Source organism: Schistocerca cancellata, chromosome 6 (assembly GCF_023864275.1).
Source record: "Schistocerca cancellata isolate TAMUIC-IGC-003103 chromosome 6, iqSchCanc2.1, whole genome shotgun sequence".
NCBI lineage: Eukaryota > Metazoa > Arthropoda > Insecta > Orthoptera > Acrididae > Schistocerca > Schistocerca cancellata.
This window is the reverse complement of record NC_064631.1, coordinates 275494139-275566227: the sequence shown is the minus strand read 5'-3', so window position 1 is coordinate 275566227 and position 72089 is coordinate 275494139.

Below are 72089 nucleotides of genomic sequence, written 5' to 3'. Positions count from 1 at the left end.
ATTAAGAGTGCAACGGGAATGCCACTGTTAAATGCAGAGGAGAGATCAGATAGGTGGAACGAATACATTGAAAGCCTCTATGAGGGTGAAGATTTGTCTGATGTGATAGAAGAAGAAACAAGAGTCGATTTAGAAGAGATAGGGGATCCTGTATTAGAATCGGAATTTAAAAGAGCTTTGGAGGACTTACGGTCAAATAAGACAGAAGGGATAGATAACATTCCATCAGAATTTCTAAAATCATTGGGGGAACTGGCAACAAAATGAATATTCACGTTGGTGTGTAGAATATATGAGTCTGGCGATATACCATCTGACTTTCGGAAAAGCGTCATCCACACAATTCCGAAGACGGCAAGAGCTGACAAGTGCGAGAATTATCGCACAATCAGCTTAAAAGCTCACGCATCGAAGCTACTTACAAGAATAATACACAGAAGAATGGAAAAGAAAATTGAGAATGCGCTAGGTGACGATCAGTTTGGCTTTAGGAAAAGTAAAGGGACGAGAGAGGCAATTATGACGTTACGGCTAATAATGGAAGCAAGGCTAAAGAAAAATCAAGACACTTTCATAGGATTGGTCGACCTGGAAAAAGGGTTCGACAATATATTATGGTGCAAGCTGTTCAAGATTCTGAAAAAAGTACGGGTAAGCTATAGGGAGAGACGGGTCATATACAATATGTACAACAACCAAGAGGGAATAATAAGAGTGGACGATCAAGAACGAAGTGCTCGTATTAAGAAGGGTGTGAGAAAAGGCTGTAGCCTTTCGCCCCTACTCTTCAATCTGTACATCGAGGAAGCAATGATGGAAATAAAAAGAAGGGTTCAGGAGTGGAAATAATATACAAAGTGAAAGGATATCAAAGATACGATTCGCTGATGACATTGCTATCCTGAGTGAAAGTGAAGAAGAATTAAATGATCTGCTGAACGGAATGAACAGTCTAATGAGTACACAGTATGGTTTGAGAGTAAATCGGAGAAAGACGAAGGTAATGAGAAGTAGTAGAAATGAGAACAGCGAGAAACTTAACATCAAGATTGATGGTCACGAAGTCAATGAAGTTAAGGAATTCTGCTACCTAGGCAGTAAAATAACCAATGACGGACGGAGCAAGGAAGACATCAAAAGCAGACTCGCTATGGCAAAAAAAGCATTTCTGGCCAAGAGAAGTCTACTAATATCAAATACCGGCCTTAATTTGAGGAAGAAATTTCTGAGGATGTACGTCTGGAGTACAGCACATGGAACATGGACTGTGGGAAAACCGGAGCAGAAGAGAATCGAAGCATTTGAGATATGGTGCTACAGACGAATGTTGAAAATTATGTGGACTGATAAGGTAAGGAATGAAGAGGTTCTACGCAGAATCGGAGAGGAAAGGAATATGTGGAAAACACTGGTAAGGAGAAGGGACAGGATGATAGGACATCTGCTAAGACATGAGGGAATGTCTTCCATGGTACTAGAGGGAGCTGTAGAGGGCAGAAACTGTAGAGGAAGACAGAGATTGGAATACGTCAAGCAAATAATTGAGGACGTAGGTTGCAAGTGCTACTCTGAGATGAAGAGGTTAGCACAGGAAAGGAATTTGTGGCGGGCCGCATCAAACCAGTCAGTAGACTGATGACAAAAAAAATACCACAACATCTTGTATATACAATGTTTGTTTTATCTTGAGACACCTAAATATGTCTAAAACGACACAAGATACGAAAAACAAGTTCTATATAAAAAGTTAATATATATATGCTACAGCTGACGTCCTACTAACAACCTGTCCTGGATGGGCGGGTCAAATTCGCATTTTCAAATGGGAACACCCCCCCCCCCCCCCACATTTTGGTCGCGTATTGGGATACTGTGCCAAAAATTACAAACAGCTTACTCACACCTGTATTTTCCATTACTGGCAAATGGCATTGTAATCGACAAAAATCAAGTGTGGCTGCTTTTGCAGTTAAGATCCGATGCATCTGATTCTACATTTCATTTAAGATGTAAATGGAAACCTCTATGTTGTAAATGTGATTGAACAGTCAAATCATTTGGTTAGACATTGACATTTCTGGCCAATAAGCTAATTGTATGGTTCCAAGCGAGGTTGATTGTGATGAGTACCCAAACATCGGAATGCCACTCTCAAGCCCTGCTATCAGGTTGCCTGATTTCAGTGTATGTTTCTAACCAACCGCAGTAGTTCCTTACAAAATGCATTGCACTGCACTGTTGTGATTTATTCAGCTACCGGTTTCGATCTTAAACAATCTTCAAAGGCAGTTGTACAACATACAAAAGTGGACAATGTGACAAAGCAGGACGTAATAAGATCAAAACAGAAAAAAAAGTTGAATCAATGGAAATGTTGTTGTTGTTGTGGTCTTCAGTCCTGAGACTGGTTTGATGCAGCTCTCCATGCTACTCTATCCTGTGCAAGCTTCTTCATCTCCCAGTACCTACTGCAACCTACATCTTTCTGAATCTGCTTAGTGTATTCATCTCTTGATCTCCCCATACAATTTTCACCCTCCACGCTGCCCTCCAATACTAAATTGGTGATCCCTTGATGCCTCAAAACATGTCCTACCAACCGATCCCTTCTTCTGGTCAAGTTGTGCCACAAACTTCTCTTCTCCCCAATCCTATTCAATACTTCCTCATTAGTTATGTGATCTATCCATTTAATCTTCAGCATTCTTCTGTAGCACCACATTTCGAAAGCTTCTATTCTCTTCTTGTCCAAACTATTTACCGTCCATGTTTCGCTTCCATACATGGCTACACTCCATACAAATACTTTCAGGAATGACTTCCTGACACTTAAATCTATACTCGATGTTAACAAATTTCTCTTCTTCAGAAACGCTTTCCTTGCCATTGCCAGTCTACATTTTATATCCTCTCTACTTCGACCATCATCAGTTATTTTGCTCCCCAAATAGCAAAACTCCTTTACTACTTTAAGTGTCTCATTTCCTAATCTAATACCCTCAACATCACCCGACTTAATTCGACTACATTCCATTATCCTTGTTTTGCTTTTGTTGATGTTCATCTTATAACCTCCCGTCAAGACACTATCCATTCCGTTCAACTGCTCTTCCAAGTCCTTTGCTGTCTCTGACAGAATTACAATGTCATCGGCGAACCTCAACGTTTTTATTTCTTCTCCATGGATTTTAATACCTACTCCGAATTTTTCTTTTGTTTCCTTTACTGCTTGCTCAATATACAGATTGAATAGCATCGGGGAGAGGCTACAACCCTGTCTTACTCCCTTCCCAACCACTGCTTCTCTTTCATGCCCCTCGACTCTTGTAACTGCCATCTGGTTTCTATACAAATTGTAAATAGCCTTTCGCTCCCTGTATTTTACCCCTGCCACCTTTAGAATTTGAAAGAGAGTATTCCAGTCAACATTGTCAAAAGCTTTCTCTAAGTCTACAAATGCTAGGAACGTAGGTTTGCCTTTCCTTAATCTTTCTTCTAAGATAAGTCGTAAGGTCAGTATTGCCTCACGTGTTCCAGTATTTCTACGGAATCCAAACTGATCTTCCCCGAGGTCGGCTTCTACTAGTTTTTCCATTCGTCTGTAAAGAATTCGTGTTAGTATTTTGCAGCTGTGGCTTATTAAACTGATTGTTCGGTAATTTTCACATCTGTCCACGCCTGCTTTCTTTGGGATTGGAATTATTATATTCTTCTTGAAGTCTGAGGGTATTTCGCCTGTTTCATACATCTTGCTCACCAGATGGTAGAGTTTTGTCAGGACTGGCTCTCCCAAGGCCGTCAGTAGTTCCAATGGAATGTTGTCTACTCCGGGGGCCTTGTTTCGACTCAGGTCTTTCAGTGCTCTGTCAAACTCTTCACGCAGTATCGTATCTCCCATTTCATCTTCATCTACATCCTCTTCCATTTCCAGAATATTGTCGCCCTTGTATAGACCCTCTATATACTCTTTCCACCTTTCTGCTTTCCTTTCTTTGCTTAGAACTGGGTTTCCATCTGAGCTCTTGATTTTCATACAAGTGGTTCTCTTATCTCCAAAGGTCTCTTTAATTTTCCTGTAGGCAGTATCTATCTTACCCCTAGTGAGATAAGCCTCCACATCCTTACATTTGTCCTCTAGCCATGCCTGCTTAGCCATTTTGCACTTCCTGTCGATCTCACTTTTGAGACGTTTGTATTCCTTTTTGCCTGCTTCACTTACTGCATTTTTATATTTTCTCCTTTCATCAATTAAATTCAATATTTCTTCTGTTACCCAAGGATTTCTACTAGCCCTCTTCTTTTTACCTACTTGATCTTCTGCTGCCTTCACTACTTCATCCCTCAGAGCTACCCATTCTTCTTCTACTGTATTACTTTCCCCCATTCCTGTCAATTGTTCCCTTATTCTCTCCCTGAAACTCTGTACAACCTCCGGTTCTTTCAGTTTATCCAGGTCCCATCTCCTTAAATTCCCACCTTTTTGCAGTTTCTTCAGTTTTAATCTACAGGTCATAACCAATAAATTGTGGTCAGAGTCCACATCTGCCCCTGGAAATGTCTTACAATTTAAAACCTGGTTCCTAAATCTCTGTCTTACCATTATATAATCTATCTGATACCTTTTAGTATCTCCAGGGTTCTTCCATGTATACAACCTTCTATCATGATTCTTAAACCAAGTGTTAGCTATGATTAAGTTGTGCTCTGTGCAAAATTCTACCAGGCGGCTTCCTCTTTCATTTCTTAGCCCCAATCCATATTCACCTACTATGTTTCCTTCTCTCCCTTTTCCTACACTCGAATTCCAGTCACCCATGACTATTAAATTTTCGTCTCCCTTCACTATCTGAATAATTTATTTTATTTCATCATACATTTCTTCAATTTCTTCGTCATCTGCAGAGCTAGTTGGCATATAAACTTGTACTACTGTAGTAGGCGGAAACTTCGTATCTATCTTGGCCACAATAATGCGTTCACTATGCTGTTTGTAGTAGCTTACCCGCATTCCTATTTTCCTATTCATTATTAAACCTACTCCTGCATTACCCCTATTTGACTTTGTGTTTATAACCCTGTAGTCACCTGACCAGAAGTCTTGTTCCTCCTGCCACCGAACTTCACTAATTCCCACTATATCTAACTTTAACCTATCCATTTCCCTTTTTAAATTTTCTAACCTACCTGCCCGATTAAGGGATCTGACATTCCACGCTCCGATCCGTAGAACGCCAGTTTTCTTTCTCCTGATAACGACATCCTCTTGAGTAGTCCCCGCCCGGAGATCCGAATGGGGGACTATTTTACCTCCGGAATATTTTACCCAAGAGGACGCCATCATCATTTAATCATACAGTAAAGCTGCATGCCCTCGGGAAAAATTACGGCCGTAGTTTCCCCTTGCTTTCAGCCGTTCGCAGTACCAGCACAGCAAGGCCGTTTTGGTTATTGTTACAAGGCCAGATCAGTCAATCATCCAGACTGTTGCCCTTGCAACTACTGAAAAGGCTGCTGCCCCTCTTCAGGAACCACACGTTTGTCTGGCCTCTCAACAGATACCCCTCCGTTGTGGTTGTACCTACGGTACGGCTATCTGTATCGCTGAGGCACACAAGCCTCCCCACCAACGGCAAGGTCCGTGGTTCATGGGGGGGGATCAATGGAAATACTCACAAAAATTATCGCAGATTTATCACATGTCATACGTGCTTTGACATGCGTTACTACTGAAAACCATAACTGCCAATAAAAATGAAAAATCGCTGCAAGATTACAATACTATGGTCCACTGTCAAATGGACAACGTGTGAAGTATGGCAATACAAGTTAAAGATCTTCCAAGTCAAAGTTAACAGTCTTGACCAAATCCAAAGAAGTCAAAGATCTTCAAAGTCAAAGATAACAGTCTTGACCAAATCCAAAGAAATTGCCATTGAACACTTCTGTGGTAATCACATTACAAAATTGAAGTATTAACAATTGTACACTGATTGATATTACTTAAATAATAAATAAAACACACATAAAGTAAAAGAGTAACAGGATTGATGAATGTAATAATGTACAATAGTTTTCAATCCAGTCAAAGCTCTCGCGCTGGCCGCTATTGTGTGGCTACCGGCGGAGTACAAACCACAACCACTGTAATAAGGCAAAATGTCTATGATGTGACAGCGGCAGGCGCAGCTGCCATAGATACTCATCGATATCAAGCACCTCAGTGGTGAGAGGCAAGGGAACTCACTGATAACAAGCATTCCCATGGAAACAGAAAACTATATTACATTCATGACGTTGTTCCTGGATCACGCTAAACGTAATTCCGACAGACGATTAAAACGGCTGTACAATCAAATTTGCAATTCCAAAGTAAATTTTTAATGCACGAGGGTCATTCAATAACTAAAGAAACAAATTGTCTGGTGAAAAAAGTTTTTATTTTTACAAAACAAAACTTTTTCTACTTTTCAACACAATTCCCTTGAACATTTATGCACTTGTTCCAACAGGCTACAAGCTTTTTTATTCCTGCTGCAAAGAACTCTATATCTTGATGTTTGAACCAATTTCCCACAAACGTTTTCGGCTCCTCGTTGTCCTGGAACCTCTTCCCACGTAATGCCTCCTTCAGTGCACCAAACAAATGGAAACCACTATGTGCTAAATCAGGACTGTAAGGGGATGAGGCAGTACTTACCAGCCCATTTTGTCGATGGTTTCACGGATTAGTTGAGCAGTATGAAGACGTGAGTTTTGAATTTTTTATTAACAGGTGAGTTGATGTGCTTCCCCTCCATGCTTTGTCTTTTTGATTCTGGCTCGCAATAGTGAATCCAAGTATCATCAGATATTAAAATTTTGTTGAGAAAGTGCTCACTTTCTCTTTCGTAACGTTCCTTTAGCTCTGTGCACACACTCAACCTTGTTTCCTTGTGTAGCCACGTCAGCTCCTTTGGCACCCATCTTGCACATGTTCTGCGGTACTCCAGCTTGTTACAGATAATGTTATGAACTGTACCAGTACTAACTTGAACCTTATCTACCATCATTTCCACAGTCACACAGCGGTCGGCACGAATAATGTCATCAATTCGACTTTCAAGTGAGAGAGTTGAAACTGCAACTGATCGGCCAGAACGGTGTTCGTCAGTCACTGAGTCGCGACCATTTTTGAACTGCTCTACCCACTTGTAAGAAATTTGCACGATTCATACAACCTTCACCATAAACTTTAGGTATTCTACAGTCTATATAGTCACTGGTTTCTTGCCTTCAGCAGTTGTTCAACTAATGTTGACATTTCAAGCGGTCTCGTCATCTTGAAATGTATTTTTGAGGTTATAAACAAAACGATGTTGTTACATCAGCTGATCAGGGCTCCTCCCAGTGATGCCAACTTAGAGCTATAAAAGTACTAACCTTTCCCTACTAACAGTGTTTTCCCCAGACCAATTTGTCTCTTTAATAATTGAACGACCCTCGTAAATATCACCCATTAGAACACAAAGGTTTACCAGTACATCGTTAATTTACTGTAAAGTCAGATTCGTAAGTTATTTATTGCAGAAACAGGCACACTTGATATTTATCGATCAACAGCGAAACAATGGTTTAAGTAAACCGTACGTATTTTCTTCCTTAGAATCCGAATATGCGCTACAAATGGGGAGTTCCCGTTTGAAAATGCAACGTTGATCCCGCACAAGGACGAGGACCGGTAAGATGGTGCCCATTTGTAGGTCAGACAGATGTTCCCTTTAGTAATATTAGCTTTACACCTAGAGCATTTCGCTCACCTGCACACGATCGGCAGCTATGTAAACGATAGATCTGTCTCTGTGACACGTAGAATGGCCACCAAAGTGCATTAGTGTTGCTATCGAGCATGGCAGGATATACAAGGGGCCTAACAGTGTGAATTATTGAGCGATCACTGTGAAGGACACGAATAGACTGGATATTCCTGTGAGACAGCGTTATTAGCACCTGACATAATTTGAAAGAGGCTTCATTGCCAATCTCTGTTTCGCTGGCTTGACGAATCGTGCAATATGCTAATTTGAGGGGCACTTTGATGTGGTTATGGTCTGATGTCCGACTCCATCGGAACGTAAGTGCGGGCAGACTCGTCATCAACTCCGTTGGCCACGTCTGACGGACACAACGGAGTATTGTGGTAGTGTTCACTAAGCACATCGCAATCTCTTCATATCGGAGCCTGCCATCACAGAGCGAGTATGGGACTCACTGCAATATTTCTATGAAGCCCCACACCATTCATCGGATACTAGCAGCAGGAGGTCCTGGGAACATCCGTCCCATGCATGGGCTGCCGCTAACATAGCAACACAAACGACTGTACGTGGAGTGGTGCTGTGAATGGGAAGCATGGACTGCTGATAAATGGCGATTCATTGTGTTCAGAGATGAATCGCTGTTCTGCACTTCCTTGGACGATCCATTTTCTAGTTTATGTGCGCATCGTACTTATCTAAGTGCAGGGCAAGTGTGTAATAATAGATGCACTGCTAAAACGGAAAGAGACTTTCACACTAGATTTAGAGAACATAAAGATGTTGCCAATTCCAGGTCAGCTTTGACTGTGCATTTGATTGATAATCATCGTAAGTTAGATTAAAGTACTTGAACAGAGTGCAATTCTAAAAGGTCTCTGCTGTCACTCTCGTGAAACTATTAACAAATATACAGATTTGTACCACAGAAATATTTTAGCTAGTTGCAAGGAGATACTTGAATACTTGAGATTACCGCTGAAGTTAGGTTTTCTTACAATGTTTTGCCTGTTTTGGAGCATCTCCTCTTTTATATCTAATTTTGTTGACTTGTCCGATATTTTTCTGTAAAACTGGTTAATATGTTACGTATATTGTATATCTAGATGCACAGGTTCTCTTCCTCCACCCGGTTACCACCTGTCGTAGCTGCAAGCAAAAACTTCGTTAGCATCTCTTTGGTCTCCTCCCCCCACCCACCCTCCAGCCCCTTCCAGATAGATCCTATGAAAGTCTCTTTCGCATGTTATTTGGTCCATTTCTTCTTTTTAACTTTCCTTAGGTTTTTCTTAACTCTGCAGACAGTAGTTTTCCATTGTTTCTTTTTTTTCGTTTGGGTAAATTCTTAGCTTCTCTGTTTCATAAAGTGAGACCCGGAGCTTTTGTTTCACAGGCACCATAATGTGGAAGGCAACATGAGTTGTTTTATGCTTTGTGTGAGTAATGCTGGGCCATCAGTTTGGGCTGTTACACTGCCATTTTTAATGACTCCTTACCCATAATTGTAACATAATTTTCCGTCGTTATAGTGCCTTGTTTAAAATGGAATCACACAGGATGAAGAAAAAATGCCGTACTTGGGAGGTCGGTATGCTCTTCCTCATCCAGATTCAACACAAAAGTTTATTTAGCAAAATCAGATCGGAAGCATTTTGAAAACACATGTATGAAAGCGAGGAAATGGCAACACTGCACACTGTGCAACACATCAGACTGTACAGATTAACATATAAAACACCACACTAAATTAACAGCTTTCGTAGCTCACTGAGTAGACTGCAGGAAAATCAAGCCTGTATCGATCATTGAGTTATGGTTCGAATCTTCGTTAGAATGCTACTTTAGTTTTTAGACGTCGGTTCCCTAATTCTAATCGTTTACCAGCAGGGCATCATTTTGTCACATGATAATAGCCTATCGCATGAAAGTGGAATCCACTGAACTGCATGCATGTGTCCAATAACTGTGCAGTGCACAACCGTAACTGGTTCTGTCAAGTTCATGCAGGGCAGCTTCCCGATGTAGCATACAAACGGTGTGTATGTCGATATGCTTTTGGTGCTGGGACCATCCGATAACCAAGCTGCTTCTGCTGTTCTTCGTGTATATGCTGCACGGTACTCTCAAAGACGCCATCCCGATAAGAATGTCTTTCGTCACCTGTAGCAACGCCTTCGGAAAATAGGTAATCTTCGTCCACAAGCAACGGACAGACGACGTCCAAAAACTGGACCTACGACACGATTCTCGAAAACGATCACCAATCACCTTGGCGAAGTACCCTTTACATGCAAGACAATTCCAGATATCTCGAACAATGAACTTGAAGTGTTGAATGATGAAGAGCTGCGTCATTATCATTACACGCTAACTCAACACCAGCGGCCAGACGACCGCATTCGATGATCTCACGTTAGTGAATGGCTTTTGCACCAACTGGAAGATAAAAAACATTTTATAAATAAAATATGGACTGATGAATCTAACTTCACTGGTGTAACTTTACGGATGTAGTTACTCCTTGAGCAACGATATCTGTACCTTGCACGCAGTAGCCTAGCGCCGTAGCACTGCCGCCAGTGGAACGCCCAGTCATCGAGAAGCTCGGTTTGTCGCCAATCGTTAAGGGTGGCGCGGGAGGAAGGATATTGGGAAGTCGTGGCTGGCTGTGAGACGTGGTTGGACGACACATGACCTCGTGCACTGAGAAGTTTGACAAATCCGTTATATGTCGAAGTGTTTGTGGATGGGATTGAGAACTCATCAATATCAGAAGCGAGACATTAGCAAAAATCGGTGGAAGCAATGGTTACCTCTTAAAAGTAATAACAAGATGAAATAAGGGTGAACGTCAGGACTTGTGCATAGAAACGTTGGGAACGTGAACCGCGCCTTGTACTAAGGACAGTAAACATTTCGATTCTGTGAATTCAGTGTCTCCTTTCGAGCCACTTTCATATCTATTAGAACTGGGTGTGAAGATCTTTAATGGGAAGCGTGGTGTTCTTGATGCAGCGTAGACACACGGTCATATTTGTAGTCTTCAGATGCATGTTTCTTAAAAGTAAGAAAGCCACTCTAAGCTGTGCAGTATAAACATTAGTCTGGCTGCCGTGATTATTTCATCACAGCGGATTTTAGAGAGAAACTTGGCAGTGATAGATGCAAATAAGGGATTAGGCATCTTACACTCGTGAAGGTATTTTCATCCTCGACAACAGCCATCATTGATCGGAACACAACCCACATGTCACCCGTGAATGTGGTTTTCAGGCATGCTTTGGCATGAATTTGTGGGCTGGAATCTTGGTAGGAGTGCTTTTGGGCCCTTGTCTGTCACCGAACAAGTTGAATGCGCCCCTGTATAGTAATTTTCTTTGCAGTGAATTGCCTGACCGATTATAAAACGTTCCACTTATTGTTCAGAGACAACTATGATTTCAGTATGATGGTGCACCGCCACACTTTAAAATGAATGTGATTAATTATTTAAATGAATCGTTTCCAGGGAAACACATTGATCATGGAGTCCCAGTTTTCTGGCCTCCACGTTCCCCGTCCCTTAATTCACTAGACTTTTATTTTTGGGGACACTTAAAGGAACAAAGTTTATAGTACGTCGTCATCAATGGATGTGTACAACTTAACAGCTTGCTGCATGCCGCTTCGACAATCGTAGATGCAGGTGTTTTGAGTAGCGTCCAGCAAGATATGATCCAGCAATGCAAGTGCTTGCTTTGAAAATCTTCTCGGAAGTGGACGTTGCTCGTGCGTTACGTACCGACTCTGTGAAGATAAGCATGGATATCAAACGTACAGAATGGAATTATTGTGTGCACCATAATGTGGAATCTGATGTTGGCCACCTACTGAGATTTTTGTGCCTTACTGGATACAGACGATCTTAGCATATCCAATGTTATTTTCTATTCGATTCATTTGGGTCATGGACGAAACAAAGTGGTCATTCACGTCTGTAGGAAGGTCATGTAATGTCTTAATGTTTACATAACACTAACAATAACAGAAGTAAATACACAAGATACCGCATTTTGGAGGTGTAAACTGGATGCCATCTGTTGTTTTAACTGAAAAATAGTGTTTGGTATGCTCGCGACTCGAACAACAATGTGGCTGCATATCCGCTCCTCACAGCGTTGTCTCATGCAGCTAATGGGGCCATATTTGTTTAGGGATATTGCTTCCTCGTGGAACTTGTTACGCTGGGCATAAAGACAATTCGCTTGTCACTTCATATAAACTAACAGGGTACTTGAGGTCTGCCTCCACCATACACCCTACATTAGAATCATTTGCCAGATCAAATATTTTTTCACCTAATCCCTCTGATTCGTTTTTGGGGAACCATTGAAACCCATCAACCGGCAATGACTGCATCATGCTGTGCCCATAAAGTTGTTCACATCCAAGCATAGAATGTAACTTGAGTCTGTGGATGCGTTGAGCCTCGCACCCATACGTGTCTATGGATACACTGGTAAAGTTATCCACAGATCCCGCACTCAAAGAAAAGAAGAATATCAGCATCCGTCGAAAGTTCGATGCTGAGCCTCGTTTATTTGAGCATTTCGTCCCACGAAACCCAGGTCCCGAGTAATAAAAGGCTGGGTCCAGAGAGTACGTGGCCATGCATACACCCCAGAACTTTTCAAAAGCATTCACAAGCAAGCGCACGTCAGTGTCCATATATAGTCTTGCGTATTCATCCAAATTTGGGATATTTAATTCGCGCCAGACATTCACGACATTCTCATAATCGGCACTAGTTATGGTATCACCTGTGAGAGTACTGTTAAACGGAGATATGTCGGGTTTCGCTTTACCATTCAGATACTGATAAGGGAAAATTCCTTTCCGAATCACAAGCTGAAACTTTTCCTCATCAGAGTATGAAGATGGGGTGATATGGATATCCTCCAGAGGTAGAGTTTCAACAAGTTTTTAGAGCGGTGCATACATGCAACGTAGCGTGTCAAGGAAGCGGAGCGTAATTTTTGACGTCTTTCGTTTGGAGAAAGAAACATTCTTCTCTGCAGTCTCAGGTAGGACACTGGCCTGATTTTTATCTCAAGCGAAACTAAGCATTTGCTCAACTGGACAGCGAGCGCCATACCCATTTAAATTATGGAAGGAAAAGGGTATGTGTCGTGGTAACTGATACTTCAAACTGGTGGTGATTGAGCTGCACCGCGGAAATTCCGTGTAAGATGACAGTGGTCCCTACGGTGAATTTCAGCTTTTCTTCATGGCAGCCTACAAATATGAGCAGTTAACGGCACTGTTGTGTAATTTTTATCCTCGTCTAATTCTGTCATGGGAATTTTGCTGCTGTAGGGCGTTATCAAGGTCCCATGAAAGTTTTTCAAGCTCAGTGAGCAACCCAACCACAGGACTATCCGCAGTATAAGATTGATAGCGGTTAATCATATGAATCATATGAACATGCAATTCGCTATGCCGCTGCATACGGTAAGTGTTCTTGCGTGAAGGTGGTATGTGAGACTAAGGGGTTCCCTTCACAGCGGGTGATAGGGGCAAGGAGACACTCGACTTCTGCATATATGACAAATGGACATCGTTCCTGGTGCTGAGCATTCTTGAATTTAATGAACTTGTTTTTCGTCTGTAGACATAGCAACATGTACCTGTTCCTTGGATTCACAGTTCTCCAGATGCCTTTTTAAATACTTTTCTTCTGAAAAAGTATTTAGACACCTGAAGCAAATGCGTTTTTCTTTCCTTGTTTCGACAATTGGCTGTAAAGTAGGTGGGACATGTCTTTGATCCGTATGTAATACTGATTATCAGCTTCACAGACAAGCAGTATGTTTACATGAAGATCACACTCACTGCATATTTCGAAAAATGGAGTGGTGCAGCTACAGTATGCTTGTCCTGTTCATCTCACTTGCTTTTTTACTTCTTCTTCAGGCCATAAATATGAACCGACATTCCAGGATTTTGTGACTCAAATTTTGCAATGTCCTGAATTTTTACAGGGAACTCGATACCGCCAGTTATAACATCCACGAATGTTAAGATCACTTCCGTATCGAGATGTGCGCTGCGGACCTTCTGTGAACTTCCTTTCGCAAGTCAGGCTTGACCATGCAAAACATGTGTTATCCTTTTAATTTTGAACATTAATACAAGCCCACTTCTTCTTAATACCCTCAGGCAGTCTGATACAACTGGATCCTCCCTTTAATGGGTCATAGACATGAATTTGGATATCGAGGTAATTGGCTGAGTGCTTTAGCTGACCCTCTTACTTCTATCTCAGAAAAACGGGCCAGTATAGCACACAAGACGGATTCACGATACCACTCGGCAATTGATGTCCTCTGAGAGATAACGCCATTATCACCCCAGGCTTTTTTTCCTCAGCAGCACCCTACTGTTTGGGAGGGGTGAGTTAATTCGCACCAGAGTACAGCGTTACATTTAATGGCGTTATACCGCAGATCATCTAGGACTTTGCAGAGCGCTGCCTCCAGCACTGAGAGGCATGCTTCTAGAAACTTGACTAGGTCACGATTCCCTCCAGCAGGATTGTCAATTCTAGAAAACGAGATACGCCCCTCAAAGGCCCTAGCAACCGCAAAGTAATTTAGAGGGGTCATGACACAGCAATTCTGGTGTCCTTCTCTATCAGAACGGGATAGAACACTACCACTAGCCACTGATTCATTAATACTACGACTAGGAGACGACTGCATCCACCCGATGGATGAGGGTGCTGGGGAGTTGGCACATTCAGTGGGGAGGTGTGTGAGCCGAAGCACAGAGAGTTGTCACATTCAGTGGGCAGGGGTGTGAGCCGAAGCACACAGCCTTCCATTGCCGGCGAGGGAGAACACCTGGAGCTGGAGTAGGAAGAAGTGGCGGTGGTGAACTCCTGTGGGAGCACTCAGGCTGTGCAGAGGACACTCGTTGATGCTGCAGCATACTGGAGCCTTCACCATCACCAGCCAGGGGAGTGCGAGATCGTTGCTCTGACTGAAGCACCCACAGACACCAGAGGCTATGTAATGGTGCAGGGACCGGCTCGTGCAGCAACGACTGGCGCTTTGCATGGCGCTGCATCGCCCTCAGGTGGGTGTTTGATATCCGCCCCAAAAATCACCACTCTAGGAGCAAGTGCCACAGCAAACTGTTGTCATGGTGGTGTTGGTGACACCTCTGCAACACTCGAATAATGGAAGAAGGTTAAGTACGATATTCAACATTTTTTTTTAAATATATGCTATAAACAAATAACAATTAAGTACATCAGCATTCCAGAATAATAATTATATGCTGTGACGACGGTGATCACATTATAATCACTTTTTCACACTGTGTGTCCCGGAATTGAGCAGTTCAGTCGATCTTTCTGCTTGTTCTTCCACCTAGAGAAATATCTCTACTTCCTCTTCCAGAAGGGAGAGATCACACTGTCTTTTGGCAGCCACCATCCCACGCTCCCAGTCCGGTATTTGACCCTCGCCGGAATTGTTATTGTTGTTGTTGTTGTTGTTGTTATAGAGAAACCAATCCATCACATAGAAGTCGTCTACAACAAGATATTGATTATAGGAAACAGGAACGAAGAGAAAATTTTTTACAGTATTTTCCTTCAGCAGGATATTGATTGTACATAACTACATAAAAATTAAAATAAAAAGTTCATTCCAGATGGAAGTGATTATTCCTGGTCGTCATACTTGACGCATTCTAGATTCTCATCCTCCTCTTCATCTGTAGCGACATCTACCTCTATACGCGTCACACAATTGAGGGGCTTATTTCAATAGTGGTACAAGTCCATTTTTGTTCATTCTGAAATACAGAGTCCTAAAGGTAAATGAGCGCTGAAAAATCTGCTGTTGAGATATCAGAAATATTCACGTATATATACCTGAATTTTCACGTATATATACTTGAATATTTCTGGTATATCAACTGCAGATTTTTCACCTATATATACTTGAATATTTCTGATATCTAAACTGCAGATTTTTCAGCGCTCATTTAACTTTAGGACTCTGTATCTCAGAATGAACAAAAATGGAGTTGTACCACTATTGAAATAAGCCCTTTAATTGTATATGATGAGAAAAAAGTGTAACGGCATATATATTACAAATGTACTTTCGTTCCCGCTGCATTTCAGCCTCCAGCAGCAGCTCAATATCCATCAGCAGCTGCTCTAACGCTGCAACAGCGAGATAAAATATTTTGTAAACACTGCTTACAATCTGAATACATCAAGATCTGTTTTCTGAACATGTAAATTATCACACACAGAATTTTCATATGTGCTTACATGACGGTTGCAGAACCTCTTTGGCTTTCTGGCGACTTTCAGCTTATAGCTGGCGTTCTAGTTCTGCTAACATTTAGGGAATTAACGCTGCAATAGCAAGAAACAGAACTTTTATAGCCACTTGTTATGAAAATTGATCACAATCTCCAAAAATTTGAATACTTCCTTTTCGATATTCTGTAACTGTCGCAATTTTTTATGAACACTTACAGGCAGGTTGCCTCAAGTTTGGCTGTTTCCTACCACCACTACCACTGGCATCACGGCTGGCTGTCCAGTACATATTATTGAAATCAGACTATGCACTTATTCCAAATGTTCATTTATGACTGCTTTCCTTTCAGTGCGCTAGGTTGTACACTGTGTGATCAAAAGTATCGGGACACCTGGCTGAAAATGGCTTACAAGTTCGTGGCGGCCTTCATCGGTAATGCTGGAATTCAGTATGGTGTTGACCCACCCTTAGCCGTCATGACAGCTTGCACTCTCGCAGGCTTACGTTCAATCAGGTGCTGGAAGGTTTCTTTGGGAACAGCAGCCCATTCTTCACGGAGTGCTGCACTGAGGAGAGGTATCGATGTCAGTCGCTGAGGCCTGGCACGAAGTCAAAAAAATGGTTCAAATGGCTCTGAGCACTATGGGACTTAACATCTATGGTCATCAGTCCCCCAAAACTTAGAACTACTTAAACCTAACTAACCTAAGGACAGCACACAACACCCAGTCATCACGAGGCAGAGAAAATACCTGACCCCGCCGACGACACGAAGTCAGCGTTGCAAAACATTACAGAGGTGTTCTATAGGATTCAGGTCAGGACTCGGTGCAGGCCAGTCCATTACAGGGATCTTATTGTCGTGTAACCACTCCGTCACAGGACGTGCAATACGAACAGGTGCACGATGATGTTGAAAGATGCAATCAGCATCCGCGAATTACTCTTCAACAGTCGGGAGCAAGAAGTTGCTTGAAACATCAGTATAGGCCTGTGCTGTGATAATGGCACGCAAAACAAGGGAGGTAAGTCCCCTCCATGGAAAACACAACCACACCATAACGCCACCGCCTCCGATTTTAATTTTGGTACTACAGAAACTGCCAGATGACCTTCACCGGGCATTCACCATACCCACACCCTGCCATCGGATCGCCACATTGTGTACCGTGATTCGTCTGTCCATTCAACATTCTTCCATTGTTCAATCGTCCAAAGTTTACGCTCCTTACACTAACCAAGGAGTCGTCTCGCATTTACCGGCATGATGTGTGGCTTATGAGCAGCCGCTCGACCATGACATCCATGTTTTCTCACCTCCCGCCTAACTGTCATAGTACTAGCAGTGGATCCTGATGCAGTTCGGAATTCCAGTGTGACGGTCTGGATAGATGTCTGCCTATTACACATTACGACCTTCAACTGTCGGCGGTCTCTCTCAGTCAACAGACGAGGTCGGCCTGTACGCTTTTTTGCTGTACATGTCCCTTCAAGTTTCCACTTCACTATCACGTTTCAAACATTGGACCTAGGAAAGTTTAGGAGTTTGGAAATCTCGGGAACAGACCTATGACACAAATGGCACCCAATCACCTGACCACGTCCGACGTCCGTGAGTTCCGCTGAGCGCCCCATTCTGCTCTCTCACGATGCGTAATGACTGCTGAGGTCGCTGATATGGAGTACCTGGCGGTAGGTGGCCGCACAACTCACCTAATATGAAAACTGTATGTTTCAGGGGTTGTCCGGATACTTTTGATCACATAGTGTGCCTACCCTCCACTGAGCCATGGTGCTCAATGCGAGGGGTGATTCGACAAGAAAATCTTTGCGATAATTTCGAGAAGTCGTGTAGAGAAACTATCCGCGTGAGATCGGCGCTGCGGCGCTAACTGAGAGACAAGTGCAGACTACGGTTGCGAGAAGGAACTGAAAGGAGTACCGTGGGCGTGGACGGAGAGTGGAGACTGGCCCGGAGTCAGTAGGCTGCTGCTGCCTTGGTCGACTACGATTGTCCTTCGCTGAAATGGTCCGTGGAGCTGTGAAATGGTGACTTTTGTCTGTTAGTACCAGTGTTTACGCTGCCCGATGGGACCAATTATGGCTATTAAATACGGTGAGCCGGAGAAACCTGACAGTAACGACTGTCTGTAATGTGGTGAGTTGGATATGATGAATCGAGCTTAATGCTTGGCACTGTGTATGCTGGTCAAAGGTCTCACAAGTGTAGTGGGCACAAACATGCGTTTACATGTGACTTTGTGGTATAGCTGGGTCAGCCGCATTACATGAGCTGCATTACATGATCTAGTCTATTAGCATTCACAACTGCAAATCCTCCCTTGCCTTGTCGTGTATGCTGTAATTACATAAATTGAACCTTATTGTTGCACACTGCCACTAACTTGGTACATTCATGTTTCATTATTGTCAGGTAGCTGAGCGTAACCTTATCTCAATGCTCATATGCCATGCGCCACTTTAAGCAACATAAACGTTTGATATGGCCAACTATTGCTCCTTTGTAGCATTACGAGTTTGATCTGTTTTAGTGCACTACCACTCGGTTCCTGTAATCGGTCGTCTTCACCACCATGTTGTTGGGCAAGCAATGCAAGTCGTTTATGGTGGTCCAAGTGGTCTGGACCGATCAGTTGATCTACATCTACATCCATACTCCGCAAGCCACCTGACGGTGTGTGGCGGAGGGTACCTTGAGTACCTCTATCGGTTCTCCCTTCTATTCCAGTCTCGTATTGTTCGTGGAAAGAAGGATTGTCGGTATGGCTCTGTGTGGGCTCTAATCTCTCTGATTTTATCCTCATGGTCTCTTCGCGAGATATACGTAGGAGGGAGCAATATACTGCTTGACTCTTCGGTCAAGGTATGTTTTCGAAACTTTGACAAAAGCCCGTACCGAGCTACTGAGCGTCTCTCCTGCAGAGTCTTCCACTGGAGTTTATCTATCATCTCCGTAACGCTTTCGCGATTACTAAATGATCCTGTAACGAAGCGCGCTGCTCTCCGTTGGATCTTCTCTATATCTTCTATCAACCCTATCTGGTACGGATCCCACACTGCTGAGCAGTATTCAAGCAGTGGGCGAACAAGCGTACTGTAACATTCTTCCCTTGCTTTCGGATTGCATTTCCTTAGGATTCTTCCAATGAATCTCAGTCTGGCATCTGCTTTACCGACGATCAACATTATATGATCATTCCATTTTAAATCACTCCTAATGCGTACTCCCAGATAATTTATGGTATTAACTGCTTCCAGTTGCTGACCTGCTATTTTGTAGCTAAATGATAAAGGATCTATCTTTCTGTGTATTCGCAGCACATTACACTTGTCTACATTGAGATTCAATTGCCATTCCCTGCACCATGCGTCAATTCGCTGCAGATCCTCCTGCATTTCAGTACAATTTTCCATTGTTACAACCTCTCGATACACCACAGCATCATCTGCAAAAAGCCTCAGTGAACTTCCGATGTCATCCACCAGGTCATTTATGTATATTGTGAATAGCAACAGTCCTATGACACTCCCCTGCGGCACACCTGAAATCACTCTTACTTCGGAGGACTTCTCTCCATTGAGAATGACATGCTGCGTCCTGTTATCTAGGAACTCCTCAATCCAATCACACAATTGGTCTGATAGTCCATATGCTCTTACTTTGTTCGTTAAACGACTGTGTGGACCTGTATCGAACGCCTTGCAAACACGGCATCTACCTGTGAACCCGTGTCTATGGCCCTCTGAGTCTCGTGGACGAATAGCGCGAGCTGGGTTTCACATGACCGTCTTTTTCGAAACCCATGCTGATTCCTACAGACTAGATTTCTAGTCTCCAGAAAAGTCTCCAAAAAGATGAAGGGAGGAAACTGCGCAAAGCAATAACCCTGTTTGTAATATCGCAGTGACAAATCAGAATGGGTTGGCACCTTGGTCTTGGAATATTATGAATTAACTTATGTACATAGCGGCACTGTTAATTTTTTTATATTTAAAGGTTTGTTAAAGTGCTTCGCTTAATTTGCTTGCCACTTAGCAATTGAACTGTGTTTCAGTGTGTGCCTACCAGTATTTACTTACATTCTGTGCGGGTGCACGAAATTCATTTAATCACCTTTTAATATCTGTAAATTATGATCTGCCAGTTATTGAATGTGGGTTTTACCATTTTAGCCACTTGTGTGTCCTGAGAAATGATTGTTTCTTAAATGAAATGTCTAACAGTCATATATGTTGCGATACTTAATACTATAAATTTAAACACTCGGGTTCTTCAGTATTTGTTAACCTCAAGCTGTGGCACGAATTCAGGGAGTTGATAGTAGTCTAGATGTTGATTGCCTTAATAATGGCTAAATATGTAAAGCAAACATCTTACTTAAAATACCATTTTATTGGGATTTGTTAAAGTCATTTATGATATAGTTCTCTTAAGAAAATTTTTATCTTTTTAAATGATCATTATTTTAAATATACACTCCTGGAAATTGAAATAAGAACACCGTGAATTCATTGTCCCAGGAAGGGGAAACTTTATTGACACATTCCTGGGGTCAGATACATCACATGATCACACTGAGAGAACCACAGGCACATAGACACAGGCAACAGAGCATGCACAATGTCGGCACTAGTACAGTGTATATCCATCTTTCGCAGCAATGCAGGCTGCTATTCTCCCATGAAGACGATCGTAGAGATGCTGGATGTAGTCCTGTGGAACGGCTTGCCATGCCATTTCCACCTGGCGTCTCAGTTGGACCAGCGTTCGTGCTGGACGTGCAGACCGCGTGAGACGACGCTTCATCCAGTCCAAAACATGCTCAATGGGGGACAGATCCGGAGATCTTGCTGCCAGCACGTTGTGTGGCACGGGATACATGCGGACGTGCATTGTCCTGTTGGAACAGCAAGTTCCCTTGCCGGTCTAGGAATGGTAGAACGATGGGTTCGATGACGGTTTGGATGTACCGTGCACTATTCAGTGTCCCCTCGACGATCACCAGTGGTGTACGGCCAGTGTAGGAGATCGCTCCCCACACCATGATGCCGGGTGTTGGCCCTGTGTGCCTCGGTCGTATGCAGTCCTGATTGTGGCGCTCACCTGCACGGCGCCAAACACGCATACGACCATCATTGGCACCAAGGCAGAAGCGACTCTCATCGCTGAAGACGACACGTCTCCATTCGTCCTCCATTCACGCCTGTCGCGACACCACTGGAGGCGGGCTGCACGATGTTGGGGCGTGAGCGGAAGACGGCCTAACGGTGTGCGGGACCGTAGCCCAGCTTCATGGAGACGGTTGCGAATGGTCCTCGCCGATACCCCAGGAGCAACAGTGTCCCTAATTTGCTGGGAAGTGGCGGTGCGGTCCCCTACGGCACTGCGTAGGATCCTACGGTCTTGGCGTGCATCCGTGCGTCGCTGCGGTCCGGTCCCAGGTCGACGAGCACGTGCACCTTCCGCCGACCACTGGCGACAACATCGATGTACTGTGGAGACCTCACGCGTCACGTGTTGAGCAATTCGGCGGTACGTCCACCCGGCCTCCCGCATGCCCACTATACGCCCTCGCTCAAAGTCCGTCAACTGCACATACGGTTCACGTCCACGCTGTCGCGGCATGCTACCAGTGTTAAAGACTGCGATGGAGCTCCGTATGCCACGGCAAACTGGCTGACACTGACGGCGGCGGTGCACAAATGCTGCGCAGCTAGCGCCATTCGACGGCCAACACCGCGGTTCCTGGTGTGTCCGCTGTGCCGTGCGTGTGATCATTGCTTGTACAGCCCTCTCGCAGTGTCCGGAGCAAGTATGTTGGGTCTGACACACCGGTGTCAATTTGTTCTTTTTTCCATTTCCAGGAGTGTATCTTGGATTGCTGAAGCTGAGTGAGGCCTGGAAAAAAAATCTGAAGATTTCTCTATCATAAATACATGGTAGATGAAATTAAGCTTGCTAATTTTTAAGTAAATTTGGGTTACCCTTGAGTTCCCCTTTCACACCACAGCCCTTGTGCTGGCCTTTACCGCCCCTTTCTGAAACTCTTTTCATTCACTATATTCCTTTCCTTTTCTTAAATCACAGATAGCGTTACAAATCAATGATTGGATCCACAGAGAAGAGAGCACTTACCCGGGGAATGTTTCTGGATACGATATTCAAGTAATACGAATACTTGAAGAACATCAACATCAGATGAACGCCAGAGTGATTTTTAGCAGGACACACCTGTTTTCCCAGCCATCACTGACTATGGGGCACTGAGATGTCCACTTCCTCCTTCTTCGTTTTGCTGTTCATCTACAAAGCCTGATAAACAAGTTGTGCATACTTATACAAACCTCGAACCATCGCCTTCACTTTAGCAAGTATCTACCGAAAGCAACATCGATGTACGCTATGCACAGGTACAATGGTTCTAAGAAAACGATAGTCCTGTTTCTCCAAATTTCTCTCCAGTCTAAACGTTCAGCACCTCCGACGCCAGAGGAAATTTGACAGAGTAGGCACGTGAACATAAAAATTCTGCTTTTCGCCTGCTGAACGATCATCAATATCGAAGAAGAACGAGGTTCAAGTGCTCATAAACCATTGCACCAGCTTTTGACTACTCTAAACCGAATAAGCTATACGTTGCGATAAATTACACGGAACGTTAGTAACGCTAAGAATTTACTGGAAATAATATTCGCTCTATGAAATGAACGAGCTGGTATAGATAACATTTTACACTCGAGTTTCTCTTCCAACAAGATCTAAATGTGAACTCTACGAGTATCGCGTAAACTGTTCAGAACATTAAGCACAGCTCTTGCAGAGATAATGCGTATTATGGGTAATGGCACTTCAGAGAATGACGCATTACGTCCTCGAAATGTCGGCTAATTGTTAGTAAAGGGCACTGAAATAACTCAATGTCTGTATTATCTGTATTTCTATTGGCGTCCATGATTCAATAAAGCTCTCTAGTAGTTGCTAGTAACATATTTTTGTCACGCTAACGAAATAGTGCAAAAAGTAGAAAACGTATAATACTTAAAAGAAGTGCGATACATTCAAGTTCTTTTTAAAGCATGCACAAGTTTTGCGTTAGTATTTACGGATGTTACTTAAGAAAAACTGTTGAAGAACTTCATTCATGTTGAAGTGAAAATTTTAAAATTATGAATAGTGGAATGGAGGTTCTTTTGTTTTCTAAAACGTCTTTCGACTGGTTTCATGCTTACCGTTTCCCTGTCCTAACTTGTCAAGTCTTTACATCACTTCAAAAATATTATGCGAGGATGTGTCAAATAAAAACCTTAAATTTGTAATAACAAATCGAAATTTCGTGCCGTTATCCTGTAAGTTGGTAAGCGTGCTACAAACAGCGTGCAGAATGGCCTGGATGTGGCAGCATAGTGCAGATGCACACATACCGTCGCAGTGTCAGTATAAAGATGGCCGCCCCACTTGCGACTTGCACTAGGGAAGAACAGCGTTCTGTTATTCGGTTTTTGCATAGTGAAGGTGTGAAACCTATTGAAATTCATCGACGAATGAAGGTTCAATATGGTGATGGGTGTTTCTCACAGCAGCAAGTCTACGAATGGAGTAGGAAGTTCGCTAATGGTGTGATTTCAGTGGAAGATGCTCCTCGTCCAGGTCAGGCGCAACGAGTTGTGACTCAACAGAACATTGCAGCAGTTAGAAGCCATAGTGTAGGAAAACAGCCAAGTGGCACTGAATGACATGGCAGCATGTTTACAGATTAGTCATGGGTCAGCACATCACATTGTGCTCCAGTTTCACAAAGTGTTTGCAAGATCGGTGCCACGGCAGCTGACACCTGAAATGAGAGAACGACGTGTTGATGCTTGTGAAGAACTTCTTCGGCGCTTTGAACGAGAAGGTGATGGCTTACTTGCAAGAGTCATTACTGGGGACGAAACCTGGGTTCACTTCCACCAACCGGAAACGAAGAGAGCGAGCGAGGGATGGTGCCATTCCTCATCACCAAAACCAAAGAAGTTTCGAACAGAACAATCACTAGGGACGGTTATGCTGACTCTATTTTGGGACGAGAAAGGCGTCATTTTGGAGCCTAGAGGGATCACTGCCACCAGTGCATCATACACAGATCTCCTAAAAAATCACTGGCGGCCTGAAATCAAATCAAAGCGACGTGGATTGCCGTCAGCAGGTGTCCTTTTGCAACATGGCAATGCAAGGCTCCACGTTGCCCGTACAACAGTTGCAACAATCACAGAACTGCATTTTGAGTTTCTTCCTCATCCACCATACTCACCAGACCTTGCCCCAAGTGATTTCCATATGTTTGGACCACTCAAAGACGCAATGGGAGGAAAGAAGTTCCGTTCTGATGAAGAGGTGCGCCACGCAGTGCATGAGTGGTTGCGCGGAGTACCAAAGATTTTTTTTCTAAAGGAATTAATGCACTTTGTAAGCGCTAGAGGACTTGCATTGAGCGTGGGGGAGATTATGTTGATAAGTGATAGAGCTTTGTACCACTTCTGCATAATAAATAATATTTAAAAAAATATTCAAGGTTATTTGACTCACTCTCGTATTTAACTTTACCTATGTTTAATCTGTCATATTCTACTCTGTGTTTGTCTCATTAATTTTCACTTCTACAGCGCCTTACAGGGCCGAGTAAGTATTCCTGGATGCCGTACCAAATGCCCATTAAGTGTCTCTTTTTCTGGTGATGCCATCTCATTGACTCTGTTCATTATCTATTATTACTATTAGTTGTTCTTCACTTTGTGCTTTATCTGTCAACTTAATTTCTAACTTGCTTTGATAGCACCGCTTTCCAATTACTTTCTTCTCCTCTGCATTTTGGATGATGTCACTTCCTTAGAATGCTGTATCCGAGACACACACGTCCAATATCGTATTCCCCACCCCCATCTTAGTACAGTGATAAAACAAGTGAAGCACCCAGAAGGAGAGGAGCAAACGACATTAAGCTTGACGCACTGAGAGTGTACGTCGTTCTATTTCAGTAATTATAAAATCGAGTCAAATTTACAAAGAACGTGGCACCATGAGACCACTTGTCACTATGACGCTGCACCCGCTGTGGCCTGGATGCATGCACTAATTCGGTTGCAAAAGTTGTCATAAGACCGTTGTGTCCTCACCCATGGCAAGCTGATCCACAACTGTAATAACTGGTCATCGACACCCTAGACTTTGGCACTTGGGAGTCGACGGCCGAGCTCGTCCAAGACATGTTCTTTCGGGGACAGATCAGGGGATCGTGCTGGCCGTGGATGTATCTCAGCATCTCACATACTGTTCTTAGAGCCTTCTGCAGACGAGCATTGTCATGTTGAAAAACGGCACTACGATACCGTCTCGTGATACGTCACACGAGAAGACAGGATGCACGTGACATACCGTTGTGTTTTCAGAGTTCTTTCAATCACTACAGCTGTGACATGAAGTCATATACTATGACTTCGTCCCCAATGATACATGCATACTTGTCTTGATTTATTGTGTCTTCCAAAATCACGAGATCACCCAGGGAATGCTACGAAAACATCCCCTAGACCGTAACGCTGCTTCCTCCTGCCTGGACCATTCCGACGATTCTTGCAGGATGTTTGCTTGCAGACGTTTCACGCCCAACGGTCATCCGTATGATGAAGCATAAAACGTGATTATTCTGAAGAGGCCACCGGTCGCCACTCGGTTGATGTCCAGTTGTGTTCGCCGCCGATGAAGGGCAGTCAGCATAGGTGCATGAATCAGGTGGCTGCTGCGCAGCAACGTTGACTGAACGGTCGTTGAGGAGACATTGATGGTAGTCCGTTGGTCCTTCTGGGCTTTCTGTTGCTCAGCAGTTACACAGCCTTTTCACCTGTACACATCACCGCAGCCGTCATTCATCCTTATCTATGGCCCGCTGGGCACCATACTTGCCTTGGCGCTGACTTCGAATAGCGCCTTTTTGCCATGCACAGCGTAATTTAACAACTGCGGCCCTGGAACACTTTAAAAAAAACTGTTTCGGAGATGCTTTCACTTTTGCCCTGAAATCAATGATCATGTACTTCGGGACGTCAGATAAATTGCAGCCGGCCGCGGCGGCCGAGCGGTTCTAGGCTCTTCAGTACGGAACCACGCGGCACCTATGGTCGCAGGTTCGAATCCTGCCTAGGGCATGGATGTGTGTGATGTCCTTAGGTTAGTTAGGTTTAAGTAGTTCTAAGTCTAGGGGGACTGATGACCTCAGATGTTAAGTCCCATAGTGCTTAGAGCCATTTGAACCATTTTGAACAGATAAGTTGCACCGTTTCCACATTACGTCAACAACTGCAATATTTTGCAAAAACAGACATAATATCTGATGGGATACCGCAATCACTGGTTATACAGGCTACTAACATTGCCGCTAAGCCAACAGGAAGTACAAAAATAACTAAGTATTTTAAAACAAGTGGCCGTACCGAACGGATATACGTGCAAGGAGGTGATGAATATTTATAATAAGATAAAGAAGAGGGAAATGAAGCAAACAGAAGGAAGTCAAGTCGCAGTTAAGAGGAACAACAAGAAAAAATACGTGGCTCTCACTTATAGTGGAAGAATTATAGATAAGGTTGAAAGATGCTTTCGTAAATCCAGCGTTAAAATAGGGTTCCGAACAAATAACACGCTAAAATTGAAGCTCCGGCACAAAATATGTAACAGTAGGAATAAATTCCAGGATTCAGTTGTATATAAGATCAAATGTGATGACTGCTGTAAATAATATATAGGGCAGACTTGTAGCAACTTTGAAACCAGATTCAGGGAGCACACCTATTCCCAAAACAAAACAGCGTTTGGGGCGCATATGGCTGCCTTAAAGCACTCAATCACGAACATTGAACAAAACTTAGACATCCCACATATGGTAGAGCTCATAAGGGACGGTTTCTTAACGTTGTGGAAGAAGTTGAAATATACACCCACAAAAACAAGATCCGAATTTAATCCTTAACGAGCAAAGCTAGTTCAATCATAACGCCTACTTTAGTATTTATGACGACTTACTGAGATGATCATTGTTGCATATAGAAGTCCAAGCCGAATGATGAGAGATGGTGCATGATGAAAAAGTTGGAAGATGCGTGCAGCGCCTAACGTCGTTGACGGGGCCCTCCTGCACGGCCCTCTTACCCACGGCGATGGACGTCAGACGACTAAAAGGCTCGCGGCACAACACCGAAATAGCGGCAACCTCGGAAGCAGACCATGGAGGAAAAAACGTCTACACCACCGCCATGGATGTAGAAATCGCACTTTGTTTTAGATCGTGCAAAAATGATAATTTTATTGTGTATTTTAATTTTGACAAGTAAAGATTTTAACCTTGACATCTACAGATTTTAATTAAGTATTTGTAGAGATAAAAGTAAAATACAAAAATCTACTTAATACAGTGTGTGCATATGTAATGTAACAAATGTACCAGACGCCACCTGTTGGTAATAGTTTTATAATTAATATAAATGACGTGCATTCTGCCAACCATTTTTATGTGACGCAACATGTGAAGGTTGCTGTGTGTGAACGGGTTACTCCTGTAACCGAAGTTGCAGACATGTTCTCGTACATTTGATGTTGATCGGACAGGATGAAAAAGGTTTGCATTTGTGAAATAGTAAATTAGTATCATTATCGTTTCAGATCTGAAGATGGTTCTAGAGGAACCGAAACCGGTCATTTGAATAAACATTTTTGCAATCAAGACGGATTATAAGTAACATAAAACTTCAATATTTACCATCTGTGAGTGGTTACTGCATGGTGGCGACGAACGTAGGGCGCAGTGACATTAATGTGACTGAATCGTGTACAATACGCATTGCCCATATTACAAGTACTTATATGATTACAAAAAACAGTTAAATTATATTCCTTCTGTTACTTTAAAACTGTAGCAAGTCGTTAACTATCTTCTCGTATATATGACTGAGAGAAATCGTATACCTATATATAATGAAGTTACAGGCGACAATGCCCTGAAATGAGTTTCCAGAATTCTATATTCCCACTGACAATACTGCTATTAGATAACACTCAAACAATCAAAATTCTTTTCAACTTCGGAAACGAACAACTAATTGACCTCAGTTTTTTCCGATTTCCGCTACAAAAGAGCTTACTTTGGAAGTTTTTCCACGTAGATAGTCTTCAATGCCTGGCAACTATAGTGTCTGGAGAACAGACAGACTTTTCAACTGTTTCGCTACTTCTTTCCTCCGAAGGTCACGTCAAAAATTTGTCGTCTACAGTGCGCCACAAGATAGCGAAAGCTCGAGAACAGAAAAAAAGATGCGAACCTTTAACAGGCTTTCATATTGAAGTGTGTAACTTAAGAGAAGAAATAACGTTAGAAAAAGCTGCGACTGAAGTTATAACAAGCAATTATTTGCGTGCTTTTACTTAATTGCAGAAGGCGGCAGTGATTCTCAACAAGTACTGCCTGCTCACCACACAGATTTCTCATGCTGCTTTCTCCCCTTCCTCACCCACTCTCCCATTCCCCTTCTTCCGGGGAAAATAAAAGTCTGGTGGTGTTTGCTGTAGTTGGTGCCAGAAGGCTTGCGTTGTGCACAACTCGCTCGTTCTCCAGGCAAAGGTCTCTGCTTAGTAGGAATTATACGCGATTCTGTGAAGAGCTGCAACCGTGAGGCAGCGCACAGTAGCAATTACACAGAAGGGCTCTTCCCCTGCTGCATCCTTATGTGCTCCCAATAATCTAAGAGTGGTACTTTGCACTTCGTTCCTGGGATAGAAGTGTGCTCTCACTCCGCGAAATGCGTCTTTCTCCCTTAATCATACCGGGTCTCAGTGGGATACTCTAGGACTGTAAAACAAAAGAAGAAACTATAACTTAGAGTTCAACGGACTCTTGTCAAAATTGGGCCACTTCAGATAGCAACGTTTTAATAAAATATGAGTATATTCTAAGCAAAATAAAAAAACTGCAGAGTCTGTGTACTACTCTAATCATTCAGACCAGATCCTTGCTGTTGTTTACCTTTTGTTATTAATATGGGTTTCATAATACAACATTTACATTTTTTGTTGGATGATAATACATGGAGTATCTCTCAACGTTGTCAAAGCGTTTCAAAATGATTGTGCCGAATGTGAACGTCTGGCTTCTTTGTCGAAAATATATTACACAGTATAGTAATCTAATAGTTTTTTTATTCCGATTTTAGAAGTACATTCGACGCAGAGCACCTAACATATTAGGTGTTCTGATCACCTACCCACACATTTTGTTTCCTGTAAACTGTGAGCTACTTTTAACCATTACTACAATCATTTGTCATCTGTGTAGCTTTGCTCCTTGCATGATAACACTTCTCCCACTCACCAATAGACATTTTTTGTACTCATATACGTCTCTAAAAGTGAGCAAATTAGATAGAATCGTGCGATTCTCTACAGGCTATTCAACATTGGTATATACACACTCGAAGGATCCGGCGATGTAACCTACGAGGAAGGGAAGCATCCCATAACATCATGCGAATGTAAGAGGAACAATGTCGTGCAATGACTAATATCTTATTAAGTGAGAATTGCAAGAGATGGCCCAATTAAGCTGAAGGTATGGGCGCTGCACCTCATACAGACGTGTTATTAAAGAAATTCATAAAACTACAAATTATTTACCCACTGTATCAAACACAGAAACATTTAATAAATGGACAAGAGATTTCAAATACGAACTATTGCCCTGGTGCAGGAGCATGGAAACATGGAAACACAATATGCAACTAAATCATGAAGAGTGCCAATGACTGTCAAGAGGGTTAGTGTTTTGAAGAAAATCCACAGAAAAGTAACAATGAGCACCAGTTCTTTCATTGCAACCATCTGGCTGTGAATATAAGATCTGCAAATTAACTAACCCTGATGCAAATTAACTAACTTTACGTCGCTCTCGCCTCGGCAGCTGTATCAACGGAGTATGCTTACTGCAGGTGTGGAAGAGAAGTGCAGTAGCGGCTGAATATTCTGGCTTCACCTCGGCCTCTGTACTTCGCTCTAAGTGGGAGACATCTATCTCTGCAGTTCTCTGCATTGCCAAGCAGCAAGTGTTATCCCTGCTCTCTCTGCAGCAAGTGTCTCCTCGCTGCCCTACAGAGAAGTATCTTTCTCTCTTGTCTTTTGTCTCTTGAAGGAACTTGGTCTCTCAATTGGTGCTACTGCCAACATCGAATCTCGTCAACCATTTGCAGTAGACCTGGAGAGCCCCGACGAATAATAATTTTATACAAAGTTTTAACAATTTTCTACTCTTGCAGATTTTGTCATGGTCAACCAATATGATAGATTTCCAACCACAGCCAAACAAAAGCCCGCATGTATGTACGCGTGAGAACTCACCCATCCTCCTGAAATAATTACTGTAAGCTGTTCATAGAACTGCTTACTAGGATTTTAACAAACATTCCTCCTTGGCGCAGCAGTGTTCAACAAGTGGCCCGACACTCTCAGGCTCTGTGTTTTCATCTCGATTTTAGATCTTATCCGTCTGAAAGGATTCCATTTAACTACTCGCACAGTTCAGTTTCTACGGAACACAGCCCGCCCCTGTGAAGCTCCTGTTGTGCAGACATGGCACACTGCCATCCCCATTCCCTAACTGCCCAGAGACGCCATCCCTGAATCGCTCTTCAACAGTGGGAAGCAAAAAGGTGCTTAAAACATCAATGTAGGCCTGTGCTGTGATAGTGCCACGCAAAACAACAACGGGTGCAAGCCCCCTCCATGAGAAACACCACTGCCTAGGGATGTTTAGGAGTGTGGAAATTTCGTTTACAGACTTATGACACAAGTGACACCCAGTCACCTGACCACGTTAGACGTCCGTGAGCTCCGTGTAGTGCCCCATTCCGCTCTCTAACGATGTCTAATGACTAGTGAGGTAGCTGATATGGAGTACCTAGCAGTACGTGGCCGCACAGTTCACCTAATATGAAAAACATATGTTTTTGGGGGTGTACGGATACTTTTGATCACATAGTGTATGTGTAGCCTTTTGGCAAGCGATAGTATGCAAGGATGAGAGTATATTGTCATGTAATTAAAAGGCGAAATTTCCATATCTAACCAATACCCAAGCAAGTACAGATTTTTTCTAATGAAATGATGTCATTTTTAAGGGCCAGAGATAGCTGATGAAAAGTGGATTGTTACAGATTCCTAGAAACCAGTAGTTAGACTTGCTTCACACATCCATGATAGTCAACTACTTAGGTGATGTGAGATTGCCTCCAGCCACGCCAGATGTGAATGCTTTCTGATATTATTTTCTGAACAACGAAAATGATTTATATAACATACAGAACTTTCCAAATGCACATTTCTCTAAAATTCCCAGAAAATTCTGGTACAATGTTTTATAGCTATGCAAATTTTCGTTGAATCGTACTACAAACAGTTGAAGGTCCCCAGGGAAAGTTCATTGTAATCGATGTCGGAGAATATGGGAAGAAAAGCGAAGGTCGTATATTTTATTCTTCTCGTGTATTTCACTTGATACAAGAAGAGAAGTTTAATATAACGCTAGACTCTCGGCTACTGAAGAAATCACGTGTGTTGCTTTTTGTATTCTTTGGAGACACATATCCATATTTGAAGCATTTTGTCAAATCTTAGAGTCGATGAGGTTGGATCCATGGGATGAATATTTTCAGCAAACACTTTTCCAGTCCACAACGATTAATTGAATGTGCTTTCGGAATACTAGCATAATGTGTAAGATAACAGAAACTTCGCCAGAATTTACTGACGATAAGGTGAATCGTATATGCACTCCACGGCCACCTGAGTATTAATGATCTAAATACCACAGATATCGAGCATTCTATCCAAAGTACTTGTCAGGCAGGACGAAATGTCAGTAGACCTTGCCGGCCGCGGTGGTCTAGCGGTTCTAGGCGCTCAGTCCAGAAGCACGCGACTGCTACGGTCGCAGGTTCGAATCCTGCCTCGGGCATGGATGTGTGTGATGTCCTTAGGTTAGTTAGATTTAATTAGTTCTAATTTCTAGGGGACTGATGACCACAGATGTTAAGTCCCATAGTGCTCAGAGCCATTTGAACCATTTTGAATCAGTAGACCTTCAAATGTAGCTGTCAAAATGATAAAACTGTTTCTCACATAATAAAACGTGATATTCATGTGTTTGTCAGCAATGCTGCGTCAACTTTATTATCGCTCTCGTTTTATGACAATGGTTCAAATAAAATATTAAAACAATGTATTACATACCTTCATTTTTTTAAATTCTGCTGGAACTATATCAGGCAACTTCTCCAAACTGAATCAATTGTGGTAATTGTTGCTCCACTGGTCCCATAAAGGACGCCGAGTATAAATGGCATCTATCAAGGCTAATGTCATTAACTTAACAGTACAACAAATTAGCACAAATGCCAGCAACAGTACTCACTCCGCCGTCCGGAGCAACAACTGAATGCTACCGGCGTTACCCGAACGCAGCCGGAGTCCCTCGAAAGCTCTCAGAACTAAACATCTTTGATTCGCACAGCGCCGCTCTGTGTCGCTCTGCTTACAGCGCCACTATAATGACGCGCACTTACAAAGGAAACTCCCCATCGCACACCCCTCAGATTTATTGGTGATATGGCGCAGTGGACAGCCCTTCAAAAACACAGATCAAGCGGGTCCAAGAACAAGAAGTGTAATAAAGAGCAGACTGAAACAGCAACAGCGTTGTGGGCGAGTGGTCACGGTGTTGCACTGTTAAAATGTTTGTTCTCTTTCTGTAATCTTGACAGTTGTCATACTATACGTTGGTTACAGAATATGAGTCATCCACTCCAAACCCACCTTAACCAGTTCACCACTTGGTGTAACCAGTGGTTCCTCCGTCTCAACCCCTCCAAAACCCAGGCAATCATCATGGGCCGCACCACTCGCTCCTTTCGTCTCCATGATTTCTACTTCCTTTATGGTCGTCCCATCCAGCTCACTCCCACCCTGAGATACCTTGGCCTCACCCTCGACCTACACCTCACCTGGACCCCTCATCTGCAGACCATCCAGCAGAAAACCCATTCCCGCCTCCGCCTTCTGAAACTCCTGTCTGGCCGGACATGAGGATTGCATCCTTCTGCCATCCTCCACACCTACAAATCCATCTGTTATATCCTCTGTTATGCCAGCCTTGCCTGGATCTCCGCCCCCACCCGCTTTTACAAGGCCCTCCAAATCCTTGAACGCCATGCGCTCCGCCTTGCCTCCTGTATCCGCCTTCCTTCCCCCACACGGCTCCTGTATGAACTGATCCCCTTCCCCCACCTCCTCCTTGTTCCTCCAACATCTCCACATCCTTTATATTGTCCACAGGCTTGATCCTCCCACCCTCTGGTTTCCTCCTTCCTCTCCACCCTCCACCCGTTGCCGTGCCTCTATCACTGTATCCCTCCTTCTCTCCATCTCCATACCCTCCATCTCCTTCATCAGGGCAATTTCCAGTGCCTCCCCCTCCCGGATGATGAACCTCGACGTGACATCTACTCTTCCTTCCAGCTATAACCTGGCCTTGTTTCCCCCCTCCCCAGGGCCCCCTTTTTCCTCTCCCCTCCTTCTCCCAGAGTGGACTTCCCTCCTCCCCCCCTCCAATACCCTGCACCCCATACTTGCCTCTTTCCTTCCCACATCCCTCCCCACCCGGCCCTCTTCAGTTCGCCACCGACCCATCTCCCCTCTCTCTTCCCCTCCCTCTCTCCCTTTTTCCGGCCTCCCTCATGTCCTTGTGCCTGGCAGATCCTCCGTTTTGATCATCGTTAGTGTGCCACGTCAGTGTTGTGTTTAGTGCAGTTTCTCCTGTGCGTCAAGAGGTGTGATTTTAATTGTGTACTGCCTTGAAGTTCGCTGTCAGTGTTTGTTATGTGCTACGCCATCCATCGATACTTTTTATGCTCAGGTCATACTGTGCCTTGTGTTCTTTCAATTGTCGCAGTGTGTGGCCTTTTGTGTGCGCAACTTTTTTACAGTTTTTTATCTCCATTTTACAGTCGCCCCTTTTTTTGTCTATTGCCTTCCATGCTGTTCCCCCCCCCCCCTTTTTATATCTATGTTCACCATATTCTCTCCTTTGTATATTTTTTCACTGTCTTCCATTGTTTGTTCTATGTCTTCCGGCTGAAGAGCAGCGCATATGCTGCTGCCAGTCCACCCCGATGTGGAATTGAAATACAATAAAGAAAAAAACATGACTCATGTGGTAAGAATACGTTACCGTCGCTAGTAAATGTGATGAATAGTGAGAGCAGGCGAGATATCACACAGACGTCCCACAGAAATGAAAACAACAAATAAACGGGTGTGAATTATGTTACAACAAAGGAATTCACGATCAAGACTTTCAAAACGGAACGCAACTTGAATACGTTAAAATCATACGTTTCGACAGAGCATAGAGAAACTGTGTGACTCTGAAACTGTTGCGTTTATTTGTTGTTCTGCGACAAACTACTATGTTTTCATCATTACTTTGGGCGTGGTCACATTCATACGAACAACTACTTCGAGCAAGGAGGCATATCTCACTCACTTACCATAAGTACACATTCGGTGCGTCGATAAGAGATTTGTATCATAATGACACAAGTACTCTCATTAACGCCGTGTGTGGCTCACATGCCGGCCGGAGTGGCCGAGCGGTTCTAGGTGCTACAGTCTGGAACCGCGCGACTACTACGGTCGCAGATTCGAATCCTGCCTCGGGCATGGATGTGTGTGATGTCCTTAGGTTAGTTAGGTTTAAGTAGTTTTAAGTTCTAAGGGACTGATGACCTCAGAAGTTAAGTCCCATAGTGCTCAGAGCCATTTGTACCATTTTTGTGACTCACCAGACCTTTTTTCCCGGTGGAGGATTCGGTTGACTTGTTGCCTTGTCATTAAACGTTTTCGGCTGCTAATAGAGCAATTGTGCAGGATTAACTCTCATGATAGGTCCCTTCCTTACACTCCGCTGCTACAAATGGACGTTACACCACGCCACAGACACAAATATGAATAAAGCGAACAGCGGGAAAAAAATAAAAAGAAATTCTACGAGGGAGGTTTGAATACGGCTCGTGTGCCTGAGGATGCAACACTGTGAACACCTAACCACGACGTCACGGTACTGAAACGTTATTCAATATTGCACCTGTTAACCTTGGACCGTTCACTGTTTCTATTTTGCTTCTTTTTTTTTTCAGAGTCCGGTACACGTTCTGCCGGTTTTCATGCTTGATCTGTGTTCAGTTTTTGACGTGTTGTACACTGGGCTCTGCTCGCCGCAGTGCGCTGCTGTGATCGTGCCATGCCACTGCACTACAACCGCAGCCTAAGAAGATCCCTGGCAGCTCCTGACCTCGACGGCTCCAAGCACATGTCTCGACGAATCCCGAAAAACGGTTTTGTTGCTGTCACTACGGCAACATTTCAGTGTTGTAGCTACATAGGCTATTTTATAATGTGTGTAATTCAAGACACTTATTGATTTGAACAATATTACGCGAATTAGGGAGAAATATTTATTTTTTCAAAAAGCAATTTACTCTTTGATTTTTGAATTTTGTCGTATTTGTGAAAGTGCTTTTATTAGTTCATATGTGTTATTCGATACGATTCAGAGTAATGAATACAACGATTATAGAATCTTCAATTTGTTGAATTCGTTCTTCCACACTCTTTGTTTCATAACACACACGTTGTATAATATATACCTGCTATGCACGCTATCCAGTGTCTGAGAGCAAGAGAATTTACGGACTTACAATGAGCATTCCACCTAATTTGAAACCGCATAAAATGATGAAAGAAGAAGAGTTTATAGCTTATGATATTTTCGCCCTTCATGCAGTAAAGCTGCCCCATCAGGCATGAATTTTCAATTTGCTACTTCTTTACTACTATCTGTATTCTTGAAACTTTTTGCAGACGTTCTTCACTTATAACAGCAAATGTCTGTGCAAAATTATGTCATTGTATGGTACATAGTTCAGGAGATATGACATCTTAAACTCTGAGATGCGTGAAAAATCGGCGCATCGTGCACGACGTTTAAATTTGATAAGACCTCTGTTCGCAACACGTTTAGCACACAGTATCTGCATACGCCACGGAATATATCTACAAATGTATTTCATTGTACACCACAGGGAGAGGGAGATGGACAGAGATTTTGAAGAGTAGTAAATTGACAGAGAAATGTGGAAGAGGGGATGGACAGAGAGCAGTGGGAGTAGCAAATGCACAGAGGGACAGGAGGAGATGGACAGAGAATAGGGATAGAGGAAATAGTATAATAAAAAATATACCGGGTGATCAAGAAGTCAGTATAAATTTGAAAAATTAATGCTTGGAATGACATGCGGTTTTATTACAACCCAAAAAAGAAAAAGAAACAAAGTATTGCTAGACGCGTGAAAGATGTCTTGCGCGCGTCGTTTGGTGATGATCGTGTGCTCAGCCGCCACTTTCATCATGATTGGCTTCCCAGGACCCCAGACCTCAGTCCGTGCGATTATTGGCTTTGGGGTTACCTGAAGTCGCAAGTGTATCGTGATCGACCGACATCTCTAGGGATGCTGATAGACAACATCCGACGCCAATGCCTCACCATAACTCCGGACATGCTTTACATTGTTGTTCACAACATTATTCCTCGACTACAGCTATTGTTGAGGAATAATGGTGGACATATTGAGCATTTCCTGTAAAGACCATAATCTTTTCTTTGTCTTACTTTGTTATGCTAATTATTGCTATTCAGATCAGGTGAAGCACCACCTGTAGGACATTTTTTTGATCGTTTGTATTTTTTTGGTTCTAATAAAACCCCATGTCATTCCAAGCATATGTGTCAATTTGTACCTCTCTATCTACATTATTGCGTGATTTATTCAGTTTTCAAATTTATACTGATTTTTTTATCACCCGGTATAATAAATGTTTAGATATATGGAAATAATGAGATTAATTTTTCGGCGAGTCGGACAAGCACAATAAGCTAAACTATGTCTGTAAATGTGGAAACAATCTTTTCATATTAGTTCCAGATCACCGAAATAGTCTTTCTCTTGTTGTAGATTTATTCTTACCAATTTATAATACTATGTCCGATTGCTGTATTCACCAACAAAATCTTTACCGTGTCCATCATTACTTTCGTAATCTGATCTTCGTAATAACTCCGAAGTACACAGGTAGGCTTCTTGGATTTTTATATGTTACAGTACTACTTGAAATAATAACTCAATTTTTCACTGATGAATAACGGCTGTATTATTTCTTCTACACACATAAAAATACAGACTTTTTACTTTTTCTCATACCCAAAATGGCTACGGCCTATTTCGCTCTAAAATATCGTGCGTCTACCTTCGTTCATTAACAGAGAGCAAGTCCTTCCTCGTACCGAGGTACATGAAAAACATCTTATATTTTTTAACATTTAAAAATCAAAAATACATGACGATAGGCGCAGGGTCTACACTGGGGTACCGCTTCACCTTTTCTCTTTGCCTATAAAGAAAACGAAGACATAAAAGCAAGAAATGCAAAAGGTACATCACAGGGAGGTAGACAGAGAAAAAGCGGAGAAGTAGGTATACAGAGAAGGGGGCAGAGGAGATGGACAGAGAGAGGCGGAAGGAAGAAATTGAGTAACAGAATTGAAATAAATACATGCCCAGGCAAATGCGGGCACTCAGCTCTAAAATGTTTCTGACTAACTGAACCTCAATTACCAAATTTGGTACATTTTTATGATTTACTGACATAAAATGGTGCTGAATTTTCTATGTTGTTTTCTATTCACAAAGAGTAGATACGATACCACGCTTTTGTTATGTTGCACAGATTGTTCTCTGTGGAAAATGAAAGACCTATTCCTGAAAGGCTTTTATGATGACGTCTGCGTCAGGAAGAGTATCCAGCCCCAAAGTTCAATACGATAAATGTGGCTAAACTCGAGTACAACAAAGCCAGTACTAGATGTGGTACTGCCTAATGAAAAGAAGATTCTTAAATACTTCTGGGACGATGTTTTGATGTTAACACGTGCTCTCGAAGTTCCAAATTTAACTATTTGGTGGTACTAAAAATTACGAAAGAAATAAAATATAGTACTAAAAATGCCTTATAAAATTAAGTCAGACTTGTTGTTATTCACTTTTACGTGAATCGGCGCTGAATGACCTAAAAATTTATGTGGATCGTATACCAACGTTTCTGGTGATGTGTTGTTGCACAAACTCTCTCCAAGCTAGCGACACATCACGCGTAGAGCGGGCTAGTGTATGCAGTCCACTAAAGCCCCACTCGTAACACGGTGGAGGCTAGTTTACGTGCTTAGTTGAGCCGTAGGAACTGGTCCATGACTGGCTGCCATAAAACTGGCTGTGCGACCTGGCATGGAGACAGCGTTAGCTCCAAGCTAACCTACACTTCTAAAGCGGACATTCAGGCACCGAGCGCAGTATAGACTACCTTGTGATGAATTTACAGATAACACTTGGTTATAACCATGCAGGATTTTCTTGTTCCTCGCTGATGCTGTTTTTCATAGCCGCGGTTCGTTGGGCACATCGGAACTCGAGGTATTATTTTATCACCACAGCCCGCAAAAGTACGCAGTAACAGCGGTTTCGTTCCATTTGCAGCATATCCGCAATTACAGGTCGCAGTAAAGTCTCTTGAAATGTCACCCGATTTCGAGGCCTCCTTCACAAGAAACTTGCACGGACACAGAAGCGGTATATTTTGTGAAATTTTTTCCTCTTCACCACGTCACCAATACACTTCATGATGCAAATACTAAAGTATATCGCTAGCAGTCCTACCCACCTTTATATTCTGAGTCCTCAGTGTCAGTCCACTTCGAACAGCCTTTTCAGCTTTGCGTATAATCGGATAGAACACGTTACACAAACACAGACACACACACACACACACTCACACACACACAAATATACATATGTGGCAAATAGGCACAACACGGAGACTGTCAGAAAATGAGCTTTCGACCAACAAGGCCTTCGTCGAAAGTAGGTAAATATTGGGTCTGGCTTCAGCAAAAAAAATGGTTCAAATGGCTCTGAGCACTATGGGACTTAACATCTTAGGACATCAGTCCCCTAGAACTTAGAACTACTTAAACCTAACTAACCTAAGGACATCACACACATCCATGCCCGAGGCAGGATTCGAACCTGCGACCGTAGCAGTTCCCGCGGTTCCGGACTGCAGCGCCTAGAACCGCACGGCCACCGTGGCCGGCCTGGCTTCAGCAGCAAGGGACTGTGGTCATGTGTGTGAGAGTTGCTTTTGCGTGAGTTTGTGTGTTTATGTTGTCTATTTTCTGACAGAGTTCTTGTTGTGACTATCTGCGGCTGAGCATCTTCTCTTTACGGTGAGTAGCAATTAGCCTTTTCACAATATATAAAAGTTTTCTACAATGTTCAAAGAATAACTCAGGAAATCATTTAAGAGAAAGTGTAGTCATTTGATCAAAAAAAATTAATGTTGTAGAAATACAAATATTAGATAATGAGCCACGCTAGAAGAAAATAATGACAAATAACGCATTTAAAGAGGGATATCCATTGGCTCTTTTATCATTTGTATCTATATGGACGAAACTAATTCTGAGTAAAAATTACTTAAAGCTGGTTAACAGAAATATTTCAAAGAAATGAGAAATGTTGCATCTGTTCACATACTGTGTGAATATTTATCTTATTGGTATCTCTAAGCGGATATTCCATAAAATACTACAAAGTATTTTGCCCTTTCAAGTGTGGTGCAGACCATCACAGGTTGTTCTGAGGTGTCCAATACTGCTAAAAATAATTCAGAAGCGAGACTTAACACCACCGTAGTTAGAAGATAGCTAATTTCTTTTCCTGTCACAAGGAGTTGCTGCAGAAAGTTATGAAATACAGCCTTGGCTAGAGTGCAGCCACGTACACAAGCAGTTGTGGACCACTGATCCTAACCTCTCGCCTTTTAAGAAATTGTGGAAAACATGATCGTTACGGAACACGAGTTTAATCAGCAGTGGAGTCCACTGTTGTGACTGGTTCCCGTTCGTTGTGGTAGCTGTGCTCGCTCTATCTGTAGGCCTGGTACCGCAATAACGGAGACGTGACAAGGTCGATGTTTTTCACCTACCCTCACCCTTAGTCTACCCCACTGTCTGTCAGGGTGTGGGCTTACTTGCACTATTTGGCCCACTGTCACATTCACCTTCTTTTCTATTTTGTATTTTCTTTTAACATTTTATACTGTTTCCTAACTTTGCTAGTTCTGGAGGTGATCTCTTTGCAGATCAAGTGATATGTCATTTTCCACAGTGATCGTAGCGTAATTGACAGAAATAGTTGACACTATTTAGGGACACATGGTGGCTTCATCCATCCCAGGAGATGCTTGTAGAGAAACTGTGCAAATATCTATCTCAGCAATATGTGAGGCAGGCAAGAGAGAAGTGGTTTGAAGAAAAGCAAGAATTTGAATAAACCAAAATTGAACACTATTTATGAGCACAGAGTTATTTGTGAGATAGTTGCTTACAGAAATAACGAACAGGTATCTCAATCCCATTATACGACTTCTACGAAATGTTATAACTAAACTGACTTACATTCTTTTCTACACTGAACATTGTAATCCTTTCAAGTTTAACATCCTGACTTGAGCTATAAGTGAAAATACATTAAGTAATTAAATGTAATACAGTGGTCCACAATCGTCAAAATCTCGTTTACTACTGTCGAGACGGCGTCTGGTCTGGTATTCAAAGTCGCATACAAGCTTTGAAGAAAGTTTGTCAGCCTGGAGGAAAAAAAGGAATAAATTCATCATATCCTGTTTCTTCTGTTCGTTAATGGTGTTCTCGTTCCAGACAGTTTCTTTTGCTCATCAATTGCAAGAAAACTCAGTGGACGAACCTGGCCTTTTCTTAGATTTATCGAATTTCAGAGTATAATCTTTCCTTAAATTAATGGTAGAGGGGGACCCCATCTCAGATCGCTACTACTCTGTTTCAAACAAGTTTGAATTTTTTTCGTCGAAATTTTTCTTATGGATCCATTAAGTCATTGAGTAGATAAATATCTTTATGTTGCATCACAGTCACCTGAAATTGCTTTCTATTACCACTTTTTTGCCGGCCAGTGTGGCCGGGCGGTTCTAGGCGCTACAATCCGGAACCGCGCGACCGCTACAGTCGCAGGTTCGAATCCTGCCTCGGGCATGGATGTGTGTGAAGTCCTTAGGTTAGTTAGGTTTAAGTAGTTCTAAGTTCTAGGGGACTGATGACCTCAGAAGTTAAGTCCCATAGTGCTCAGAGCCATTTGAACCAACCACTTTTTTACAGATTTATAAAATAAGTATACCTCTAGATTTGTTTCTAAATTTTAAAATTTGTCAAACTTTAACAATTATATATATTGATCTTGCATTTTATCTTCATTCAATGTAGGTAGTGGGTAGTGGCTCACGTTATACCTCTGCAGAATGTTCAGTAATAATATAATCACTCTTAAATCCGTTTTTCACAATAACGTGGACTTGTTTTACTGCTGCACTGAAAGAAGGATGGAACTTATAACAGCTCAAGGGAAAGTGCTGCAGCCTGTAAAGAGAAGAGAGAACTACGGGTGTGCTTTGTTCCTAAAAAGAGCACTTGATGTTGAAAATAGAAATGCAGTGTCTCATATTTCTGGACTTACCACCAATTCTGCTCCGCACGTCTCACGTATCCCTCCGCCTGGGAGATTCAGAAAAAGTCTCCATGACGCAAAACTCGCCAAATCGAACCCTTTGTTGCTTCGGCCCGTCCTGTTCTATTGGATAGTGAGAAATGGTAAATAAATATATGCCACAAAGTCCTCACTTGGCCCACTTAAATGATTCTCTTCACGTGAATATGAATTCAGAACTGTAACGGGTCTTATATTTCAATTAACCTGCTTGGAAACAACATTTTAAATGTTAAATTAAAAAATAATACTAATAACTGTTGGACTACATATGAATTGTTGGGTATGACGGTTTGGCACAACTTACCGATTGAGTAGACGCAGTGGTTAGCACTCCGTACTGAAGTGGACGACTGTTTAATGCGCATCCGACCACCAAAATTTAGGCCAGTTTCCTTTCCAGACTTTAAAGCATTCTGAGGCTACGCTCCGTCTCTACACTCAGAGATATGCGCATAGACAGGTGCCGTTAGTACGGCGCACACATTGTATAAAAGGGCAGTGCACCGCTGGAGCTGTCATTTGTATTCAGGTGATTCAGGTGAAAATGTTTCCGTCATGATTCTGGCCGCACGACGGGTATTAACAGACTTTGAACGCGGAGTGGTGGTTTGAGCGAGACGCATGGGACATTATTTTTCGGAAATCGTTAGGGAATTCAATGTTCCAGTATCCACAGTGTCAAGAGTTCCCCGAGAATATCAAATTTCATGCTTTAGCCCTCACCACGGACAACGCAGTGGCTGATGACCTTCACTAAACGTCCGAGAGCAGCGGCGGTTGCATAGACTTGTCATTGCTAACATACAAGCAAGACTGTTTGAAATAACTGCAGAAATCTATTTGAGACGTATGCTGAATGTTCCCGTTAGGACAGTGTGGTGAAATCTGGCGTAAATGGCCTATGACAGTAGACAACCGACGCGAATGCTTTTGATAACAGCATGACATCGACTACAGCGCCACTCATGGGCTCTCGACCATATCGGTTGGACACTAAACGACTGGAGAACCGTGGCCTAGTCAGATGAGATCCTGTTTCAGTTGATAACAGCTGATGGTAGAGTTCAAGGGCAGCGGAGGCCACACGAAGCCATGGATCCAGGTTGTCAACAAGTCACTGTGCAAGCTGGAGGTAACTCCGAAATGGTGTGGGCTGAGTTTACTTGGAATGGACTGAGTCCTCTGATCCAAATGAACCATTATTAACGGGAAATGGTTATGTTCGGCTACTTGGAGACTATTTTCAGCCATTTCCAAACAACGATGGAATTTCATATGGATGACAATGGGCTATATCACCTGGCCAACATTTTTCGTGACTGGTTTGAAGAACATTCTAGACAATTTGAGCGTATTATCGGCTACCCAGATCGTCCGACATGAATCCTATCGAAAATTTATGGGATATAATCGAGAGGTCAGTTCGGGCAAAAAATCCTGCAGGGCTACACTTTCGCAATAACAGAACGCTATAGAGGCAGCATGGCTCTGTATTTTTACAATGGACTTCGAACGACTTGTTGAATCCATGCCAAGTCGAGTAATTGCTCTACACCTGGGAAAAGGAGGGCCGACACGATACTGGGAGTTATTCTATGACTTTGTCGCCTCAATGTAGTTACCTCATTCCTTTATTTTGGCATGGATTGTCTTTCTGTTTTATGTGTTGACGATCAAGTTACCATCACAGAAACCGAAGAGAAACTCTCTGAATCAAAAAGCATGGTTTTCAAATACGTTAGTAAAGTTAGATGAATTACTGTCCAGCAGTAGATACCATAGGAATTCCTGGAAAAGTTATTAAATATTTTCTAACTAGGCTGTTGTTGTTGGAAATAAAATACTTTATTCCATTTCAGTTTCGACCAATTTTCACCAACTGATCATTTACGTTTCCTGTGTTATACTATTCGTGATATATTACAGTAATTATCGTACCGTACTAACCAGCCAAAGCGACAAAAGACGGAATGTCCACAGAAAACAAATAGCAAGAAAAACAGATACCAGACAGATCATACAATGTAAGCTTTCACGGCCGGTATTGTCTTCACTTAAAACTTCCGGGCTGATAGGCCGTGGTCGAAGTATAAAACACTCTCCTGACGTTTCGTCTCCGACTGCGGGAGACATCCTCGGAGGTAAAGCGGCGGACCAACACACGAGTTAACTAGACACCTTGCCTCAATGTTGCAGCCTTATGTTGGTAGGACGGACAGTCATATTAAAAATTCAGCTCATTTCATTGACAAGTTAAAGGAAATGAGCGTAGGCCCGGATGATATCCTCGTCAGTTTTGACGTTGTGTCATTATTTACCATGATTCCGGTAAACGAAGCTATCTTATGCATAGCGGATATTTTTCCTACCGATATTTTGGCATTATTCCGACACTGCCTCACCACAACCTACTTTCAATACAATAATGACTTTTATGAACAGATTGACGGGGTGGCTATGGGCAGTCCTCTCAGTCCTGCTGTGACTAACTTATTTATGGAGACTTTTGAACAACGGGCGTTGCAGACTGACAGTAAGAGACCAGCCAGATGGTATCGCTACGTCGATGACACGTTCGTAGTATGGACACACGGAGCAGAGGAGTTGGATGCCTTCCTGACACATTTAAACAGCATTAATCCGAAAGTCCAATTCAGTATGGAGACGGAAAGGAGTGGGCAATTGAACTTCCTGGATGTGTCTGTGATTAAACGACGGGACGGAACGTTGGGCCATAAGGTGCATAGAAAGCCCACACATATTGATCGTTATCTACACAAAGAATCAAACCACCATCCTAGACAAAAAAGAGGTGTAATGAAAACTTTGGTAGGCAGGGCGTACAAACTTTGTGAACCTGTTTATTTAAAAGATGAGATTGAACATCTACGGTCAACGTTCGTGAAGAATGGCTATTCTAGCAAGGATATAGATCGAGCACTTCACTCTAGGCAGAGAATCAGGAGTAACGACGAACAACAGTCGTCCAAGGGCAAAGTTTTTCTTCCGTTCATTAGTAAGGTCACAGACCGCATTGGGAAAGTTTTAGCCAAGTATGGGGTGGAAACTATTTTCAGACCCACCAGAAAAATAAAAGAATTTCTAAGGTCGGCAAAAGATGCACGAGACCCTTTGGCTACACCGGGGGTATATAAAATTCCTTGTAGTTGTGGACAGGTTTACATCGGTACCACAAAGAGAAGTGTGAACACCCGTCTTGTTGAACATAAGAGGAATTGCCGCCTGGATCACACGGATAAATCGGCCGTAGCGGAACATGTTTACCAGGAAGGTGATCATGAAATAAAATTCAGCGAGACGAGCGTCATATCAAAAACCTCGCATTATTATGCACGCTTGTATAGAGAGGCTATCGAGATTGATAAACATCGTAATAATTTCAACAGGAAAGACGAAGGTGTTAAACTGGATAAAATTTGGATGTCAGCGTTGCACCGCAAGCGTGACGATCGATTGCTTTCAATCGAGAATGTTGGCATTACCAGAGACAATCTCATAGCCGACGCCACGTGATCGACTGTGGCGCCCTCTGTACTGCCTATATAATCAACGCTTCGTCGAGTTCTCTTCGCAGTTCGCCGCTTTACCTCAGAGGATGTCTCCCGCAGTCGGAGACGAAACGTCAGGAGAGTGTTTTATACTTCGACCACGGCCTATCAGCCCGGAAGTTTTAAGTGAAGATACCAGACAAGTTCACTGTGTGAAGCTGAAGGAGATGTAATTTATTCGTGAAATAAGCGGCTTACCGAAAATTTCGACTGATTCTTGAGAACTGCTCATCGGTCTGGGACCCTTATCCAGCAGAACTAATAGGATATGTGGGGAAGATCTAACGAAGAGCGCGGCTATTTGATACAGGATCTTTTACTTGGCACTAGATGCGCAGTAAACTCCACAAGCTACAAGAGACGCATTTTGGATCACAATGCACGTTAGTGAGCGTCGGTCAAAGAAGCTTTGGATAATATTTTGATTCACATACGTCCTATGTAAAGATCAACATGGGAAAATCAGAGGAATTACACCTCACACGGAGAGTTACCGACGGTTATTGTTCCCAGGCAACTTTCGTGAACAGAACCTGGAACAGAAGTACATATGGTGTCGGTGTGGATCAAGTTCGGTAAAAGCTCGCAGCACTGTACCATATGTTAGAACCAAGATGAAGTAAAACACTTACTGGGAGGTATTCAAAAAAATCTGTGTAATGTACATGACAGAAAACCACTTAGATATGATCCTTCGGTTCATTATCATTTAGGTCAACGATAAGTGTACATTAAGACTCAGGTTCCTGTAGGACTGGGGCTGAATCCAGTCGTGCGTCCCACTCCCTCGTTAGATTTGAAAAAAAAAGAGGAAGTTTCGGGAATAACATTCCATCGCCATCGACGTCATTAGAAGAAGATCAACTTGGATAGGACAACGATTGGGATGGGAAGTGCGTCTTCCCTTTTTCAAAAAACCATTCCGGCATCCGCCTTAGTCGATTTAGAGAAATAGTGGTAAATCTAAACCGAGATTGTTGGATGGTGTTATCAAGCTCTCTCGTCCCGAATGTGCGTCCAATGTGCTACCGACTGCATCACCTCATTCTGTCATCGGATTTCCTCCGCTAGGTTATTTTTTATAGGAACACATGACTTGTCGGATTTTCGAAAACAGGAGTAGGAGAACTGCTTGTTTGGGTTATAACAGCGGCAGATGTAAGTGAACTACCGACGTGTCGAAAAGCATGTGCGTCGAAACGCTGGTACGTTTATAGATTATTCACCTGAGTTGTTCACGTCAAGTATTCCCGTGACTGTTTAACACATCGTAATTATGTTTTCCCCCAAAATGAACTGTGAAAAAGTCCTCGCCAAAATTACATATAGTCTCTTTTCATTACTATATTAATTATAGAGGTCTTATTCTTGTTGTTACACCGAACTATCATTCGGGCTGATGGGGAGCTCCAACTCGACGCAGCTGAGAGGGTCCAATTACACAGGTAGAATGGTAGGGGAACGTTTAATTTAAAACAAACTAATCACACTCGGCTAACTGTGCGTGGACTGACTCTCGTACTGGCAGAAAAATAACGCGGATTCTCAGGATACTATACCAGTTAAAGACGGTAACGGTTCTGCTCTTGTTTCTACCAGAGTCTTCAAAGAAAGCTGCACGTCAAAAATTTAATGGATGAGTAAAAAAGGGAATTGACGCATAAAGATTGTTAAATAATAACTGCGTATCTTGAATTCAATGTCAAGATACATACATACATTGAAAAATTACGTCAACAACAGTAACAAACAGGAAACCGCAAAAGAATGTAATGGTAAACACTTCCCCCAAATTCCACTCATACCATCAGTTAAAACGTTTAGAAGAACAACGGCCTAAAGCACTTCAACGTCGACTGTGAGACTGTAATGCTTCTGACATCTTCTAATCTTATGGTGAGGCATGTTTATCTGTGCTGTAGGCCCACGCTGAATACATGAACATTCACGAAAAGCGGTCACGCTGGTTTCTCTGACATTCACTCAAATGTATACTCGATGACAGCGTGCTTTAGGCCCTTATGGTTCTCAGCGTCTCAGTTGCTCCAAATGCCCTCCATCTAGTGCACGTACGTAAGCTGTCGCTGTTGCAAGGACTTCTGGGCAAAGTAAAGAGATTCCTTAGATGTTAGTGCACATGCTGTAGCAAGACAATGTCTGTAATCTTCTTGGTTTGTCGGTACTTGTCGATATATTTCATCTTAGGATTTATCCCAGAGAAAAAAACCAGCTGGACTCAAATCAGGCGAACCCGCAAACCATTTGATGAAATCTATCCAGCGACCAGCAAAGAACTTGGTCAGCGTTTTCCGGCCACAAGTAAGTTTTCCATCAGGCATCCATAGTGCTGATACTGCATATATCTACATACACCGAAGTGCCAAAGAAACTGGTATAGGCATGCGCATTCAAATACAATTATATGTAAACAGGTAGAAGAGGCGCTGCGGTCGGCAACGCTCATATAAGACAACAGTCTGGCGCCGTTGTTGGATGGGTCATTGCTGCTCCAATGGCAGGCTATCAAGATTTAAGACTGTTTGAACATGGTGTTATAGTCGGCACACGAGCGATGGTACAGATAGCGACGTAGTTGGGATCTTCCCGTACGACCATTTCACGAGTGTACCATGAATTTCAGGAATCCGGTAAAACATCAAATTTCCGACATCGCTGAGGTCGAAAAAATATCCTGCAATAACGGGACCAACGACGACTGAAGAGAACTATTGAGTGTGACAGAAGTGTAACCGTTCCGCAATTTGCTGTAGATTTCAATGCTGGGCCATCAACAAGTGTCAGTTCATTCAACGAAACATTATTGATATGGGCTTTCGGAGCGGAAGACCCACTCGTTTATCCATGATGACTGCAAGGAAGAAAGCCTAACACCTGTCATGGGCCCGTCAACACATACATTGGATGGTTGGTGACCGGAAACATGTTGCCTGGTCGGACGAGTTTCGTTTCAAATTGTACGAGCGGATGGACGTGTACTGTTATGGAGACAACCTCATGAATCCATGGACCCTGCATGTCAGCAGGGGACTGTTCAAGCTCGTGGAGGCTCTTTAACGGTGTGGAGTGTACGCAGTTGGAATGATAAGGGACCTCTGATACGTCTAGTACTACTCTGACAGGTGACACGTACGTAAGCATCCTGTCTGACCACCTGCATCCATTCATGTCCATTCTGCATTCCTACTGACTTGGGCATTTTCAGCAGGACAATGTGACAACCCACACATCCATAATTGCTACAGAGTGGCTCCAGGAACACTTATCTGAGATTAAAAACTTCGCCGGCCACAAACTTCCTTGACAAGAACATTATTGAACATATCTGGGATGCCTTGCAACGTGCTGTTCATGCGAGATCTCAAACCCGGCGTACTCTTACGGATTTATGGACAGCCCTGCAGGATTAATGGTGTCCGTTCCCTCCAGCAGAGAGATTACTCGAGTCCATGCCAGGTCGTGTTGCAGCACGCCGGGCACTACACGATATTAGGCAGGTGTACCAGTTTCTTTGGCTCTTTAGTGTATTTCATGTGCAGCTTCTTCTAGGAGTGCCTGCAGTGCTCCAGTAAGAAATTGTGCATATGTTCTATCGATTAAGGTGTCTTCAATAAAGTAAGAACCTATCATATGATCTCCAACAATACCTCCCACCCACCATAAACGTTCACACGCCATAGCTTCTGAAGTTCAACCTGCCTCAGCCGTTGCTGATTCTTAGAGGGCGAATAATGCATATTTCTTACATTCTGCTTTCAATGATATGTGTAGATTCATAGATAATGAAACTTACTTGAAGAAAGAACGTGTTATCCTGACGTCGCATCCGAATCGAGTGACATAATTCCATGCTTCTTCTATAAACCCCTTAGTTAATCGGGTAGGGAAGTGACAGATGATATGTTTGCTAGCAAAATAGGAACACTGCCAGGCTTTTTGTTCCCCAGGCACTCGTAGTTTCTCCGGAGCTAACACACGTATTTAGAGTAATAGCTGTCAGAACATCTGCTTCGTTCGCTCCTCTCGTCTCGTTGCAGGTTTGCTCCTTACCTTCTGATTAGTATTACAGTGCCCTCCCAATAAAAGTTTTTGTACGTTAGCTTAAGTGTCATTCCCGTTTAACACCCTCTCTAAGGATGCATTCATGCGTACAACTCTTCTCGTTCTTTCTGCATTCTCCGTAGTTGGATAACATGCCTAATTTCTCTTGGTTTGCGGAAGACATATGTTTTTTAAAACGATTCACATGAACGACATATACTGAATGAAAGCTGGATTTCTTCTGTGCCTCTTTTATGCTGCCATCGCGGAGGTACAACACTTCCTTATTCAAGTATGAAGTTACGAACTTCCACACGACAAAAATTCAAAACAGAAAAATCCTGACTTCTGAACTATTATAATCATTCCGTCTGCTACTACTTGGATTTTGAAGGGTAAAACACTAATTAATTAATATCTTTTAAAACTAACGTACTAGGAGCACAAATTATTATTTTTCCCTTTTAAAAAGCGAAGTCAACCACGATATCACTGCAACTAATACAGGTATGTAAAGAGACTATACTTCGTTTAGTGAGGACTTTCTCACAATTCTTCTGAATGAAAATAGAATTACGATATATTAAACGGTTCTGGAAACATTTTAGGTGAGCAGCTTAGTTGAAAGGTATTGTATACGTAGAACCAGGTGGTTGCCGCCTCCAGAGAATCTTCCAGGTGGGTGCACACCGCACAGGCAGCGCATTAATATCCATTCTCGGCTCTCTGACCAGCACAGAGGAGTTCAAAAAGAGCAGTGGGCAGTAATTCGCTCATAACGTAGAAGCGTTATGTTCTGAGCACGAGTTCCTATCAGAGATAAAAGGACTCTGCTACTGCGCTCGGACTTTGTAATGAGAAAGCATTAACGTTTCTTTGGATCTACTAATGGAGAGGTTTTCTCGCTCGTCTCGTTGACAAACTGTTTGTCCGTTAGTAGGCCCAGATGAAGGCCACTGCAACCGTTATTGTAACACGTGATTTGTCCACCAAGTGGCAGGTATTTTACAACATAACGAGATTCTACACCAAGAAAACTTTGGCACTAAACGATTTTGGTCTCTAAAGCCAACAAGCTCACATGAAAGTCTCTTAAGGCATAAAAGAAAACCTTAATAGTAATTTAATTTAAAAATAAACTAGGGGAACAATATTGTGCATGCGCGCTCACGCAGAGTTCTACTTAATACAACAATAATAAAAATGTTGTATAAATTTCCCAGTGTTGGCAATATTATTAAAAATTATAATTGAAAAACAGTCCTGACCACATAAAATAATTTATTTTAATTTTAAAAGGTGACCGGTTTCTATGTGTGTGAGATCGTCTTCAGACCGGTTACTTCACGATGCCAGAGACGGCGGCACGGAGCAGGAACTGCTCTGAGACGGCGTGAAGCTCACCTGCTCGATCCTCACGCCTTCCCATAACGGTTCTTGTTCCGTGCCGCCGTCTCTGACATCGTGAAATAACCGGTGTGAAGACGATCTCACACACATAGAAACCGGTCACCTTTTAAAACAAAAATAAATTATTTTATGTGGTCAGGACTGTTTTTAGTAAAAAATTTAGTAGTGCTTTCTAACCGTATTATTTTCACGAACAATATTTCAAAAAAAATTAAAATATTATTAGTTTTATGTATTATTTGCAATTGTTAGTGACCATGGAGGTATATACAGGGTGACCCACTTAAACGTTTCAGCGCAAATATCTTTGAAACAACAATAGATATTAAGAAACTACTTTGGCGAACATGAATGTAAGGGAGGGACTCGTGAAATTAAATACTATTATACATTCTAAAGTCTGAGAAAATATAATTTTAAAGACAATTTGCTTTAAGTAGGCACCCTGTATTATTTGTTACGCAATAAATAACATGAAAAGTCACAAAAATAATGGCGTTGGTTGCGTATGCAATACGTCAACTACATCGTGAGAAATTGCAAAGTGAAGTTGATGAAATAAACGAAACGCGTCGTTATTGCACATCGTGAGATGCAAGCATGCACACAACGTTGATCTCCAATTGTGATGTGGTTGACGTACAAAGGCTTACTTTCACTGTTTTCACAATGGCAGAGAGTAATAACAGGGTTTCCTGCCAGCAACAATGATACGTATGTAACAGTTTTCCTCTTATCTACGTACACGCTATGGAACAGTACCAGTCACTGTATGTCTACCAGTTAACTACCCATCACGACCTCTCGCCTCTGCAGTTCTATACAGGAAGCGTGATCTACTGATTTCACCGCCATGAACTTTTTGTCTGGAGCAATGTGAAAAATGCGGTGTATCAGCAGATTCCAACAACAATGGACAACATGAAAGCCCATATTACCGCTGCATGTGCTGCATGAAACCCAAAACGCTGTACAGCGGTATTGCCATATGAATTGTGTTTTCTTCGAGCATATGTTGTAGCGTATCGAATGAGAGATCCTCGGTCAGCCGTTAATTATGTATACGTTGCTATATGATATTCGGTATTTCGTTACCGTTATGTCCATCCCAGTACTGTGGTAAAGACCAAAAAAGCACAAACGAGTAAACCCTTTTCTTATTTTTCATTGTGTGTGACTGGACATCTATATTGTTTTCAGTTCACTTAATAACAGTGGAAAGAGCAACAAGAGCAGCGTTTGTCGCATCATGGTACGTCAATCATAACGCGATTACATGCAATTTGGGTCCACGCTTCCATCTCGAGAATGATATACAAGCGTCAATTTCGCTTTGAAATTTCTCGGGTTATAGCTAAGGAATCGCAGTGCCTTTCTTTTTGTGATTTTTCATTTTATTGATTGCGTAAGGAATAATTTGGGGTGTCCATTAAAAAAAAAACATAAGTTTGCGTTGCTCACGTTTTAGAATGTCTCGTAGTACTTACTGTCACGAACCCCTGCCTTATATTCATATCCTCGAAAGTCGTCTTTCAGTGTGTACTGTTGTTCCAGAGATATTATGTGGGCCACCCTATCTATGGGGTGGCAATATGTACGTACTGTAATGACATTCCTTCAAGCATCATCTATGCTGGGCGACTGCTTGCTGGTACTGCATAATATGTGCGGCTTGTGCCGATCGATTATAACGGCTTACTATTTCAATTATTTAGAAAACTGAAGTACGTCAGAGATATAAAACTGACACTGATTCTCATCAAAACAGGTTTAATATGGCTATATACACTGGAAATGACAGAATGGGACCTTTTCATTTCAAAGTCAGATGAAATCCTTTGTATCCGAGCACAATGTACATGCCCACTTCAAGTCTGTTATTCAGGAACATGCACGTATATCCCAATTTCCGATGATTAATATGTAAAACTTCGCCGGCAGCGGTGGCCAAGCGCGACTGCTACGGTCGCAGGCTCGAATCCTATCTCGGGCATGGATGTGTGTGATGTCCTTAGGTTAGTTTCCAGTCACACGTCGTACAGTTACAATGAATATATGGGTATGTCAAAAAGAACGAACATATTTCGGTTGTTTATTACGGACAAATTATAAAAGATAGAAACACATTGCACATGTCAGTAGATAGAGGAAAGTTCAAAGTCTTGTAACATCTGCGCTGTTGTTTGTTTGTAACAATATGAAGACTACACCACAAGAGAAGTCACTTCCTGTGTTGGAATAAGAGTGAAATCAATCCGTTGTTCAACTACAACGTGCATTCCACCGCCTCGGCACGAGCAGAGTCATAGGACACCTCCTAATATCGAGTCGGACCTCCTGTTGCTCGCCGTACTGCAGCAACCCGACGTGGCATGGACTCAACAAGTCGTTGGAAGTCCCCTGCAGACATATCGAGCCTTACTGTAGTCCATCAACAAAGGAGGTGGCTTATAAAACACTCGTTCGACCTATACTTGAGTATTGCTCATCAGTGTGGGATCCGTACCAGATCGGGTTGACGGAGGAGATAGAGAAGATCCAAAGAAGAGCGGCGCGTTTCGTCACAGGGTTATTTGGTAACCGTGATAGCGTTACGGAGATGTTTAGCAAGAGAGGCGCTCTGCATCGCGGTGTAGCTTGCTGTCCAGGTTTCGAGACGGTGCGTTTCTGAATGAGGTATCGAATATATTGCTTCCCCCTACTTATACCTCCCGAGGAGATCACGAATGTAAAATTAGAGAGATTAGAGCGCGCACGGAGGCTTTCCGGCAGTCGTTCTTCCCGCGAACCATACGCGACTGGAACAGAAAAGGGAGGTAATGACAGTGGTACGTAAAGTGCCCTCCGCCACACACCGTTGGGTGGCTTGCGGAGTATAAATGTAGATGTAGATGTAGATGTACTGCATTTACAGCCGTCCATAACTTCGAAAGTGTTACCGGCGCCGAATTTTGTGCAAGAACTGACCTCTCGATTAGGTTCAGATGGTTCAAATGGCTCTGAGCACTATGCGACTTAACTTCTGAGGTCATAAGTCGCCTAGAACTTAGAACTACTTAAACCTAACTAACCTAAGGACATCACACACATCCATGACCGAGGCAGGATTCGAACCTGCGACCGTAGCCTCTCGATTAGGTCCCATAAATATTTGATGGGATTCATGACGAGTGATCTAAAATGTTCCTCAAACCAATCGCGAACAATTGTGATCCTTTGATATGTCACGTTGTCATCAGTTAAAATACCACCATTGTTTCGTAACTTGAATGCCATGAATGGCTGCAAGCGATCTCCAAGTAGCCCAACATAACGATTTCCATAAATGAACGGTTCAGTTGGGCCAAGGACCCAGTCCATTCCATGTAAACGCAGCTCACGCCATTATGCAGCCACCATCAGCTTGTACAGTGCCTTGTTGACAACCTGGGTCCTGCTGTGGAGTCGGTGTGTCGAACCCGGGGCTCCAGATGGCAGAGCCTAAGCCGGGACCCATCGCGCCGTATTTTGTCAGGAGGCCCAGCACGTTCGAGGGGCAGTGCAGAGTGATACAGCGATATTCGGTAACATTGCTTTATTCAGCTAATTTACAGTACTCGATGGTGAAGCGTAGTATCAGCATGCCGCCCACCGATGTCCCGCAAGTCCAGCAGGCTCCTGGTATGCCGACGCCGCTGCTGACGTCATCAAGGCCGCCCGCCGATCAAAGTGGGCCACCGCTCTCCCGGTCGCCGCCTGTCGATGTGTTGTGACTTGCGCCGTGCTGCTACATGCGATTCCGGAGACTGCTACAGTCCCTCTGCCCCGTTTGGCCTGCTCTGTACGACCATGGGACGAAGGTGGATGCACTGGTCACCCGTGGCCCTCGGGCCGCCGCTGCTCGCAGGACAGGACCGGACTCGAACCCGCACCCTCCTGAACACTGTGCCGCAACTTGCCGCTAGTGGTGCTTGCCGGATGGAAGCACCCACCACTGTCTCTGACGCTGTCGCAGCGCTGCTGCGCCTCCCGCAGCGTACGCCTCGCCTGGACCCCGGTACGCCAGGTGGGAGGTGAACATGGTCCATAGACTGGAGTGGAACCGAGCCCCTCCTAGACCCACTGCAGACCGCTGTCACTGCCCTCTTTCCGGCAAACCATGCAATCTCCAAATTCCAGGCTGCCGTTCCATCCCGCCCTGGTGATGTGTCCCCAGAGGCGGAATATAGCCCGAACAAGTACATAGAAACAAAGTACAAGTTTATGCCGAATACTTATAACATTGCTTCCAAGCCAGCCCCTGCAAGCGTAGACCAGCACAGGTTTGTCCCGATGCTCGACTGACCTGGCACACACTGTCAAGCTGAAATTTCCCATCTATTTATATTGGTTTGTCCCTCACTTTTGCCGGCCGGATTGGCCGAGCGGTTCTAGGCGTTACAGTTTGGAACCGCGCGACCTCTACGGTCGCAGGTTCGAATCCTGCCTCGGGCATGGATGTGTGTGATGTCCTTAAGTTAGTTAGGTTCAAGTAGTTTTAAGTTCTACGGACTAAGTCCCATAGTGCCCAGAGCCATTTGAACCCTCACTTCTGACAGTGTCAGAGAGAGACAGAAACTATGGCAGTGATAAATTCCCACAGGTCAGCCATTTACAAATCACCACTCCTGGCTCTGGCCTAGTGCCCAGCATCATACATCGCAATAACTTATAGCAACGCAGCAGTTTTCTGCCTCGTTGTTGCTCCACTCAAAACAAATCGTGCGCGCAATACCGCCGTTGCAACTCCGTGCCCGCGAGTGCCATGTTTACCTTGCCTGGCCTGCTGGCTGTCCTCTGTTACCACACACTGCCAGCGGCCCCAGATTTCATCGCCCAACCGCGCCTTCATTGAATTTTGATAAAATTTCTCTTTCCCTCGACTAGGAATGACACTAGCGCAGCAGTCCATGGCTTTGTGGGGTCTGCGCTACACTACAGCCATACCATCAGCGTTTACGAACTGACAGGTGACAGGTGACGGTTTTCCAGTCGTCTAGAGTCCAGCCGATATGGTCACGAGCCCCGGAGCGGCGCTGTAGGCGATGTCGTCCTGTTAGCAAAGGCACTCGCGTCGGTTGTCTGCTACCATAGCCCATTAACTCCAAATTTCGCCGCTCTGTCCTAAAAGATACGTTCATCGTACGTCCCACAAATCTACACAAACGCCGCTGTTCCTGGTCGTTAAGTGAGGGCTGTCAGCCAGTGCGTTGTCCGTGGTGAGAGGTAACGCCTGAAATCTGTTACACTCTGCTCCCTTTTGACATTGTGGATTTTGGAATACTGAATTCCCTAATTATGTGTCCATAGTGTCCAAGTCACCTTACTTCAGCAAACTACCACCAAACTCCTCTATTCCATTTCTCCCAAGATAGTTCACAGTTCCAATGGCTCTGAGCACTATAGGACTTAACTTCTGAGGTCATCAGTCCCCTAGAACTTAGAACTGCTTAAACCTAACTAACCTAAGGACATCACACACATCCATGCCCGAGGCAGGATTCGAACCTGCGACCGTAGCGGTCACGCGTTTCCAGATTGTAGTGCCTAGAACCGCTCGGCCACTCCAGCCTTCGATTCACAGTTCCAATTAATTCCTGACTGCAAATCCTTGCTCAGCCTCAATATAGTTTGGAAATTAACGCTCTTTGCAAGCGTTCCTACTCTCCCACGGTCACTTGCAGTCTTCCTTTCTTTTTTTTTAACAATGTTATTTTTCCATTAGAACCAAAATTTCACATACGTTATTAAAATGCCCAATAGGATCATCTCATTATATTAAATACCGAGTAAAATTTTTGCATGTACATCGTATACAAACATAATATTAACTCAAACGACTACAGAAAATATACAGAATAATTATTTACATTTTTTGCCAGTTTTGTATGAGAACATAATAATACATACATGCAGATAACTCGTTATTAATTAAACAAAATCTACTTACGAAAATCTCCCGCTATAAACTTCCACGTTCCGTTTTTTGTATGTCTACTACCAGACATTACCACAGATTATCCTCGGAAACGTGAAGTGAGCATAAAGACAAACTGTAATTTTAGTTAACACCTGTAAAGTGAATTTAGAAGCAACCACTAAGCCCAAAACCCTGTCTGTTCCTGGTTCAAAAGTTGCCATCGGCATATACAGTAACACATGGGATAAATAATTACTTAATGTTTTTACAGAGGTACAAGGATTCAGACACAGGTAGGCAACATGAAAATCAAAACGTGGTGTGTACTGCATTTTCGAAACTGCAGTTTTAGTTCCGCCTGCTTGGTACAACCTGCATAATCCGTAATTGTTCGGCGGTAGGACAACAGGGCAGGCTCATCGGCCTCATCCGCTTAACGAAGCAAAACGATTGCCGCATTTTCAAAACGCCAGTGTAACACTGCATTTGCGAATTAACATCGCAAATACGGCATCGGATATCCACTCCCGCGCACTGGAACGAAACGCCGCACTTGGGTCGTGTGTGTTATCAATTTCGTGACGAGTGCGCCACTCAGCGTTAATTCTGATCGCTCACGAGGCAAATAAAGAACCTGCTGTTTGGCGAGGAGACGCAGAAATAATGACAATCTTTTTTGGTTGTGTGAGTACTAATGAAACGTACTTTCACGACATAAAGCGTGGATATGGGAATAACATGGTTAGCAAAGCGTTTGCTATGCTAATTTTGGAAAATGAAATGTAAAACTTCTCGCTTCATTTCCATTTTTTTTTTTCTCCATGAACATAAAGTCGCTTAATAATAGAACGAAAAATATGGAAAAAGTGGGATACCATCATTACCCTTGTAAACTTTGTGAAAGCTTCCGATCGTGGACAGCAGAACTGGATATTCTAAATCCAGGAGAGAAAAAAGCCGAGAGTCACAGTACCCATGTTTATCTTGATAATGGAAGAGAGACAGAAGAAAAATGGAACTATGCTTATAGGATCCATCGACCTAGATAAAGCGATCAGCAATATAAAAACGTGCAAGATGTTCGACATTCTGATGCAGGTAGGAGTACGCTATAGGGGAAATATGAGTAATATACAATATATACAAGAAACCAAGAGAAAACAATAACACTTGACGACAAAGAACTACGTGCTCGGATTAACAAGAGTGTAAGACAGGATGCAGTCTTTCGCCCCTACAGTTCAATTTATCCATCGAAGAAGCAATGACGGAAACAAAAGTTCTTGAGCGGGATTAAAATTCAGGGTGGAAGGACATCAATGACAACATTCGCTGATGACTTCCAACACTCAGTGAAAGTGAAGAAGAATTTCAGGATCTGTTGAGTGGAATGAACAGCCTAATGAGTACAGAATACAGATTGAGAGTAAATCGAAGAAAGAGCAAAGGAATGAGAAGTTGCAGAAATGAGAAAAGCGAGATGCGTAACATCAGGATTGGTTTCACGAGGTAGACGAAGTTAAGGAATTCTGATATCTTGGAAGGAAAATAAATGACGGAAGAAGCAAGCAAGACATAAAAAGCAGACTAGCAGATGCAAAGAGAGTATTACTGACCAATGTACACTTTGCTGGTATCAAAGATAGCGCTCAATCTGAGGAATAAACTTTTGAGAATGTAATTTTGGAGAACAATATTGGATGGCAGTCAGTCATGGACAGTGGGGGAATCGGAACAGAAGAGAATCGAAGCTTTTGAGACGTGATGCTGTAGACGAATGTTGAAAATTAGGTGGACTGCTGATGAATGAAGAGGTTCTCTGCAAAACCTACGAAGAGAGGAACTTATGGAAAACACTGAGAAGAAGTAGGAACAGGATGGTGGTGCGTCGGTTACTACAACACGAAATAATTTTCATGGTGCTAGAGGGAGCTTAGAGGATAAAAACGGCATGGGAAAACAGAGATCGGAAAACGTCCAACAAATAACTGAGGGCGTAAGGTGAAGGTGTTATCCTGGGATGAAGAGGTTAGCGCAGGAGAAGAATTCGTTGCGGGCTGCATCCAGTCAGTCTGAACACTAATGATTCAAAAAACAAGTCCAGAGAAGACAGACGAAATACCTAAAATGACTAATGACCTATGGTAGCTTCGAAGACCAAATGGAAGTGTAACGCGTAGATGAAAAGGATAAAGTAACATGTGTAGGACGTAGAAAAATCTATAAACTTTGAGAACAGGCTGTTCCTTTTGCAATTGTCATTATTCATTTGTCTTGGGATTAGACACCGCACGTTTACTGCAAAGATGTAATGGTTCAAATGGCTCTGAGCACTATGGGACTTAACATCAGAGGTCATCAGTCACCTAGACATAGAACAACTTAAATCTAACTAACCTAAGGATATCATACACATCCACGCCCGAGGCAGGACTCGAACCTGCGACCATAGCGGTCGCGCGGTTCCAGACTGAAGAGCCTAGAACCACTCGGTCACACCGGCAGGCTGCAAAGATATAATGACCAAATGTTTAATAGCGTCCTGGTCCACTTTTCTAACATAATACAGCAATGATTCTGCTTGGTATGGATTCGACAAGTCCCTGGTAGGTTTACGGTGGTATGCAACACCATATGTTACAGTTCAGGTTACAAAATTCCCGTAAATTACGGGCCGGTTGTTTCTTTTAGGGAATTTATAGGATTTGTCGACCTGGAAAAAGCGTTCGACAATGTAAAATGGTGCAAGATGTTTGAAATTCTCAAAAAAGTAGGAGTAAGCTCTAGGGAGAGACGCGTCATATACAATATGTACATCAGCCAAGAGGGAATAATAAGAGTGGACGACCAAGAACGAATTGCTCGTATTGAAAAGGGTGGAAGACGAGAATGTAGCCTTTCGCTCCTACTGTTAAATCTGTACATCGAGGAAGCAATGATGGAAATAAAAGAGCGGTTCAGTGGAATTAAAATTCAAAGTGAAAGGATGTCAATGATACGATTCGCTGATGACATTGCTATCTTGAGTGAAAGTGAAGAAGAGTTACATGATCTGCTGAACGGAATGAACAGTCTAATGAGTACAGAGTTTGGATTGAGAGTAAATCGAAGAAAGACTAAGGTAATGAGAAGTAGTAGAAATAAGAACAGCGAGAAACTTGATGGACACGAAGTAGATGTAGTTAAGGAATTGTGCTACCTAGGCAGTAAAATTACCAATGACGGATGGAGCAAGGAGGACATTAAAAGCAGACTAGCTATGACAAGAAGGCACTCCTGGCCAAGAGAAGCCTACTAATACCGAATATCGGCCTTAATTTAAGGAAGAAATTTCTCATAATGTACGTTTGGAGTACAGCATTGTATGGTATTGAAACATGGACTGTGGGAAAACCGGAACAGAGGAGAATCGAAGCATTTGACATGTGGTGCTACAGACGAATGTTGAATATTAGGTGGACTGATAAAGTAAGGAATCAGGAGATTCTACCCATAATCGTGGAGGAAAGGAATATGCGGAAAACACTGATAAGGAGAAGAGACAGCATGATAGGACATATGTTAAGACATGAGGGAATCACGTCCGTGATACTATAGAGAACTGTAGAGGACAACAACTGTAGAGGAAGACAGAGGTTGGACTACATCCAGCAAATGAGGACGCAGATTGCAAGTGCTACTCTGAGATGAAGAGGTTAGCACAGGAGAGGAATTCGCGGCGGGCCACACCAAACCAGTCAGAAGACTGATGACCAAAAAAATCATGCATCTCGAATCATTGCAGCACGATTCTGACCTTGTAACACGGACAGTTATCCTGCTGCAAGATGTCATCGCCGTAGGGGAAGACATCAAGCACGAAGCCATCCATGTGGTACTCAATAATGTTCACGCGGTCGACAGCTGTCATGGTGCCTTCGATTACTACCATAAGTCCCATGGAAGCCCAACTCAACGTACCGCAAGGCATAATTTTGACCTCGCCGGCCTGCATCTGTGGCGCACTGCATGTTTCAAGTAGCCATTCGCCTGGATGGCTGCGTATAAGGACCAACCACTGACCTGGTGAAGCAAGAAATGCGATTCATTTGACCAAGCGACACGAGTGTATTGATCCACGGTCATAGCTCATTGATGCTGCGTCATTGCAGTCGTAATTGACGATGTCGTTGGGTCAACACGGGATCAAATAGGGGCTCCATGTTCAACAATGTTCAACAATGGCCTTTGCACTGTGCGTTCGGAAAAAAATGTGCCTGCACCATCATTTTATTCTGCTGTCAGATCTGCCACAGTGGAGTGGGCAATCACACTGTCTCGGCGCTTTTTGATGAGCCGTGGACATCCAATACAGATTCTCACGAAAGTAGTAAGCGAACCAGCGACCAGCTTCGCCATTTCAGAGATTCTCGTTCCCAGGCTCCTGTCCATAACAAACTGATCTTTGTCAAAGTCGCTTTTATCAGTGTGCGGTCCGCATTCTTCGCTATAACTGCCACTCATTTGTCTCTGTTCCGCTTATATGCTTTCCTTACCGCGTCACGTGACCGCAGCACGACGAGAAGGGATTCAGTCTAGCGGTGGGCAGTGGTCATAATGTCTTGACTCATCAGTATATAAAGGGAATCAAAAAGTTACCGTTTCTACAGTCCAAAATAGATATGCCAAACAGACAAAATCGCCGTGAGCAATGAAGTAGTCATCCTACCGATGCACCAGCTTGAAGATCATCATTTCGTAAAACATCGTGTACTATGGTATGAAGAAGTCCGTAAGGGCCTTCTGCACCTCCTCGTCCGGCAGGAATCGTCGACCCTTGGCGTTTTTTAGGGGACCGAAGGCATGATAAGTGTTTTGGCAGTCTGATGGAACGGTCGGCTGTTAGCGGGCTACATTATGGTAAGATGCAGTTGTAAGTAGGCTGTTTATGTTTTCTTATTGGCAACGTTACGTAGCGCTCTGTATGAAAATCGCTGGCTGTGCTGTGTGCAGCCTGTGGCTAGTTTGCATTGTTGTCTGCCATTGTAGTGTTGGGCAGCGGCAGCTGGATGTGAACAGCGCGTAGCGTTGCACAGTTGGAGGTGAGCCGCCAGCAGTGGTGGATGTGGGGAGAGAGATGGCAGAGTTTTGTAATTTGTCATGAACTGCTACATATACACTCCTGAAAATGGAAAAAAGAACACATTGACACCGGTGTGTCAGACCCACCATACTTGCTCCGGACACTGCGAGAGGGCTGTACAAGCAATGATCACACGCACGGCACAGCGGACACACCAGGAACCGCGGTGTTGGCCGTCGAATGGCGCTAGCTGCGCAGCATTTGTGCACCGCCGCCGTCAGTGTCAGCCAGTTTGCCGTGGCATACGGAGCTCCATCGCAGTCTTTAACACTGGTAGCATGCCGCGACAGCGTGGACGTGAACCGTATGTGCAGTTGACGGACTTTGAGCGAGGGCGTATAGTGGGCATGCGGGAGGCCGGGTGGACGTACCGCCGAATTGCTCAACACGTGGGGCGTGAGGTCTCCACAGTACATCGATGTTGTCGCCAGTGGTCGGCGGAAGGTGCACGTGCCCGTCGACCTGGGACCGGACCGCAGCGACGCACGGATGCACGCCAAGACCGTAGGATCCTACGCAGTGCCGTAGGGGACCGCACCGCCACTTCCCAGCAAATTAGGGACACTGTTGCTCCTGGGGTATCGGCGAGGGCCATTCGCAACCGTCTCCATGAAGCTGGGCTACGGTCCCGCACACCGTTAGGCCGTCTTCCGCTCACGCCCCAACATCGTGCAGCCCGCCTCCAGTGGTGTCGCGACAGGCGTAAATGGAGGGACGAATGGAGACGTGTCGTCTTCAGCGATGAGAGTCGCTTCTGCCTTAGTGCCGGTGATGGTCGTATGCGTGTTTGGCGCCGTGCAGGTGAGCGCCACAATCAGGACTGCATACGACCGAGGCACACAGGGCCAACACCCGGCATCATGGTGTGGGGAGCGATCTCCTACACTGGCCGTACACCACTGGTGATCGTCGAGGGGACACTGAATAGTGCACGGTACATCCAAACCGTCATCGAACCCATCGTTCTACCATTCCTAGACCGGCAAGGGAACTTGCTGTTCCAACAGGACAATGCACGTCCGCATGTATCCCGTGCCACCCAACGTGCTCTAGAAGGTGTAAGTCAACTACCCTGGCCAGCAAGATCTCCGGATCTGTCCCCCATTGAGCATGTTTGGGACTGGATGAAGCGTCGTCTCACGCGGTCTGCACGTCCAGCACGAACGCTGGTCCAACTGAGGCGCCAGGTGGAAATGGCATGGCAAGCCGTTCCACAGGACTACATCCAGCATCTCTACGATCGTCTCCATGGGAGAATAGCAGCCTGCATTGCTGCGAAAGGTGGATATACACTGTACTGGTGCCGACATTGTGCATGCTCTGTTGCCTGTGGCTATGTGCCTGTGGTTCTGTCAGTGTGATCATGTGATGTATCTGACCCCAGGAATGTGTCAATAAAGTTTCCCCTTCCTGGGACAATGAATTCACGGTGTTCTTATTTCAATTTCCAGGAGTGTATTATGACTATTATGGTAAATACATTGTTTGTTCTCTATTAATATCTTTCATTTGCTAACTATCCCTATCAGTAGTTAGTGCCTTCTGTAGTTTGAATCTTTATTTAGCTGGCAATAGTGGCGCTCGCTGTAATGCAGTAGTTCGAGTAACGGAGATTTTTGGTGAGGTAAGTGATTTGTGAAAGGTATATATTAATGTTAGTCAAGGCCATTCTTTTGTAGGGATTTTTGAAAGTCAGATTGCGTTGCGCTAAAAAAATATTGAGTGTCAGGTTAAGCACAGTCGTGTATAAATTCTTCTAAGGGGACGTTTCATATGTCGACCCTTAGCCTAGGATACCTCACTGGAATCTTCTGATTTTTTTCTTTTAGTTTGTGTAATTAGTGTAGCTTTTGTTTATCGCTAGCGCGTAATTATAGAGAGAATTTCCTTGGTAGTTGTGGGTTTTCATTGTTGCACAGTAAAACAGTTGTGGCATGCATGTAGATTTGCACCAAGTATTTCGCAGCTGCAATTAACTAGATATTATTTTCAGTGCTATGTTAATGTGTTCTCTTATTTTTCCTCTTCAAATTGTGTTTTTCTGTGTTATCGTGTGAAATATTGTCACAATAATGGCGTGTGAAAAACGTAACACTAGGCTCCAAAGTAAACTGAGAAATAATAGTGACGACGAGCGTAGCTTATCAGCACCACTGTGTAGTGAATTAACAGACATTCCAAGTAGTAATTTGGTAATTGTGCATAGGGAAATGGAGCGGGCGGCAAAGAATGGTGTAGACGGTGAAGCAATTAGTGAACAGGGAAGCATTATCGATCGATCGGTCGGCAACAGCTCGCCTCAGGAATCCGAAATGACAGAACACAATATTGCAAATACTGTAGATTCAGGTTTTGCGTCCTCACCCTTTTCTCAAATAAGTCAAGACACATTTTCTGCTTGTCAAAATGTGAATGTTGCCGGTGCAAATTCACGGCCGAAAAGCACTGAGGAACATGTTTCAGACACCAGTGCATTGTTATTACAGTTAACGCAACAAATGGGACAAAAGCTTCAAAATTTAGACACAATGGAACAACATCTGAAACAAACACAGCAACAGTTAGACACAATGGAACGAAATCAGCGACAAACACAGCAAAAGCTTCAAAAGTTAGACACAATGGAACAACACCAGAGACAAACACAGCAACAGTTAGACGCAATGGAACAAAATCTTCACACCACACTTGAACAAACACGTGAAGATTTAACTACTGAGTTACATAACATTGAATCGAAATGTCAAAAAGTCTGTAATGACGTAAAAACACAAATTTGTGAGCATTTTCAACCTATTTTTTCGCGGCATGAAAATGCATTACAGAATCACGATGCAGCCATAAAAGAACTGCAGACCATTGTTCATGAAAATCATGAGACCTTGCAAGTTAAAATGGACTCAGTTGCATCTATCGATTCGGTTACGCAACTTGCAAAATCTCAGGAAAACTTAAAGGACACAGTAGAAAGACACACTGAGGAAATGTGTTCACTATCGGAGAAAGTAGCCGAACTTTCGGATCAGGTCACTAACTTATCTACAAAGGTAGATGATGATCTGAATGACACAAGACCCGTAGCCTTCACTGACACAGAAGAGTATGAACAAATTAGGAAATTCAAACAAAATCAGAATCTAATTAATACGCAACACCAAAGAGAAATCCGGGAAGTACAAGATCAGCTGACACAGGTAATACATGAATTACGTATTTCAGAGGCCACTCGCGCTCCAATACGGGAAGAGGGACATAGAAATACGGAACAGCCACAAAATAATAACACAGGGCATTTCGGAAGTTATGAAAGAAACTGGCAATGTGCACCGAATTTTGAGATGGAACCGCCGACACGACGTAACAATGACCGACATGCGACTCGCCGACATGATGATTTTGACTATAAGCTGTTCATTACTACACGTAAATTCAAAACGTTTAAGAATTCAGCCAACGACATTCATCCACAAGCGTGGCTCCATCAATTCTCTCATTGTTTCCCTCGCAACTGGTCATTGGAGCACAAGTTAGAATTTATGTGTGGCTACTTGGAGAATGAACCAGCTGTAAGAATGCGATCGGTCATCCACGATTGTCACAGTGAAGGAGAATTTTATCATGCCTTCCTCTCAGCATATTGGTCTCAAGCTACACAAGATCGAGTAAAACATGGCATCATAATGATGAAACGTTTCGAACAATCTGAATTTTCCAGTCTTATGAAATATTTTGAAGACATGTTGCATAAGAATCAGTATCTTTCAAACCCATACAGCCCCTCAGAACTCATCCGCATTTGCTTAATCAAACTGCCTAAACATTTACGACATATTATTTTAGCAGGACGTTGCAAAGACGACATTGAAGCTTTTCAGGGACTGTTACAAGAACTAGAAATTGACACTGACAATCGCGTGACGCGAAAACAGGAACACAGCAACTACAGGTCACATCCGTCGCAATTCCGCGATGAAAGAAATAATAACTGGACACGACAAGGGTATTCTCACAACACAAATTGTGACCAAAACAGACACTACCCGTATGACAACCGTTGGCAGAGTAGTAATAATTACAGGGAAAGATCACCTCTCCGCAGTAATGAATATCACAGAGACAATCAGAGAAACAGACAATATGGGAACCAAAACAATTATTATCAAGGGAGACAGAATAACTTTAGACACAACGGTCCAGTGCGCAGTTACGACTCAGAGAGAAATTCTCCACCACGTGACCGACAAGAAATAAACTACAAGAACTACCGACATGTCGACAGACGATGTGATCGTAACGACAGACGTGAATTTCATCAGAACTGGCGGGATTTAAACAGAGAAGCGCACTCTCGTCACGGTGAATTTGTAGAAGTTAGGCCTCCTAATCCCAGTAACGACGTGCGCCAACAAAGAAACAGACAATAACTCGCACCGCAGGCAGCCACCTGCGCCCGCTGGCTCAGGGAAAAATAACATTGACGCTAACCTTGAGAAAAATTCCTGTATTCTTTACCGTCGTATACCACATGATAATTGCGTTAAAGTTGAAACTCTGCGTACTAGGAAGAGCAAAGGGTTGCACCACATTTCACATGTAAAACCATTTATTGAGAGATAATCTGCTTTTTAACTTAGTCTTTGCTATAAAATTTTTCACTTCACGCTACTTGTACAATTTGTCACACTGAGAAACTGTTAACATGCAACAATGTTTGAAGTTAAATATCCAGTCAAGAACCAAGAGAACTTATTTAAACAGAAATTACGAATGCATTGTTATTGCGAACAGACGACACAGTGTAATTGTGTGTGTACATTCTTGCTTGTTAGTTGCACGATTAGAACATTTACCAGTACTGCTAATGAGATTTTAATGCAACATTTTGGTTTACTGGAAAATACTTTTGGGATTTAAAGTACTTTCTGTGAGATTAAAGATGACTTATTATTTGGTTTCTTTGACAGCTACACGGTTATATTATGACACTACTAATGTGTGACACAATTTACATTGTTGCTTTTGCGGTGTATCTGTTTTATATCTGCACAGTTTTTCTGACTTCTTCTGGAAAGCAAAACATGTTTTATCAGTAACTTTTGTGGTATAGCTACAAGGAGACAGCCTTTTCCATAGCACAACAATACGTTACAGCACAGTACTTTCATCATCACAACAATAAGTGTAATAACTAAGATATCTCTACGCCAAGCATTTCACTTTTGTTTATCATGAGGTAAGTACATTGGCTTCTGCAGAACTTAGCTTTCGGAGGAAAATAACTACGATACTTCCACAGAGATTATCTTACAACAAGATGCACCTTTAGCGCTACAGGACACACATTTCAGTGATTAATTTTGTACTTAAAACATTTTTTTTAAAGATTTTTGAATTACAAAGAAAGTTTTCCGTGATACATTTCATTCCATTGCTGTAATCTGTAACACCTGAGGGTATAATTACATTAATCCTCAGGGGGGTACAAGGAGCCCTAGCTAATATGGTATTTGCTTATACAACTTTACACATTGGTACCATATTTCTCTAAAACATAAATTACACAGCTATCTGATCATTTAACTGAGAGATAAACATGTTTTTTACTACATCAGTGACAGATGTTTACGTATGTTTATGTCAATAAGATGATGCTACCATATATGAGGAATGTGATTACGTGTTTATATGTATATGAATAATGAATAGAAGTTAGGGACTCTTGACTTGTGAAAAAGGATGTTGGAAACCAAGAATCGTACTTTAAGAGTTATGAAATGTGTGTAAATATGTGAATGTATCACAATGCCAGCGAAAATTTTTTTGGACACTGTTATATTCATAGGATTTTGTTTCTACACATTTGTAACGTAAATTTTCGACCTGTGAAATTTTCATATGAGACTGTCACTCTAGCGGAAACTGGTGTCATAAATATTTTCGTAAGAAAGTTAAGTGACCACCTGCATGTGCGTCGTCGGCACACAGCTGTGTCATACACCTGGAGAACAAGCCATTAGGGGTGTGCCTTTCCGGAAGCACAGATAGAAAAAAAAAAAGGGATGCCATTATCCTCGCTATTGACATTTCCTTGTTGAAAGCATACTGTGGAGCTCGTAATTTATGGTATTTACTGAAATGCCTAATGAAATGACGAGAAATATTTTTACATCTGCACACCTGATTACGACAAGCGTCTTTCTACGAGAGTTGAGAGCTACTTACTTACGAAATGTCACATAGCTATTGAATGATGTTTTTATGCTTTGGTTTGCGTAATTGCTTATTTCATTTGATACCTGTTTTCCAGCTGTGTTACAGCATTAGTTTTATAAAATAAACTTAGATGCATTTGCTAATGTGAACACTTTCTGTCAACAGATCTATGAAATAATTATTTTATGATCCACATTCTTCGAAAAAGGAGCTCTTGGAATGGAAAGAACAATAAGAAGGGACTAGTAACAGTAACTGTATACATAATATTCTTTTCAAGTACATGGTAATATTTCTTTTTACAATAAGTTGTTGTGGTGCACCACTTTAATTACATAGACATTAAGATGTGAATAGACATTTCCTTTTTCTGCATTGTTGTTTTTACTGTAATAATTTTTTTGCTTGAGCTATGTCATGTTTAGATATAAGTTGCTGCTGCTGTTTGCCAGGCATAGTGTTACTGAATTTGACGTTGTATTACGCTGTTAAGCCAGTTTTACTACTAATTTATTTTTCTTGTTTCCTGCACAGTGCCTTATATTAGTTGTAGTACTACAATTGCTTTGCTAATTTCTTAATGCTGCTTGCTTCGCAAATCTGCGTTTTTTTATTGCTGTTTATATTAATTGTTTTATGTGATGCTGCATTGCCTCGTCCCTTAGTTTAGCATCTGAGCTCAGTAGATTTAAGTTAGCTTAAGAGGGGTAGACTATATAAGAAACTGACTATGGAGAATAGGTAAAGAATGCATTGCGAAGTTATATGAAAAAGATTTGGGCCAAAATGAGTATTGTACAATGAGAAATAATTATTTTGAAAGAAATATGAATAGAATACAGGAAGGAGGTATAGATAGGACTTTTTGGGAATAATGATGAATGAAGGGAGATCTCCAAGAAGCAAAGAAAGTTTTGTTTGCAAAATACTGCAATGAAACAAACCCTGTCCTTTCCTTGTGTTATCCCACTATGTGTTTGTGTACCCTTGTGTATTTATTTTCTTCCTGTCTCTGTGTAGTTTCATAGAATTTTTTCTTCTTTTAATATTAAGCTACATTCACTATGATGAGGAATACTGTTATCCTCAAATATAATTGGCATTAATAATATGTTGTTTTCTTTGTAAATATGCTTGGACATTATTTATTCTGTTTTGTTTTAATGCTCATGTGTGAAGTTGATGTTTCGAAAGTGATTGTGATCTTTTATTTTTGTACTCATGTCATAATTCCTGTAACACTGATGTATATGTTTATTTCTATTCTGTTGTAAAGCCTGTACTACAAAATGTTATCTGTATTGTTATGTTTTTAATGATGTATTTTGTACCTTTGTAATTGTATTCTCATGTTATAATATTGTAATTGACGCCAGTTAATCAAATTAAGTAACTTGTAAGCATCCATTTCACTGCACACGTTTCTGTTGGTCATAGTATATGGACAATATGTGAGAAGTAGGGACTGTTAGTGTTTGCACGTGTGTTGATAATTCAGCAAGGGACTGGATAACAGCATTGCTGGTTCTAAGGACAATTCCAAAAAAATTGTGTTTGCACAAGTGGTGGTTATGGACTTGCTATATTATCTGCAAGACTCTTCAATGGTGATTGTGCACCTGCACAGTCACAACAGATGGCTGCTGGCCATCTCTACAAGGACTACAGTGGGTCTGCATCTTTGATGGCCCACCAATACCATTATCTCTACAAGGACTGCAGTGGGTCTGCATCTTTGACGATTCACCAATACCATTATTTCTACAAAGACTACAGTGGGTCTGCACCTCTGGTGGCCCATCACTACCGTAATCTCTACCAGGACTACAGTGGGTCTACTCTGTGATGACCTACCTACCAATCTTCTTCAAAACGTCGAATGACTCTGCTGTGGGTTTGCTCCATTGTGGCCCATTACCTGTCAGCATGTCAAGAGTCAGCACTGTCTTTCTCTTGGAAGGACAACACTACTTCTTCAAGACTGCATGGAAATCCACTACTTCCGTGTGCATTGTCTTTTACTGCTCAGACTTTGAAAAAAAAAACACTGAAATTTTACTGTGATGAACAATCTGGACTGTCTTTATGGACTGTGAGAAATTTTTTGCATTTGACCAACATTGTATAAATAAGTGTGTGCATTTGATATCTTTGTTATTGTAATTATGAAAAAATTTTTCAAATCATTATTGGCCACTGCCCAAAAATATTTTGTAAAATTTTTGTGGGGAGCATGGGTGCTATGTAAGTAGGCTGTTTATGTTTTCTTATTGGCAACGTTACGTAGCGCTCTGTATGAAAATCACTGGCTGTGCTGTGTGCAGCCTGTGGCTAGTTTGCATTGTTGTCTGCCATTGTAGTGTTGGGCAGCGGCAGCTGGATGTGAACAGCGCGTAGCGTTGCACAGTTGGAGGTGAGCCGCCAGCAGTGGTGGATGTGGGGAGAGAGATGGCGGAGTTTTGTAATTTGTCATGAACTGCTACATATATTATGACTATTAAGGTAAATACATTGTTTGTTCTCTATTAATATCTTTCATTTGCTAACTATCCCTATCAGTAGTTAGTGCCTTCTGTAGTTTGAATCTTTTATTTAGCTGGCAATATTGGCGCTCGCTGTATTGCAGTAGTTCGAGTAACGGAGATTTTTGGTGAGGTAAGTGATTTGTGAAAGGTATAGATTAATGTTAGTCAGGGCCATTCTTTTGTAGGGATTTTTGAAAGTCAGATTACGTTGCGCTAAAAAAATATTGAGTGTCAGGTTAAGCACAGTCGTGTATAAATTCTTCTAAGGGGACGTTTCACAGTTTGACTGTGTGCAAACCGAGCGTATCCGTAACATGATACTGTTAAACGTTTATAAAAATCTTGTGGTTCCCGCGTAATTAATTTCTTGGTTAGTGTTTCGAAGTCTTTAGGAACGTGAATCACAATGAAATTTTCATTAGTGTAAGGTGTGTCTTCCATATGGGAACATTATCTATGGGCCTTTATGACGCTAGCAATTGTCGATGCAAGGTGTAAAATCTCTTTGCTAATAATCCGTCCGAGTGACGGCCGTTGGGCTTTGGTCAATGGTTTACGACTTACATAACATGTGCGTTGTCTCATTTTTTATACTCCTTTAATACTAAGTGCACGTGTTTCGGAATTTTTTTTGGAAATTTGTAGTAAGGTCTTATGGTAACAAACAGCTGAGGTCATCGGTCTCTGAGATTACACACTGCTTAAACTAACTTAAACTAACTTACGCTAAGGACAACGCACACACAAATGCCCGATGGACGACTCGAACCTCCGACGGGGAAAGCCGCACGGACCGTGGCAAGGGGTCTCAGACCCCGTGGCTACTTTCGTATTTCCCAGTGGATTGGGTACCGAGGGCGTAGGATGAGTAGGTAATGGGGTTGATCGAGCACTTATCCTCCAGCAAGGAATTTTTGCGTTTTGTTTCATGACATGTGTTGTAAGGGGCACTAGGCCACATTTAAGTTTTCTAAAAGTAAGGTAACACACTACTGGCCATTAAGAAGTGCAGGTGATAAACGGGTATTCATTGGACAAATATATTATATTAGAACTGACATGTAATTACATTTTCACACAATTTGGGTGCTTAGATCCTGAGAAATCAATACTCAGAACAACCACAACTGGCCGTTATAACGGCCTTGATACGCCTGGGCATTGAGTCAAGCAGAGCTCGGATGGCGTGTACAGGTACAGCTGCCCATGCAGCTTCAACACGATACCACAGTTCATCAAGAGTAGTGACTGGCGTATTGTAACGAGCCAGTTGCTCGGCCACCATTGACCAGAC